General features: G+C 41.9%; 1 protein-coding gene across 1 annotated transcript; it reads left to right on the forward strand.

Moving 5' to 3' along the window:
- The first annotated feature begins 12,832 nt into the window (after positions 1 to 12,832).
- Positions 12,833 to 53,398, forward strand: LOC123583023 (aromatase). Its single transcript, XM_045449748.1, has 9 exons — positions 12,833 to 13,037; positions 18,995 to 19,145; positions 30,873 to 31,027; positions 38,061 to 38,237; positions 41,193 to 41,307; positions 45,331 to 45,445; positions 45,885 to 46,047; positions 49,151 to 49,392; positions 50,597 to 53,398. Exons 1-9 carry the CDS (start codon positions 12,893 to 12,895, stop codon positions 50,843 to 50,845), a joined length of 1,512 nt encoding a protein of 503 aa, XP_045305704.1. The 5' UTR covers positions 12,833 to 12,892; the 3' UTR covers positions 50,846 to 53,398.
- The last annotated feature ends 18,691 nt before the right edge of the window (positions 53,399 to 72,089 follow it).

Genomic DNA, 72,089 nt, shown 5'->3' on the forward strand with positions numbered 1-72,089 from the left:
TGGTATGCAGTAAGTGCTCAATAAGTGTTAGCTATTGTTATTTACATTTACTGATATATACACATATGCATGCACAAACTGCCTGTTGTGATCCACAAGTAGGATTAGGAGCCTCAAACTGAGAGTTATTAGAGTCTAAAAGATACCACAAAAGGGAAAGAAGACTTGACCTTCTTGTGTTGCTGCTGTGTTTACATGGTTTAGCACTTTGGGATAGTATTTGGAAGAAAATATTGCAATAAAAATGGTGCTATTTGGGACTGACCTCGGTGCCCTGGGCTCAGGTACTGGAGTGCAGTGTCAAAGAAGCCAAGGCCTGTTTGGATTTCCTCACACCACGGCACAGAGGCAAAGCTCCTGTTGGCCACTAACCCAAGGGCCAACATTCCTTTGAGCTGCACCCTTCCCAGAGGTGTTTGTGGTTCAGGCCCTGGGGTTTGTGGGAGACCAGTCCCATTGACAAGGGAAATTTCCAGGGTGGCTCTCCTCACCCTCACAGAATCTCCACCTGCTCTGCCCAGAACACAGAAGCCTGCTATGACATCCGGCCCCAAGTTCTGTACTTTGTGAAATCTGGACTCTTGGGCAAGTTACCTCACCTCTCTAAGCTACATATGTAAAATAGATATAAGAGTAAAATCTTTATGGGACTGGTTGCGAGCCTTAAATGTAATAAGGTAAGGCTTGGCATTCAATAAAAGGTAGCCATTATAATTATTAATAGCTGCAGTCATTATAGTATTGATGCTGCAGGCGGAGAGAAGGGGGTGGCTGCTTCTGGAAGCACACTTGAGTCTCACATATAATGAAGGTGATTATGAAATTGTCTAAATTTGAGCACTTTTGAGAGTAAAGGGAGTGCTATTAATAATGGCGCAGGGACACTAGGTATAATTGGGACTATTTGGGACAAACTAGTCCATGAGTCTCTGTCCACTGCTCACCCTTCATCTCCAATGCCAAGCTATCTGACTATATATATGTTTCTTCAAAACATAGTTCTTAATCGAATATTTTTCTCCTTCTTGACATCTTTGTCTTTTGAGGGTTATTTTTCATTAAGGTTGTCTGTCACTTATTGGGGAATGAATATGTGTTAGCCATTATACTAGGTGCTTTAAGTAAATGAGATATAAAATGCTCACCAACCACTGTAGGAGGTAGATGCTACCTCCATTACAAAGCTATGGAATCTGAGGCTCAAGGAGGTTAAGTAACTTGCCCAACCAAGGTTACAGGTCTATTAAATGGTATATTGGGGATTTACCACATAGGCCAAAGGCCGGCCTATACTGGATCAGAATTTTTAGAGGTGAGCCCAGAATGATTTATGCAGGGCCCTCACACCCACCCCTCACCTGCTGGAGTGGGGTGGGTGCCAAGGTGAATATCTTCCTCTCCTATAAATGCCAATTTCCAAACCCTCAGGTCAGAGAACTGGGTGAATAACCAGTGGTTGCCCTCTTGATTTTCACAGAAATGGGAGCTTCATGAATAGAGGTTATTAAACCCGCTCCTGGATTCTTTGTAAATGGAATCTTGTGTATTGTATAGCTAAGCTGGTGGCATATTTTATCTTTATTTTTTCCACTTTAAAATTCCTAGGGGGGGGAGAGGGGGTGGAAATCAGTATCTCTAGGCCCAATACTTTTTATTGGTAAGCTATCCAGACACACTTCTTTCAGCAATCTCTACTTCAGATTCTGCCATGGTGATACAGATACACTGACATACCCAATAAGTATCTGTTGGTGGAAAACATTAACTCTGAATGTCTGGTTCCATGTGAGCAAAGTTAGGGCTCACATAAAACTGGGGAATAGTATTCAGAATTCAGCTGACCTCTTTGGGCAACTTTGTTGTTTCTGGGGCCATAATTTTCAGGAGGATGGTTCCCAAGGTGTGAGGAAATGATTGCTTCCTATAGCACTGGCAGGAGTGTGAAAAGAGCTCTTTGGCAAACACATTACTCATCCGTCATTACAGAGCCTGTCACCTTCAGAGTGCTTTTCCAGAAGTAATCTCTACCTACATCATGTCCTAGCAAGTGGGAGTTTTCCTCCTCACCCTTTGGCTGGTTTCTTAGGACCACTATTCACAGCTTCCATGTAGAACTTGGGATCAATAGCAGGCAAGTCACAACTTTTGTCTCAACTAAACTTTGGCCTCAGGGACTGTTTCCATCCATGGGGCTAAAGGCTTCCAAACTTTCAGCAGTGGTGTTGAAGACAGTCCTGAGGAGTGGAAACACCAGAAACCCTCCCTCCCCAACCACTTGTATGCATAACAAAATGAAAATGAAATCTCTTCTCAAATATTCTTTTGAGTAAAGATTCCTTTAAAGTTACTTTAACTTGGTTTTTATGGGAGACAGGGATCCCTCACTGTGTCCCAGGTCATGAGTGACTTTAATGAGAAATAGTGGAAGTCAATTTAGCTGAGCCCACCTGCACATGGGGCCAGTCCCTCACTTCACTCTGTTGACAGGTCAGGAAACCATGTGAGAATTTACAGCCCAGCTGTGGCAGAGACCCTCAGCACAAATAATGTCTGCTCCCAATTACTGGAATAGTGCCCACATAATTTGGAAAGTTGTTTTCCTACTTTGGTAAGAGCATTGTGTTCTTAACTATCAGAGCCTTTGTACACACTGTCCCTGGAATAAGTCACCCCTTTGCCATTCCTTCTCCTGGAAAATACTATCCAGGATTTAAGATTCAGCTTAAGTAGGCACTTGACCTCATCTGGGGAATCTGGAAGAGGTTTTCTATCACATACCCTTATAGGACCCCACATTCTCCCTCTGATAAATCTTATCTCAATTTTATGATTACTAGTTCAAGGCCTGTATTCACTACCAGGCCATGAGCTCTAGGGACAGGGCCTGTCAACCATGTTCCTCCTGTGCCCATCACCTGGCATGGCACCTAGAACAGAAGGTCCTTGGTGAAGGAGTGGACTCCTTGGAAGAATGTGTCTGGTTCACCAGCTGTGGTAGTTCAGAGTCTTTGAGGGATCCTTGGAATACTTATCTGAGTATTTGTACTATATCACAGTCTATGTAGATACTTCATCTAAGCTATCTCAAGGCAAGGAAGGCTTCATTATCTCCCATTTTACTGGGAAGGAAACTGAAGGCTCATATTGGTGTAGTAAATTTCCCCAAGTCACACAGTATGGGACAGAGCTGTAAAGTAAATTATTCCCCACCATGACAAACTACATTAACAATATAATGTCATAAAAACTATGAGAATGCTGGGGCGCCTGGTTGAGCGTCCGACTTCGGCTCAGGTCACCATCTCACGGTCCGTGAGTTCGAGCCCCGCATCGGGCTCTGTGCTGACTGCTCAGAGCCTGGAGCCTGTTTCACATTCTATGTCTCCCTCTCTCTCTGACCCTCCCCCGTTCATGCTCTGTCTCTCTCTGTCTCAAAAATAAATAAACGTTAAAAAAAAAAAAAAACTATGACAATGCTGATTATGTCTTACTTCCAAGTTTCAGCTGGTCACAGATCACTCAGGGCCCTTTTCAAACTATCACTTATTAAGGATTCACCCTTTACCTTTTTCCAAGTTTACCCTGCCTTGTAGAAATTTTGATTATTAGAATTCTCATGGCTGGCCAAAATCTCCCGTGTTCTCTATTCCACCCACTCCCTGAGAAGCCCTTTTTATATATTTGCATTTCTGCTTGCTTCTTTTCCTTCCAGATGGGTCACTGACTTTCATGTATAACCTATATTTTGCTCTTCTGGGCCTCCAAGTATATCTCTCTTCATTATTTATCCCCTGCTGCCTCCTACGCTTACCTTATCTTACTGTGGACCTTCCCTATTTCCTCAAATCTTCCTCTAGTTTTATAGCATAGGAGTACATGAACAAACTATAAGCCAGGGGGTCAACTAAGAGAATAATGCCTCTCCTGTATCCTCCCTCATCATCCTCACCCCTGCTTGGAGCTTCATCAGTAGATGTTAATGCTTTCCAACATGGATCCAGCTTCTTCAGTCTCATTATCCCCAACCACTCACTCATTCCTGCCTCTAAGTATTTACAAAACCCTGTCCTCTTCTTACTGTTAAAACTCTAACCACATTTCAAGGCCCAGAACAAGTTTCACCATTCATAAAAAACCTTCTTTGGCCACATCTCTGTGCTAAGATCTCTTTGTACTTGTCAACAATATCATGCTTACTAGTTTTTTTTTTTTTTTTTTGCTTTTTCTCCCACTAGACTACAGGCTCCCATAGAGCTGAGAGAGTGCCAAGCATTTCTCTTGTGCCCTCCAAAAAACTGCTCCAGGCACCTGTTAAAATGAAAAATATCCCTAGGAGAGAGAACAAGTTGAATGATTATTCCCTGGAGACTAATTATTTTGGTGATAGATGATTTCCTATGACTAGGGGGAAGAAAGTGAGTGGATAGAAAATGTGGGCAAATGACACAGAAAAGGAAGTCTGGCTGAGGAAAGGCACCTAGAGGCAAACATCAACTATTCTTCAATTCTGTTCAGGCCACCTCAGCATTTCTCACATGATCCCCAATTACTCCATGACAAAAGGGTCATAGAATAACTGACCTCCAGACCAATGAAGCTTAGAGACTACCACACTCCCTAGGAGTACCCAAGGGAGGTGCAGGGAGTACCCAAGGGATCTGGCCCCAATGTACAGATTTCTTCAGTGACCTCCCCTGGGACACTACTCCAGTCCAGAGACTGCTCCTTCTAGTTTCTCCCAGGACTGGCCCTTATGACTTAATGCTCTTGTCGGAGACTGAAGATTAATAACAATAACATCTGTTGAACTCTTACAATGTGGTAGATACTCTGATAAGGCCCCCACATACTTTATCTCTTTCCTTCCTCATAGTTACCATATTAAGACATACTATTTCCCTCCCCCTTTTCTGATGAAGAAACTGAGGCAGAGCTATAGAAATGAACACACACAGTGATGGGGATCCATCTGAACCCAGGAAAACTAATGGGATGGAGAGGGATGCAGGAGCAGCTTTGAGTTTCCCTGTCAATACTTATTCTCTTCACCTGCAAAGCCTTTCCTTCAACCTGATACCTTGAAAATAATGCTTCTCCTTCAAGGCTTACTCATTAAACCGTACCCAACCTTGCCAGGATAACCAGTTTCTCTTGTCTTCTCACAGTTGTTTATGCCCCTGGTTAAACTCTTATAATTTGACTTATATTATTAGTAATACAGGGGGGCTGTGTCTTGTCCAAATTAACTCCTTGAGGGCAAGGACCTCATTTTGTTCATTGCTATATTCCTAGAGCCTAGAACAGTGTCTAGGATGTTGCAGATACTAAATTTTTGGAGTGAACACAGCAGTCGGCATGTGCGTGTATTCTCTCCCATGAGATGGGACCTTCCATGGCAGAGATACAGAGATACCATGAGCCTGGACGCCTAGAGAGGGTTAAAGTATAGCCATGGACAGTGTCAGTGTGAGGTTTAGGCCACAGATGGGATTTCAGGGTATCAGAAATTCTCCCCTTAAATTTTTCTCACTGATTCCATTGGCGGCACAATCTACCACCTTATTATCATCAAGGCTTCACCTGATTTGGGATCCAGGTAAAATGTAAAATTTCCCAGAGGATATTTTGTTCACTTACAATCTGAAAATCACACTCTGCTGGTCAGTGAAGGTGGTTTTGATATGGAAAGAGCCTCTGAGATACTGGGAACCTGAGGTGGAAGGTGAAGGAAGGAACTGACCCCAGGAGTTGTTAATTTGAAGTCTGTGGATGAGCCTCAGGGGGGTCCAGAACCCAGAATTATATTCAGAAGCATCACATGTTGATTCCTAAGTGTGTTTCTCCAAAATGAAGTTCCACAAGTTCTTTCATTAGGTTCTCAGAATGGGTCTGGGGCCTTAAGGAGAATGAGAAGAGCTGGAGGAGATAGCCAAAACCAGCCATTTGCACCCCGGTTTCTCTGACATCCCAGTTTTGCTCTGGGCACCTGGGCTGGCCTAGGCAATGGTGCCCTACAGGCACCACTGGCTGGCCTAAGGCAATAGTGCACAAGGAGAAAGAACAAAGGAAGATGAAAAGGGGCAAAGGCACTGGAGAGGGCCAGGAGGGGAACCTAAGATAAAGGGTAAAAATGTTGGGCATCAGAACTAAAAGAGGTCATATGGCCCAATCTCCATGTTTTAGAGATAAAGAAAGGCGGTCCAGAGAGGTTAAGTAACCCGAACACTTGGGGTCAGCAAGCAGCTCTCTTGCCAAAGACTGACCCTGCTCTAGGCCATCTCTATGGCCTCACAGTTTGTTCATTCAACAACAGATAAGCTCACAAGGAAAGGCCAGTAATGCTCCTGTTATCCAACTGTTTGGGTGGTGACTGTGGGCCACTGCATTGCTGAAACTTGGCATGTGGAATCACAGATAAGATATGGAAGACATTCCCCTGGGGATGCTTTGCTGACCCTAGGCCCAAAAAGTTTAACCTGCTAACCATTCACTTCACTGACATTTACTGAGCATTTGCTAGGTACAAGGCATTCATGGTGGTCTCCACGGAGGTCACAGAGAGGAGAAAGACGTGACTCTTAGCCCTGGAAGAACTATGCTGTGGTAATGACAAAAGACATCCCACTGCATGGGCAGCTGAGTGTTCTGTATAGGAGACCCGTTGTTACCACATCCAGGTAGGTGAGCCAAAGCAAGGCCACTGGGACCTCACTGCAGTAAATCTTGTACACCAAGGCTCAGGGAGGGCTCTGGATCTTGCCACAAGAATGGGATTCAGTGGTTTCTTCAGCTACTCTAGGCAATCCTACTTCGGGACCTTGCATAGTTGCTCCCAGAGTCATGGAGTCCTGCAAGCCCATTGTAGCACAGAGATCTTAAGCCTGAGGATTTTAGCCAGTGGTGGTGGTTCTGGAAGTTTCACTTTAGCCCTTGTCTCCATGTCCTGAGCTAGAGAGAATTTGCTTCCTCAGCCAGGGCTCAGGGAGGCTTGGGAAGCAAATGAGCTCAAGGGGGCTAGTTAGCCACTGTGACTTGAACTCAGTCCCCAACTCCAAATCCTGCTCCTGTGATATTCTCACTTCTGATCTTTCCTTCTTCAGTTAAAAGCCTAAGAGTAGGCTGAAAAATTCCACTACCTATTTCCTCAGAGGCCAGACAACATGTTAGGTCTTGTAAAATGGAATCACAAAGTGAAGTGGGAGGAAACCTCTTATTGGAGGACTTGTGCTGTGGGAATGGTGGGCAGTCTGCCCCTTCTGCCTCCTCCACAGGACAGGTCTTAGTGAGAAGATATGGTTTGATGTCAGGCGGCACCTGTACGAGAGGGTCTGAGGGCACCATGGAGGGCCTCAGGTCTCACAATACCCCTCCCTTGTCTCATGGCCAGAAAGGCTTTTAATGATCAAAATCTAAGAGGATTTGCAGGGGGTCACTGCTGACTATACTTTAAAAACAAATTCTCTTGGCAGAGGATCTCATATACAACCCATGGGGGAGACAATGGGGTAGGTGTGTGAGGGACAAGAGGGAACACTCAGAGGGCCAAAGTTGAAAGCTGAGGTAAAAGAGCAGCCAGACCAACTGGTAGTTGGACAGTAAGCTATGGTAAAGGAGCATTTCCACAAACATGCAGTTGTGGGATCTCAAATATGACAAAGAAATCCCCAGTCCTGCCTGATGCCCAAGAGCTTTGGATCCACACGCTCATGTGAAATGTGGATTTTGGCAGCCTGTGCATTTATTAGAGAGGGAAACTTGCCTGTCATGCACTGTCAATAGTCTTCCCTACTTGGTTGGAATGCTAGTGGCTGAGGTCTTGTCAGTGATCCCTAAAGGGGGGTCCAGACGAACCACACAATGTTTATCCCTCCGGGTTTCCCTTGTTGGTTTCTATTATCTCTCCAGCTCCAGAACAAAATGTTGCCAGGGACTCACTTGAAAGCTTGCTGGGAAGAATGACTAGAACCCGCAATGTCATGACCCTGGTAAGAGGGCATGGAAATCAGATCACAGAATGTGGGTAAACGTTTCCCACTTTTAAGGGACAATTGACAAGTGACAGTAGTTCCCTGGATCTCATGTAGTTGGTTAATTTTTCAAGGGAGATAACTGCGCTATTGGAAGATCTCAAAGTTTCTTTCCAGCTCTGACCCCCTGTGTTTCCTTGATGTAGAAGTTCAGGAGCAGCTCTGCCTGTCATCCCAGAGAGCTGTGGTCCTCACACCAGGCCCTAGCTTAACAGCACCTTCCTCAAAACTTGTCTTATGCCTTTCATGTTTGAATGTATCACCTCGCCCAGACAGGAGCCTTAATAAATGTTTATTTAATGAAACTCTCCATGACTCTGAGTTATAGAGTGATTTGGCAGTCAAAAGCAAGAGTGTCCCAGGCTCCTGTCAAAGAAAGGAGGAGGGGTATTTATAGAAACCTTGTAAGTAAAGGCTCAGAGATGCATGGGGAAGAAGCAAACCTTTTCCTGGGAGGCCTGTGGGGCAGAACCAGCCAAGCTGGAGAGATGTGGGGGAGGCATGAGGGACAACTCCCAGGTAAGGATGTCTGTGGGTCAATGAGGAATCAGAATGTTGGTACAGAAAACCAAGACACAAGTCTGAATGAAGGTGAATTTGGAAGTCTTGCAATCAACTAGAAGCAAAGAAGGTTTAGCAAGGAACTGAGGTAATGAAAACTGACTTGAAAAACAGCGTGGCTGCAGTGTGTAAGACAAACTGAAAGGCAAGGTATGAGAAGGGCTGCAGGGAGTAAAATCTGAACAAAGGTAGAAACTGCAAATTCAGGCCACAGGTTTGTAGTGAAGCATCTACAAACTCCAGAACGCACTTCTAGGAGTGGGATACAGCCATGAAGGAGAAGACATAGTACCCTGGCCTTGGAGAACTCACCTAGAAGGAGAGGTCACAGAAGGAGGAGGAGGACTTTTAAGATCAAGTAGCCCATTTTATTAGGTAAGGGGTTTGAAGAAACTTACAAAAACACATCCAACTCATAAGGATAAATGTAAATGATTGTATCTATTATCCTTGACTTCTCTTTAGATAAAACATTGAGTTGTGTACAACTGATCTTATAAATTCATTCAGTGTCAGCTTATGGCCTGGCACCAAAGCATGACTAGGCAAAGGCAGTGCCAGGAAGCAGCCCCCTGTGGGGACCCAAAATCAGAAGGTGCAGCAGGGAGACCCAAGGTAGCTGGGTCACGTTTCTCTGCAAGTGGGACATGAAGGAAGGATGGACCAGGTGTACTGAAGATGGAGAGAGGAAGGGCAGGCTTGGCACCTGGCCACAGGCCCAGGGAGGCTGGGTACTCTGAACAGGTCATCCCCGTGCTGCAAGGTAGGGTTTGGTAGGGTCTGGCCAGGCCAGGGGGGCACTCCTGCAAGGCTAGGGCCTGTTTCCCCACCATGCAGAGGGTCAAGGCTGTACCAGGACATCAGGAGCCCTTTCTGGCACTGCAGGGCCCAGAGTGTGTCCTGAACGCAAGGCATCAGGACACTCAGGCTCTGCTGTGTTCCCAGCAAACTTTGCCCTGGCTCAGGCTGGGGACTCTGGGTGTAGGACTGGTATTTCCTTATCCTGAGGTTGTGGGGCAGTAAGTGAAGGTATTAGGATACCTGTGGCTCCACACAGAAAAGGAACACAGGCCTGGTTCATCAGGATGCCAAAGCCCCTGCTTGGTGCCGGGCCCAGTGTGGGATGCCCCAATGAATGAAGTGTAAAGATCACTCAGCAAACAAATGCCTGGAGATCCAGGCATTTGAGATGGCATTTGAAGGAACATGGCACTTGAGGGCCGTGTGTGTGTGTGTGTGTGTGTGTGTGTGTGTGTGTGTATGTTTGGGGGTGTGAAGGTATTCCTGGCACAGAGGACATACCAGGAATCCCTATGAAGTTCTAGGATCTTCCTACCTTCCTCTACCACCACTCAAAGTCTTCTGTTCAACTAACCTGTCTGTGTGGCCCATTAGAATGTTCTACTGAGCAGGAAAACCAACGTGCAAGGAGGGAAGAATTTGAAAGGACCTTTCCAGCTGTGGTATTCGGAGGTCTGAAAAGCTTACTCCTTTAAAGTAAGTCAGTCTGAATAGCTTAGAAATGAACATAGATAGTTTAGGATTGAAAAGTCCCTGATTGTAGAGACCAAATAAATCCCACAATAAGGCATCAAAACGGCATGATTAAGAATATGGGCTCTGCATTGGGTGTTGTATGTAAGTGATGAATCACTAGATTCTACACCTGAAACCAGTGTTACATTGCATGTTAACTAACTGGAGTTCAAATAAACCTTAAAAAAAAATAAAGCATGGGCTCTGGAGAGAGACCACATGGGTTCTAATCCCAGCTCTGTAACAAACAACCTGGGTGCCCTATTTATTACACCTCAGTTTCCTCATCTGCAAAATGGGGATTGTCTTAATTAGCTTAGGGTTGTTGTGAACATAAAAGGCTTACTATTGGTAAAGACTTGGAACAATGTCTGACACATAGTAAATGCTTTGTAAGCACTAAAAAATATCTCATATTCTTTGAGGCATCTTTAGGACATACTTTTGGGAAAGATGAGCAATGAGGCTTCTTAGCCGTATTAACCATTTAGACATACAGTCTGTCTTTGCTCTACACGGTAGTGCAAGACCATAAAAATGACCATGCAAAGTGAAACTGTCAAGCAACCCTAAAAATCAAGAGAAAAAATACAAGTATTCCATGGCTTTTAAAATTTTTGTTGAAACATTGAAAACTCTCTTTCTATAGGTTTTAAGCATATATGGAAATGCAAAAAATAGTAAGACAAATTATAATATACCATAATTTAAACATTAGAAACACTGCAATTTTTAAAAGTGTTTTCTTTGTAAAAACAAAACAAAACAAAAAACTTGAGAGTATTTGAACATTTCTTGCTGCCTTCTCTTTGTATAACTTATGTGGTAGGAGCATCTTTTCTATGCCTTCATGTATTGTCATACTCTTTTATACATTTGCATCAGCTTCCAACATTGTACCCTTTGTGATTTCAATGTTATGAAGTAGCTCTTGAGAGTTTTTTTACTAATTTTTTTTTTTTCCTGAGAGTTCCTTTAATGTAAAATTTTCTGCCAGGATCACTTCCTCTGGGATATCTTCCTTCTTTTTGTCTCAATCACTTTCTTCACTTAGGCTTTTAACATTGGTTTCAGGTTTCATCATTATAAACGGAAACTTTGAAGGTCCTGGCTGTCATAAAGTCACAGGGAGCTTACTCAAAATGATATAAAATTCCACTTAGGAAATTAAATACCTAAAAATTCAACCTCTTCAGAGCAGCTACTTATTAACAAAGGAACCAGATGATGACACATTGCTGACTTTTCAGACTCAGCTTATATATATTTTAAAACAAACAAACAAACTGCCCAACATATGTGCAAGCATTTTCAGTGCCTTGCACTTAACTGTTGATAATTATTTAAATGTGGAATAATAGAATGAATCAACAGTATGAATCAAGCAACTGAATGAATTCAACTATATTATGAAATGTATGTAATTGCCAGAAATGAGTTTTTAACTGGATATTTAAGATATCATATAGATCAGAGGAGAAATGTAATTACATACTCTTTAAGAATCTGATGAAAGTTCTTTCCCCCTAAAAGTTCAGGTGAGCAGATACAACATGTTATGCAGCATGTCAGGAAGTTCACAGAGCACCTGAAATCCAATTAGAAGCCCTGGTTACAAATCTAGAACTATTATTACTGGATAAGATACTGCCAAAATCTGTTTCAGAGCCATTATAAGTCCTGCAAACTAAGGTCACTTTCCAAGGAAGGGTAATCTTTGGAGCAGTCATCTGGTACCAGGAGTGCATTGAATGGTTGCTCTTGCTGGCTATACAAGTTTATTCAATCTAGGTCTCTTCAACAAACCTCCATCCCTGAAACTTTCCTCTGAGAGTACTGGTATTAGAAAACCTTACTGAAAAGACAGACTCAACATTACATTGTTGAGAAACATGACAGCACCAGCAAATCAAACTAAAAACTCTCTTGCATAGGAGGTTAGCTGCTGTGGGCAAAACATAAGAGGCCACAGCCTACCGTGGATGGGATTTTATTCTTTCTGTCCTTTCTTTCCTTCCTCCTTCCCCATTCCTTCTCTTTATTCTTCTTCTCCCATTCTTCTTTCCTACTAATGCTGACATTGCCCACCATGGGCACTGCTTTATCCAGGCCATAGTGCAAGAGATTTTAGCCTTATTAAAGTCAATAGAAAAAGATTATCCTGAGTGAGTCACGCTGAATTCACTGAACAACCTAATAAGAAGCTCTGAGGACGCCTCAACAATCTCCAAGAAATTCATTCTTGCTGGAGAAGCTTACTCTTTGGGGGAAGTAATTTTGATCAAGGAAGGGAGTTGGGGATTACTTTTTTAAAAAATTGATTTGGCTTCAAAAGAAACAGATTGCCTAAACAATATCTGCTGATGAAGTCACAGAATGACTCCACCTCTGGAATGAGCTTCATTTTCTTGTATTTTGGTTAGAAATTTGACTCTCAATTGGGAATTCAGCCACTCTACCCACTCAAGGGCAAGATGATAAGGTTCTATCAGACCAAGCGTCTAAACGAACCTGAGACTCTACCAAGGTCAGAAATGCTGCACTTCAAGCCAAAAGATCTTTCTTTGGTTTGCTTGTTTTGACTTGTAACCACAACTTTGTCTTGTCTAGGTGTCCAATCACATTATAAAACAAAATGCTTGATTTCTATAGTACAGCATCCTTTGAACCAACAGGAGTCCTAGATATTCTTTTTTTTTTTTTTTTTTTTTGCTGCTCTGATTTGCACAGGGCTTTAAATTGTTTTTCCTGAGCTCAAGAAACAAACGATGGTTTTGGAAATGCTGAACCCAATGCATTACAACATCACCAGCATGATGCCCGAAGTCATGCCTGTGGCCACCATGCCAATCCTGCTGCTCATTGGCTTTCTTCTTTTGGTTTGGAATTATGAGGACACATCTTCAATACCAGGTAAGTCAGTCATTTAGTTCTGTAACTAAGGAGATTATGTACTTGGTCTTTTGGTCCATGAGGGTAAAGAAAATTTTGCAAAAGGACAAAGAGCAAACCCAGGGAGATGGCTGAAGCCCATGGCAATGTTAGCAAATAAAAACCCAGGTGAAAAATTTTATTCCAATTAGCTGCACATTTCAAATGAAAGAATTTCAAAAATATCTCAGATGATCCCTTCCATTCTGCACTTTGCTTTGGTAAAGTAGACCTGGCACAAGTATCCTCTAAGTTTGAGATGAAGTGAAGCAAAGTAAGCCAGGTATTTTTTTTTTATTATTCAAATTCATTCTAATTTTGCTCTGAAGGTAAAAAATGTCTCTGGAATGCCTCCTCTTTTTTTTTTTTAATTTTATTCTTAAGCAATCTCTACACCCAGTGGGGGGCTCAAACTCACAACCCTGAGATCAAGAATTGCACGCTTCACTGACTGAGCCAGCCAGGTGCCCCTGGAATGCTTTCTATACTCCTCTTCTTCTGCCTCCCATTTTGCCTCATCCATGTGCTCTGCCCTCTTCCTTTCTTGAACGTATTCCCTCTCTTTATCCCACTCTTCATTTTCTCTTATTCTTGGGGATGAGTGTGATGGTGGTGCCACCATAAGGGCTCGCTGGGACCTGAACAGTGGAAGAAAAATGGGGGCCACTATGATTCCCTTGGAACATCATTCCCTGACAGAATCTTCAGCAAGGTCTATGGATTAATCAAAAGTAGAGTATAATATAATTATCCAGATAATTCCAGTAGAAACTCCCACCACTCCACACTATCAGATTAATTCAGAAATATCAGAAATACCCGACTATTATTCAGTTTTCAGTGAAAATTCTTCATGGCAGACATCCATTCCCAGTCCCATGAGATATCTGATAAGGATATGAAAAGCATAGTCATTACACACTTCCAAGTGTGGTGGGCTTCATTATAGCATGATTTAGGGTAGGAGTATGAAGCTGGTGCAAAGTGCCTCATGTCTGGATGCTTCAAATTTTTCCAGAGAACTGTCTATCTGACTCAGACTGATATTTTAGGTTACTTTAATGTCTAATTAAATAGAGCACTCAGTTAATGTTGTTCTCTACTGCCTGAGGGGTCTGAGGGAAGACTCTTCCATGGTCTTTAACCTGAACTCCTTTCCCCACACTGCCCCTTCCTCACTGGACTTCTTCCACAGTGGGGTCCTGGGTCAGGATCCATGAATGGAGGGTGAGGTGGAGAGTATTTTTAACAAGTTCCCCCAGATGTTTATGTTGCAAGTGTTGGAAGAAGTCCCTTGGACCTTTGAAGAAGGAGGTCAGCTTTTGGGGGGTAAGCATAAGAACTGGCATCCTTGAAGCTCTGGGCCAGGAGCCTAGGTGGCAGCTCACTCTGTCCACCACTCCTGGCCTGGGGACAGACATCATACACTGATAGTTATATCGCATAGTACTATGGTTCTCAGCCACATCTGAGGCAGGATCCCCATGTGGATATTAAAAAAAAAAAAATCTTCCCAGGTGATTTTTCACGAGCAATCGGGATTGAGAGCCATGGTTATGACTCTGAACCCTTTCATTTGACAGAAGGGGAAACTGACCCCAGAGAAATGAACTGCCTTGCCCAAGCAAACCATCATGACAAGTATAAGAAACAATAGAGTTCAAACTCCTTGTTTTACAGGTGAGGGGTTAAAACCCAGAGAAAGGAAATGATTTGTCAGCATCTCAGCTTGAAAGAAAGTGGGAGGTGGGATGGGTGGCAGGGAGGCAACCAAGAATTCCTGAATCCCAGGTTGATGATCATTTTGCTAGCCAGGGACTTTGTGGTCCCATGCTCTCCCTTTGAAAATGTGGCCTCTGGTGGCACAGACTAAGGTCCCTGGTTCCTGGCTGGGGGAGGAAAGGGGAGACAATTGGCTTTGTCAGGGTGGTTCTTCCCAACCAGTACTTCTGAACTCCTTTTGCCAGTTTCCTTGAATCACTGGTTCTCTGCACTCTTAGTTTTACAGGTTTGGGAGAAGCTCAGGGTCAGGGAAAGCCAAAGGGAATGAAGAAGGTAAAATGATTTAAAAGCCCTCAAGTCAGGAATGCCTACGTGGCTCAGTCCATTGTGTCTGACATGATGCCAGCGTTGTGGGATTGAGCCCCACATCAGGCTCCCCACTGAGTGTGGAGCCTGCTTGATTCTTTCTCTCTCCCTCTGCCCCTTTCCCTCTGCCCCTCTGTTCCTCTTCCCCTCTTGCCCCCGCCCCACACACAAGCCCTTAAGTCAGTTACAATTTACAAAGGAATGTCATATTCATTTTCTCCTGTGCTCCTCACAGCATTGTGGTGAGGTAGGTGTGTTTATGCCCATTTTGCAGATGAAAAAACTGAGATTAAAGAGGGTAGATGGCACACAGCTAGTAAGTGATGAAAATGAGACTCAGAGCTAAGTTCCTTGATCCACGTTCCCTGAGAGGCCCTGCTGTGTTCAGAGCCAGGACTATGCACCCACAGGCAGGTGACTTAGTACTGCGAGAGCTATGGGAGTCTGGGGAGGACAGAGTCATTCCTACCTGGGGGTTTTGTTAAGTGTCCGTTCTGGGAAACTGCCCCAAGTTCACCAATCTCTGCCCAGGACCCACAGTTACCTGGCCCCTGGCAGCTCTCCTTTCCCCGCGGGCACATAGCCATCCCCAACCTTGCACATGGTTTCTCTCGCATAGAGCCTCTCTCTGACTTAGGAACCACATCCCTGGAGGCGCACTGCAAAAAGGACATGGCAACACATTCCCTTAACTCCCACTAAAAAACAACTTCACAGAAAGTTAAAATAGATATGTCATCACAGTCCAGGACAAGAAACAGGATGTTAGCAGCATCCCAGAAACTTCTCTTGTGCCTTTTCACTCATACCCCCTCTCTCATCCCCAGCGGTAAACATTCTTCTATTTTGTGACAATCACTTTCTTGCTTTTTCATGTTTTGCCACCTAATTTCATATCCCCAAACAATACAGATTAATTTTTGCCTGGTGTTAAATGTTTTAGCAATCGAGTCCGACGTTACTGCTATATTGCTTCTTTTGCTCAATATTATGTTTGTAAGATTCATCCACATTGCAACATGCAGCTACAGTGCATATGGTATCCAGTCACACAAACATTTCATGGTTTAATTACTGATGCTACTGTTGGTGGATCTTTGGGTGTCTCCATTTTGGGGATATCGTGAACAGTGCTGCTATGAACATTCACGTGTACAAGTTTCTCTAGGGCATATACCCAGCATGGAATGCAACAGCTTCTTGATCAGGACAATGGGTGAGAGGTTCCAGCTGTTGGCTTCCCAGAGGCTGTTTCTGCACAAAAATGCAGTGCAGTATTTATTGCTCCTCTTTGGGCATGAAAGAGGCTCCCACAATTGCTGCATGCCTAGATACGCATTCTCAAATCTAAGAAGCAGAGAGCCGCTTAATGTGGATGCAACCAGAATATTTACCTAATATCCTACCAAAGTTTCTCCCCTCCTAAAGCATCCTTTTCTCAGCTGGAGGGTATAAGATATACGTATAAATGAAAGGCTCACATTGTGTTGTAATTATTTGGTATAGTACTTCCCCCCTCCCCCCGCCCATATACTCTCCTCTCCTTATCATAGCATCTCCTGTCCATGACCTGTAGCTAGTGTCTATACCTAGTAGGGTCTCTGTAAGTGTTTGTTGGATGAATTAAGCTGACATGTGATTAGTCAGCAGGGACCCCAAACTCGGATTCTTTTCTGGTTAGAACACCCAGGTTTTCAACCTAAGCAAAGTTCATCGAATCTCCCTTTTTTAGTGGATAGAAATCTGCACTGTCATATTTTAAACTTGAATGGTGGTTCCCCAATAGTAAGACCTTCTATATGGCACCAAACTTTTAGATAAAAAGTAAAGAGTTCAGCCTTTCATTTGTATGCCTTTGGTTTTAATGGGCCTAGCATATTATGTAAGTAAACGTTTGTCAAATAAGGCTATTCCCAAATAGCCAGATGTTTGACCTCCTATGGACTAAATGTACATGATAAAGTGATATGTTTCCATTTTTATCAAAATGTAAATACAACCTAAAATACTCTAAATGAGGATCACGTTTAAAACTTCATCCTTCATATTATACACACATCTCTAAATAACTTTAACAATTCACCCAGCAGGGGCTCCTGGATGGCTCAGTGGGTTAAGCATCCGACTTTGGCTCAGGTCATGATCTCATGGTTGGTGGGTTTGAGCCCCACATCAGGCTCTGTGCTGACAGCTCAGAGCTTGGAGCCTGCTTCAGATTCTGTGTCTCCCTCTCTCTCTGTCCCTCCCCTGCTTGTGCGCTCTCTCTCTCTCTCTCTCTCTCTCTCTCACACACACACACACACAAATAAACATTTAAAAGAATTTTAAACAATTCACCCAGGAAACATTTATTAAACATCTACAATGTTTCAAGCTGTAAATAGCCAGCAAAATAGTTTGTTATTATGCACAGCTTAATTGATTAGAGATCTATCTGTATATCTGATGACATTCTAAGGAAATACATATTCACATTTGCTCATTGTAATCTTTTGAAGAATTTAATGAAATTATTTTAATATAAAGCCAATCATCTACTTATAATTCATAAAATTAAGAAGAACCCTTTGAAAATGTTTTGGTTCTACATATAATGCCCAAGACCTTCACTTTAAAGAAAAAAATAAAAAGCTGACAGTCTTATTCCCATTAACCCAGGTATTGCAAAGTTATGGACTAAATCTTATTTGCCGAATTTGGGACTAAACATGCAATTTAGATGACTCAAGCAAAAGCTGAGATTATCTAGATTATTTACACAATTCTTGCCCCTGGAGTGAGAACATGCCTCATACAGTTGTGCATGGCAGCTTCATATTTTACTGACAGAATGAAAGTAAAGGAGAAAGATTTAGAAAAGCTACTACTTCACAAAAACCATTCCGAAAAATTTCTGTCTAACATTTTACCACCACCAGTAAAATCAAGCTAGCAAGTTTGTTCTCTGGTCTAGGCAGCAGCAAATTCCCCAGTTTTTACTGGATTTATGTTCTTTACAGTTCTGCCATTGTCTACATAAGCAAGGACATGAGAAGTCACTGCTCTTGAGTAAAACCACATCACTGGACTCAAATTCTAATCTAGACATTGATCGGATTCATTACCTATGAGATTTAGTTTAGGATTCTTTTCTTAAACTGAGTCCTTTTTGAAGGTAAACAAAAAAGAAATGGATATTCTCTGTTTGAATATTATCTTTGCAGACCATGTCTGTCAGTTAAAAAGATTACACCAGGGGTGCCTGGGTGGCTCAGCTGGTTAAATGTCTGACTTTGGCTCAGGTCATGATCTCACAGTTCATGAGTCCAAGCCCCACATTGTCAGAGCAGAGCCTGCCTCAGATTCCCTGTCTCGCTCTTTCTCTGCCCCTCCCATGCTCGATCTCTCTCTCAAAAATAAATAAGCATTAAAAAAATTACACCAAAACTACAAACTCATGTTAAACCTCCCATTCTGTCAGCTGGGGATCCAAACCAAAAGTTCTCAGACAAAACTCGGCAGCCAAATAGACCTGTCAGCTTGTCACATGTCCTGACTTCCATGCTTGTAAATAGATGGACTGACTGACTTGTATTTGAAACTCACTGATACTGCTTAACATGACGAGAAAATAGTAGACACATACCCTGGTTCATTCAGACTGAATTAAGATCAAATGGAACTAGCATGGTATAGACACTGAACTACTGTTTTCATATGTTAAGCTTATTTGGGTTTTAGTGATTCACAGATACACATCAGAAGATGTAAAAGAGCATTTAGATATTAAAGAACAAGAATAGCAGTAACATAAAGCAGTTGCTCTTTCTGGTGTTGCTAAAATTCTGAATGTGATCTTTTCCCTTTCCTAGGTCCTGGCTATTGCATGGGAATTGGGCCCCTCATTTCCCACTGCAGGTTCCTGTGGATGGGGATTGGCAGTGCCTGTAACTATTACAACAAGATGTATGGAGAATTCATGAGAGTCTGGATATGTGGAGAGGAAACACTCATTATTAGCAAGTGAGTCTGTTAAGAATCGGAGACATATTTTTAAAACTAAAGCTGCATTTTTTCCTATTAAGTAACAAGCAAACTTATTTTGATATCTTGATCCTTTTGTTTCTAAGCGTATGTTTTTGCTACTGAAATGGAGGTGGGCAATTCCCAGGTGAAAATCTGTCACTATATACAAGTGAAATAATTGGGTTTTGCCTAACGCCAGAGGTACACAGATAAAGCACTCTGGAAAGGTGGGAAACTATTCAAAATTTCTCTCCAGATGATTTGGGTTTGATAAAACATACTTTAGGGAGAGGCATTATCTTCTCTGCTTTCCTAAGATTTTGCTCTTCTCTCTATAAGTAAGCATTTAAAACAAAACAAAATACCTGAGAGAAAGAAATCAGTACCAATTTGCTAATGTGCTTCTAATAGTAGGCTACTGAGCACCTCTAGCAGGATAAAGAGTAGGAAAAAAATGCTATTCATGTGCTCTGATTCTATTTACGACTGTGTGCCAGTATCTCAGCTGAGTGATCTTTAAAAAAATCAGGAATATTGCCTATTTAAAAAAAATGATTTGTTATATTCTCTGGATAAGTTTAGCATTGAATCCATCCAGGGTTAACCAAATAGGCATCGATTATAGAGAACTAGCTTTGTGAAATACTAGTTTTCGTTTTTACTGATCATAGAACATGGAGAATTTCAAAGAAAGCATATATCACTAGACTTTCATCTATTATTACTAGATATTTAACAATGTTATATGTCAACACTATCTCATTAATGAGTTTTTAGATTCTCTGACAGGGCTTTACCCAGAACTAAGACCAACTAGGGTTTTACCGATGAATTAGAATTATTTGTCCAGATACACAGACTATTGCCCAGAGGTAAGTGAAGCATATCTGGAAACCACATGGATTTTTTTCAAGCCAAGCTGATATACATCATTTCATAAATACCACGGTAATCTTTGAGCCCAATTCTTTGAAACAAATAACTGAAAGAAGGGAGTGGGGGACCAAAATTATCCTTAGATTTTACTTCTCTTGGGATACTGAGCTCTGGTCAGCCCAATTTAGGTGAATTTGATACATTCTCACTTAAAAATTTTTTTTTTAATGTTTATTTATTTTTGAGAGAGGGAGAGAGAGACAGAACATGAGCAGGGGGGGGGGGCAGATAGAGAGAGGGAGGCACAGAATCTGAGGCAGGCTCCAGGCTCCGAGCTGTCAGCATAGAGTCCAACATGAGGCTCGAACCCATGAACCGTGAGATATAACCTGAGCCAAAGTTGGACACTTAACCGACTGAGTCACCCAGGCACCCCGATACGTTCTCATTTTAAAAATCCAATACTTTAATCACTTTGGCAACTGAATACAGTCTCAACATGTCCTGAGACTGATGGGGGCTTGGGACGTTGGCCCATTTGGCCCTGCTCTTGCATCCCTCATCATAGCCAGTTGCCTTCCAGCGCTACTTGGCAGACAGGTAAAGGGACCTGCAGGATACTTATCCAAAAGGATATCCGTCTACAGCTCAGAATCTAGAGCAGTGGTTCTCACCCTGGCTGCACAGGGAGCTTATAAAAACCCCAAGGCCCAGGCCACACCCCAGCTTTCAGAATCTCTGGGGGTGGGACCCAGGCACCAGTAGTGTTCAGGGCTCCCCAAGTCATTCCAGTGTGCTGCGGAGCCTGAGACGGGAGAGCAGGTAAGCTGCCTCCAGCACACAGGGGTCTCTCCTTGGGAGTAAGGGGGCCAATAAGCAGGGCTGGAGTGCTTTCCTCTTAACATCTTACTCTTTAGTCTAGCTCAGGTGCTGAGCTAGTGTCAGATAAGAACCTGAGTGAAGAATGTGGCAAGGGCCCAGAGGACCAAAACAGAAATGGCTCTTAGATACTACATACTTGGCTCACCACATACAGTCCTGGAAGCCCAAAGCCATTCCTGAAGTAGGATCCTTGTTACAGTGCAGGGGGGCATCTGACCACTCTGCTGTCTTCATGAGGAAAGTGACTTTAGCAACCCTGACCAACTCAGGTGCTGATTCATGCTCAAGATGTACACACAACCCATCCCGCCCCTCCCCCAGCTCTCCCACTTCTCTTCTTGTCCTGTCCTAACCGGCTTTTCACTGGTTGGAGTCTTTGTGTTCTCCTTAATTGCCTGGAGCGCTCAATTTTGTTGTTAAGGGCTGAGCTCCCTGCAGGAATAGGACATGTTTGTCCCCATCTCCTTCCCTCGCCTGCTCTTCAGGTCCCTTCCAGAACTACCCGTGCCTCTTGAAAATACCCCAATTGGACCTCAGAAAGATTTTTATTTTTATTTGAATAGTTTGCCAGGTTTTTTTCTTTTGAAAAGTTTGAGATCTCTAGTCATTACAGCTGACTAGAGATTATGGCCCAACTTTTCCTACCAGCATAGTCTTGAAGTGGTGGGGGCTGCAGAATTTCACGGCGGGCGGGGGGTGGGGGGTGGGGGAGTCAGGCCTGAGTGCTTCCAGGATGTTGCCTGAGCAACTCTGAGCTCTGGGGGAAGGTTCATCTGGTCATCTGTATAAAAGCACTCACAATTCCCCAGGTGAGCTCTAAATTAATGAGGGTCTACAGATGTTGCCCATGATACTATATGTTGTGTGAATGTATCAGTTTTTGTAATGAATACAAAAAAAAAAGAATGTGGGTGGCATTAATAAAGGGGGTTAGCAATTAACATGCTAATTATGGTCATATAGTAATTAACATACTAATTAGGGTTGTATTTGTGTATCTGTGTTAATCATATGTAAATTTATAGGAAATTCATTAATTTATTCTTTTAACAGGAATTTATTGAGAATTTACTATATACTAAGCACTGGATGATCCTAACTTATAATTATTATTGCCCCCCCCATTCAATCATTAAATATTTATTGAGAACTTAACTATGTACACTGGGTATCATGAGCAAATCAGCCAAAAATTCCTACCATCATAGAGAAATATATTGTTGTATTGTTAATATACCAACAGTAAATGAGTGTATCAGTAGGGTGACCAACTGTCTTGGTATGCCTGGAACTAGGGGGTTTTCTAGGATGGGGGACTTTGAATGTTAAAACTGGGACAGTCCCAAGCAAACCAAGATAGTTGCTCACACTATCTTCAGGTAGATATGTGCTATATAGGAAACTAAATTAGGGGACAGCCAGTTGCAGGGATGGAAGTGCAATTATAAATAGGTGGTCGAGGCAGGCCTAATTCAGAAGACAGCATTTGAATAAAGACTTAAAGGAAGTGAGGGAAGGAGTCATGCAGAGAAGTAGAGGAAAACCATTCCAGACAGAGGGAACAGCAAATGCAAACCACTGCAGTGGAAGCCTGTCTGAAATGTTCAAGGAACAACAAGGACACCAGTGTGGCTAGTGGAAGAATAGTGGAGATGACACTAGAAAGGTATCAGGACAGTCAATAATATTGGGCCTTGCTGGCCATTGTAACAACTCTGAATTTTACCCTGCAATGAGATGGGAAGCCTTTGAAGAGTTTGAGCAGAAAAGTGACACATCTAACTCATTCATGTTTCAGCAGACTCCTGACTTCTTTACCCACATTCTACCCACATTCTTTGAGACTAGGTGTTAAAGGAACAAGGATGAATGCAAGAAGATTTGAGCAACATTTAGCAACATGGGTGACCTTGGCAATTTCTTTTTTTTTTCTTTTTTAATTTTTTTAACGTTTATTTATTTTTGAGACAGAGAGAGACAGAGCATGAATGGGGGAGGGTCAGAGAGAGGGAGACACAGAATCGGAAACAGGCTCCAGGCTCTGAGCCATCAGCCCAGAGCCCGACGCGGGGCTCGAACTCACGGACCGTGAGATGGTGACCTGAGCCAAAGTCGGCCACTCAACCGACTGAGCCACCCAGGCGCCCCTGACCTTGGCAATTTCAATGGAGTGGTGAGGGCAAAAGTCTCAGTGTAGTATAGAATGAGGAGAGAGAATTAGAGGCTACAGGAGGAAGACAACTCTTCCAAGGAGTTTGTCATAAAGGCAGCAGAGAAATGGAACAAAGAAATATAAAGAGATATATAGTCCAAGGAGTTTTTGTTAAGATAGGAGAAATCACAACATGTGTGTTATGATGGCAATGATGGATTATAAAGCAAAATTGTTGATGGAAGAGAAAGGGGTGTGCTAGGTGAAATGTGAAAGGGGGTACAGGTGACAGGTGGAGTTGGCGTTGAATAGGGACATGAAAGTTCATCTACAGTAAGTTTGAGAAGTTTGAATATATGAGCACAGATCCTAGTAGTTGGAGCTTGCAGAGATTCTTCTTTTTCCTCAGTGAATACATACATACATACATACATACATACATACATACATACATACATACATACCTAAGACTGGGGAAGTAGAATGTTTGAGGAGAGAGGAGGCAGGATTTAATAGTCATCTAGAACAGTAAGTGTGAATGGACTGGGGAAATGTAGTAGAATTGCCAGCTGCGCTAAGGGCCCACTTGAATTTAGTAGAATTGCCAGCTGCGCTAAGGGCCCACTTGAATTTAACTGGGATTTGTCAGTGTGTGTGTGTGTGTGTGTGTGTGTGTGTGTGTGTACGTGTGCATGTGTGTGTGTGTGTGTGTTTTTTCCCAGTCACATTCAGCTCCCAGGAACAAGCACAGAGTAAGCTAAGAGTTGGATTTAGCCAGGGGTAAGGTTTTACCAGGGGTAAAAGATTTTACCAGGCAACTATGACAAAGTAAGGAGAGGGTCAAGGGAGTTGAGGATGCATGGAAGAGAGTGATTTTAATGATTGACAACAAAATGTTTTTTCCAACTTTCTATTAAGAAAATGTTTAAATGAATAGGGAAGTTGAAAGAACAGTCTTCCCATTGCTTGCCCCCATGACATTGACCTCTTGAAGAGACCAGGCCAACTGTCTTATAGAATGTGTTTCACATTTCTGAATTTCTCTCTTTACATTATGATGTCACTTAACATAGTCCTCTACTCCCTGTGTTTCTTATAAACTGAAAATTATGAATTTTTTTAGAGAGATAGAGTGCAAGCAGGAGAGGGAGGTGGAAAGAGAAGAGAGAGAGAGAGAGAGAGACCCAAGAAAGCTCCACACCCAGTGTGGAGCCTTACACAGTGCTCAGTCTCACAACCCTGGGATCATGATATGAGCCGAAATCAAAAGTTGGACCCTCAACCAAGTGAGCCACCCAGACACCCTAAACTGAAAATTATGTCTCAGTTTCATTCAGGTCAAACATTTTTGTAATAATGCTTCCTTGGTAGGGCTAGGCACTTCATATTGCATCACATCAGGAGACAAGGAAAAGTTGTCCCACTATTAGGGATGCTAAATGTGATCACTTGGGTAGGGTAGTTACAGTCAGATCTCTCTATTATAAAGATTGTTTTCCTCTTGCAGTGACTCCAGTATTTAGCTGGGTATGTGAGGATATTAGAGGGGCAAAGGACAAGGGGAAGGTAATGGGATCAACAGAGACTAAGTCTCAGGCACAAAACAGGTCTATATGGGCAAGTGTTTTTAAATGTTTGGTACCAATTATTCCATTAATTTTCTCCTCCATATTTACTTCTAGTACTCATCACTGTTGAACCTGGCCACAGATGTATGAGTCCTTTTTTTATTTTTTTGAAGGTTGTATTTTTAAGTAATCTCTACACCCAACATGGGTCTTGAACTCACAACCCTGAGATCAAGAGTCGCATGTTCCACCGACTGATCCATCCAGGATCCCCTATGTGAGTCCTTTAAATTCAGAACTGAAAAGTGGCTTCCTCTTCACTACCTAATAACTTATTTCCTGGCTACTTTTCATTTTGAATAGACAATAGGTTTGCCATCTTTGGTGCTGTCTTTTTGACTTCAGTCATGTTTAAAGAAGAACAATGAAGGGGAATAGGAGAAACAGGCTTCCAATTATGGAACGAATAAATCACAAGGATGAAAGGTACAGTATAGGGAGTACAGTACTGGTATTGTAATAGCATTGTATGGTGACAGATGGTAGCTACACTGTGGTAAGCACAGCATAATGTATAAATGTGTTGAATCACTGTGTTGTACACCTAAAAACTAATGTAACACTGTGTGTCAACTATACTCAAATAAGGAAGGAAGGAAGGAAGGAAGGAAGGAAGGAAGGAAGGAAGGAAGGAAATAAATAAATAATGACTCCAGGGGCGCCTTGGTGGCTCAGTCTGTTAAGCGACCAACTTTGGCTCAGGTCATGATCTTGCAATATGTGAGTTCAAGCCCTATATCGGACTCTATGCTTACAGCTCGGAGCCTGGAGACTGCTTCAGATTCTGTGTCTCCCTCTCTCTCTGCCCCTCCCCTGCTCATGCTCTGTCTCTCTGTCTCTCAAAAATAAATAAACGTTAAAAAAAATAAAAAAAGAAATAATGACCCCAGTTACCATGCAATTTACACTACCCTTCTGAGGGTAGTGTCCCTTCTGAGCCTGGGGACTCACCTGGTCTCTCTTCAGTGGTAGGAAATCTTTACTCCCCCAGTCAATATAACATCTCCTTCAACTGGTGTTATAGGCTGGCCCACAAGGCTGGAGCATGGTCTCTGCTATTTTCATGACCACCCTGTGTGCTCTGGGCTGGAGTCCCTAGTTCTTCACCAAACTTTATTTGTTCACTTTCCCAATTTACTCTGGTTATATAAAGCCAACCTACTTTTGAAAAAAGTTTGTTTTAAATTGCTCACCGGCAGCCGGTCACTCTTCACTCTCACTGTGTATCACTTCTGTCTTGACAGCTTTGTCCCTTGCCAAGTCGGAGCCTCTGACTTGAAATAACTGAGATGTTGGCGCCCCCTAAAGAACACATTTATTTTTAAACTTAGCTCTTTATTAAGTAATGCACATTTAGTTGGGTTTAAGTTTGGGGTTTCTTGTTTCTTTTTTAAAAATCGATTACTAATTTCTCAAAGTAAGTGGCCATGCTAATGTGGTTAAAGCAGTATATAAAAGCTCTAGGGGTCAGAGCGGAAAGAATAGCGCTCTGCTTTACCTCTAGGCTTAAAGTTCTTAGATACAAATTTGTGAATAAAGAATATACAAATTACTTACTTTCTGCTGTACTTACAGAATAAGGTAGGGGAAGGTGAGAGAAGCTAAGTCCTAAAACCTATTAATAATCTTTTCAGCCCTCTCAAAACATGACTTCTCTATACAGGAAAAAATTTTTAGCTGTTTGTCAGTCAAATTAATTCCCTGGAATACAAAGAGAAGCATCTGTATTTTTGTTTTTATTTTTGTTGTTAGGAAGAGAAATACTTGTCCAAAACTTGGGATCATTTGATGCATAATATCTGGAACTAAATCAAGAGAATATTTGACTTAATAGAGAGTGTTTTGATTTGAAAATAAGATGTTTTTCCTTGAAAGAAATAATCTAGTAGACAATTTATTCATATAATAATTATGTTTTCATTTCCTGACAATGCCATCATTTCAGGGCCTTTCTTTTAAAATTTAAATAGGACTATGGAACCATTACAAATGTGAGGGTTTGGCTAATACTTAGCCCACTACTCAGCCAGAGCACAGAGCCTTTGGCCCAATGTCTTCTTGGGAATGTGTCTTCACAGGCATTAATTGAACAACCTAATTAAGGCACACTCATCCTTCTAGGAGCCAAGTATCAACTTTAAGAAGGAGAAGCAAGTGGTAAGATGGTCACTGCAGCCCAGTGCATATACTATAATCACCACTCCCCATCTTTGAGGGTTATGTGCTCAGAAACACTGCAGAGGAGGAGAATTTGCAGCTGAGAAACAAAATTTCAGTGGAGAAGTGGGGAGGAAGAACCAAAGTTGCAATGAACACATGAAAACTTGTATAAATATTAAGTTCACCAAAAATAATAATGGCGTCTAAAACACTGATGATATTTTACGTATCTTGAATTTGCACAATTGGGCACTATGCTGCTACTTTCTCTTCTCTCTTTCTCTCTCTCCCACACCAGAAAATGCCCAGGTTCTCCCCCCTTGGCAGTATCAGACAGATGTTTATAAATATATTTTGCTTTCTTGCAATAATATTCTCTTCCGATTCCTCTGCTCAAATGTTTAGTCCTAATTTTATGATCTCTGCCTCTGAACTCCTCTCTGGTCTCAGAGACATGGGGTAGCTTATAATCCTTAGGTGAAAAAAAAAAACTCTGGGGGGTCTATTTCAACTTACCTAGCAGACCTGGGCAGTTTAGTTCCCAAGACCCAAAGTCAAGGATTATGTCACTTGAGCTCTGCCCGTGATCCCCAGCAGAGCATACACAGGTAGGCTACATTGATACACGGCCTGGCTCAAGTATAGTAAACATGGCCAAAAGTCAGACTAATGACAGCGTACCCTGCCTCAGCTTTCTTCATTGCCTCCCATAGTTGCACCACAGAAAACCTCTATTCCTTCTCTACTAACCAGTTGGCCCCTCTTTTTAATTCCCAAACCCTGCTCCCCTTTTCTCCCTATCTCCAAGAAAAATGGCTATCAATTTGAGTATACTTAAGTGGAAAATTTTTGAAGTTGCTGAAAATATATATGGAGAGAAGTAAATCTGCTTATGCTGACAATTTACTAAGGGGAATTTGCATTTGGCCGTGTCGTCCACATATAAATACTGTGACCTTGTAATCTGAAGAGCCTGTTATCATGCCCCCTCAGAGGAGTCTGGGTAATGTATGTACTTGGAACATGCTTTGTTAGCGTAGGGAGGAAGAGGACAATAAATGAGACTTTGGGGCTAAGCACAGCCTCTGTGGTCCTCTGTGTACTCTGTGTTCTTATTGTCCACTCGGCAGCGCAGGGATGTCTGAGGGCCCCAGGCCTCAGAGGCGGCATGCTCCAGCCTTATGTATGGAAAGGCTGGGCCTTGGACGGAGGTGGCTGACATATGACCTCTCTCTTTCCTCACTCACTCAACCACAACCATGTACCCTGTCATCGAGAATTTCGGGGTCTAGCTGCCTGCACTCCCACCTCCTGCACTGTTTTGTCTGCCTCTTATCCTCACTGTACAGACTTTCTTCCATATCCTTCAGATAATCTCATTTGATTTTTCCAAGTGAGTGGTATTTTTGTCTGGTCTATGCCTACAATGTAATATTGGCATTTATGAAAATAATAGACATACAAGCACCACATGTCCTGCTTATTATCTTCTCTATTCTCCAACAAACACTATCCTGCCTGTCTTCATGTAATGCCCTTTTGCTCAGCATATGAAGGGTAGCCACCTAGTTTATGAGCACGTGCCATGTTGGAGTTCCAGTTTCTGACCCATGTGGTCCGTGGCCTCAGCTGTCACTCGGCCTTTGTCCAGCTAGCCTGTTTCCCTCTGGGCCCTGCATGAACCTCTTTTCCAGCCAAAGCCCCTTGCCATAGGAAGTGCAGTCACCTGTAGTGTTTCTTAATGTCTCTCTTGGCAGATGAAAAATGAATTTATTCCATCCACCCCACAATTCTCAACTTCATAAATTCCCAGCAGACTTCTTTTTCTGAGCACTGAGCCAGGAGTCCTCTCCTCCCCAAATCTGCACTCTGTAGCATTCATCTCAGCTCTCTTCCCTCTCCCTCCCCATGCTGCTAGCTGCAAGTATACCCTGCAGTAAACCCACCTACCATTTATACTGAAGAGCACAATTATCCTCTTATCCTTTATCCTGTTGATTATTAAATGACTTAAATTATCCATTTATCCTTCTAATGCCACAGGATAACTTCTAAGCAGTCTTAACAAAACATCTCAACAAGGTGAGTTGGTCTCTCCCTGCAGAAGAATTCTGTACTGCTATCCTAAGAAGATAATATTCTCCTCATGTGTGCAGGCTTCTAGAACTTCTTCAGCTAGAATTTTATAACATTTCATAACTCTAAGTGCCTCATCATGCCCAAATTGACCCCTGGGATGTGGGGGGAAGGGAGCAGCTCCTAGAAGAAGAAATGGTGGAGAGGGGAGAGGAAGAAGGAACTGCTTTCTCCTTCCTAGTTCCTCCCAGGACTTAAAACTGAGCACAGGTCTGGAAAACAGTGTGGAGGTTCCTCAAAAAATTAAAAATAGATCTACTCTATGACCCAGCAATAGCACTGCTAGCAATTTACCCAAGGGATACAGGAGTACTAATGCATAGGGGCACTTGTATCCCAATGTTCATAGCAGCACTTTCAACAATACCCAAATTGTGGAAAGAGCCTAAATGTCCATCAACTGATGAATGGATAAAGAAATTGTGGTTTATATACACAATAGAATACTACTTGGCAATGAGAAAGAATGAAATATGGCCTTTAGTAGCAACGTGGATGGAACTGGAGAGTGTGATGCTAAGTGAAATAAGTCATACAGAGAAAGACAGATACCATATGTTTTCACTCTTATGTGGATCCTGAGAAACTTAACAGAAGACCATGGGGGAGGTGAAGAAAAAAAAAAACAGTTAGAGAGGGAGGGAGCCAAACCATAAGAGACTCTTAAAAACTGAGAATAAACTGAGGGTTGATGGGGGGTGGGAGGGAGGAGAAAGTGGGTTATGGGTATTGAGGAGGGCACCTGTTGGGATGAGCACTGGGTGTTGTATGGAAACCAGTTGGACAATAAATTTCCTATTTAAAAAAAAGAAGAAAAAGGGGCGCCTGGGTGGCGCAGTCGGTTAAGTGTCCGACTTCACAGGTCACGATCTCGTGGTCCGGGAGTTCGAGCCCCGCGTCAGGCTCTGGGCTGATGGCTCAGAGCCTGGAGCCTGTTTCTGATTCTGTGTCTCCCTCTCTCTCTGCCCCTCCCCCGTTCATGCTCTGTCTCTCTCTGTCCCCAAAAAAATAAATAAACGTTGAAAAAAAAAGAAAAAGAAAAAGATAGTTTGATTCTGAAAAAAAAACTGAGTGGGGGGGGGGGCGGTGGTGCAGAATGGAGGCAAAACAGTGAGGAGGAGCTGAGAAGTTCAGGGAAGCCTGTTGGCAAGGTCCCAGTGCTGCTACCTCAAGGGCTATCTAATGGCTCACTATGTCCTATATCCTGAGAGAACTCTGTGACCCTGGAGACCTTGATGAGTCAGGATGGAATGCAGAGCCCCAGGATAGCTGCTGTTACCACCACAGACAGCTGTCAAGGCCCAGCCCAGTCAGCTAAGCCCAGAGCCTGGAGTGACCAGGAGGTGTCCTTCAAGCCCAGAATGATACCCACCGGAGGGTCCAGGCCTGATTAGAGACTCTGGGGATAGATGGTACAAGGCCAGACTACTGGTTCCAAATGAAGATGACATCAGCAATTCCAGGAACTCTGGATTCCGAGGCTCACTCCTGTAGAGGGTGGCGCTGTCTGGAGTGGGGCTGGAGGCTCTCAGGACCCTCTGGTGGAGTGGAGGGCTTGGCTTCTCAAAGCCTTGCAGCTCTGATCCCAGTTGAGGGTAGTATTTTAATGACTTGGAATTAGAAAAGAGGGAAATAAAGAATGGTGTGTGTGTGTGTATGTGTGTGTGTGTGTTCTATCTTTCGTGGTGCTCAAGCAGGGTGTCAGGAGGTAGAAGTATTTCGACTGGAGAGGGATGTTCTTCCACTAACAGAAGTGTTTATTCAATACGAATTCTAGAATGCACTGCATTTAGAACATGCATTTGCTAAGAGAGTCACCTGGTATCAAAATCATCACGATGAGTTCTCTTAACCCTTACAAATTCACACTAAGGTTTGCTGTCTCTGCAGGTCCTCAAGTATGTTCCATGTAATGAAACACAGTCACTACAGCTCCCGATTCGGCAGCAAACTTGGGTTGCAGTGCATTGGCATGCATGAAAATGGCATCATATTTAACAACAATCCAACCCTCTGGAAAGCTGTTCGACCTTTCTTTATAAAAGGTAATCAGGTGCTGGCTACATTCTGCTCTTTTGTCTAAAAATGTGCCCACTTCACTTATTTTGGAATTTAAATTTTGCCACTTCACTTATTTTGAAATAATAAGATATGGTAGGAACTGTTCTAAGCACTTGATATTTTAATCCCACAGCAACCCCATGTGGTACACACTCTTATCACCTACATTTTACAAATGGGAAAACTGAAGTTTACATAGGTGAAGTAACTTACCCAAAGGTCCCAATATTAGTAAAGAGTGGCCCAGGAGACAACCCCAGAGCCTGCATTTTTAACCACCACAAATTCTGTTCTTCCTGTTGATGCACAAAGCAACTTCATAGACATGAAGAAGAGATGGAGCTCTACACTTAGGATCATTTCAATTAAGAATTTAGTGTGGAAGGGGTGGCTCAGTCAGTTAGGTGTTCAACTCTTGATTTGGGCTCAGGTCATGATCTCACAGTTCGTGGGGCTGAGTCTCCCCTCAGGCTCCACCCTGACAGCAGGAAGCCTGCTTCGGATTCTCTCTCTCTCTCTGTCCCTCTCCACCATCCCTACACCACCCACTGAGTGCTCATGCACATCATGCACGCAAAGGCATGCACACATGCTCATCCTCAAAAATAAATAAACTTTAAGAATAAATAAATAAATAAATAAACAAACAAATAAACCTAAAAAAAAGAATTTAGTGTGTAGGCACCTAGGTGGCTCAGTTGGTTAAGTGTCTGGAGCCTTGATCTCAGGGTTGTGAGTTCAAGACCCACATTGGGCTCCATGCTGGGCATAGAGCTTACGTTAAAAAAAAATTTAGTAAGAATGTAGTGTGTCAGTCACATGTTTGATTTAAACACAGCCAAACAATGTGCTTGCTAGATCACTGACTAACATTCCAGATGTTTTAACAGAAAACAGTTTGTGAATAAAACTTAGAGAATTGTAGAACCAGGAAGGACTGTATATGTCATCTCGTTAAGCCTCTGAATTTTATAGTTGAGAAAATACAGTCCTAGAAAGGTTGTGATTTTTGCCCAGGCAACATAGTAAGTAATAGATAAGCAGAGACCCCACCCCAAGTCTCCTTATCTAGTGATTTTCCCCTTTACTATATCTTGCTGGAAATGAAGAGGTTGGGGAATATACATGACCAGTCTTTGACATCAACATCAATGAAGATAATCATGTCCTGGAACCATTTTCAGTGATAGAATACGGGGCTAGATAGATTTTATGTCTGACCTTCCACCATCAATATTCTTCCCTCTAGCCAGCCTCTGTAGTGAACCTGGATGCCTCCCATGTGCTGCTGAGATAGGGAGAATCTATGCCTATCCCAGTTGAGCACTGATTCCCTCTACAGAGTTGTCCATCACCAAGACTCGGTACAACTCTATTGTGGACTCCACTGTATTTGTCTCCTATTGCTGCTGTAACAAATTGCCACAAACTTAATGACTTAAAACAACATATCAGTTATCTTATAGTTCTATAGATAAAAAGTTTGACATAGGTCTCAATGGACTAAAATCAAGGCGTTGGCTGGGCTGTGTTTCTGGAAGCTCCAGAGGAGAACCTGTTTCTTTGTCTTTTCCAGCTTCAGAGGCCACCTGCATCCCTTGGCCTGTGGCTCCTTCCTCTGTCTTCAAAGCTAGCAATAGCAGGTTGAGTCCTTTTTATATCACATCTCCTAGACCATCCTTCTTTCATCACATCACTTTCTGATTCTAAAGGCTGCTAGAAAAGGTTCTTTGCTTTTGAGGACCCATGTAATTAGGTTGGGCCCACCCAGATAATCCACAGTAATCTCCTCATCAATTCCTCAAATCGAATCATATGGGCCAAGTCCCTTTTTCCATGTAAGGTGACATATTAATAGGTTCCAGGGATTAGCACCTGGGAAGCTTTAGGGGGCTATTACCCTGCCTATCACTTGTGTTGGGCAGTTCAATACTCTGATACCTTACAAAACTGCAGACTGGATTAATGGAAAAAGTATAGGACTCAGGATTATAAATGGTGGGTCCAAGTCCTAGCTCTGCCACTTTACTAGCTATGTGACCTTGGACAAGTCATTCAACCTCTCTGAGCTTCCGCTTCTTTCCCCACAAAAGGTGATACCACAGAATATTAATTCTAGAGTTATTGTGATGAATAAGTGAAATAATGCTGTAAGACCCTATAGAAATGTGGGGGGGGGGGGGTGGCGCCTGGGTGGCTCAGTCGGTTAAGCGTCCGACTTCAGCTCAGGTCACGATCTCGCGGTCCGCGGGTTCGAGCCCCGTGTCAGGCTCTGAGCTGATGGCTCAGAGCCTGGAGCCTGCTTCCAATTCTGTGTCTCCCTCTCTCTCTGCCCCTCCCCCGTTAATGCTGTGTCTCTCTCTGTCTCAAAAATAAATAAACGTTAAAAAAAATTAAAAAAAAAAAAAAGAAATGTGGGGGGTTTTTGTTTGTTTTGTTGAAGTATAGTTGACATACAATATTATACTAGTTTTAAGTATATGACTTAGTGATTCAACAATTATATATGTTATGAAATGCTCCCCACGATAAGTGTAGTCACAATACAAAGATGTGACAATATTATTGACTATATTCCCTATGCTGTACATTATATCTCCATGACTTACTTATTTTATAACTGGAAGTTTGTACCTCTTCATCCCCTTCACCTATTTCACCCATCCCCACCCCCTCTCACTTCTAGTAACCACCAGTTTGTTCTCTGTATTTGGGTCTGTTTCTTTTTGTTTGTCTGTTCATTTGTATTGTTCTTTATATTCCATATAAAGTGAAATCATGTGGCATTTGTCTTTTTCTCTCTGACTTACCTCATTTAGCGTAATGCCCTCTAGGTCCATCCATGTTGTTGCAAATGACAAGATTTGAAATGTAAGTTTTATTTTACTTTGCTGTTTGGCCCAGGTGCATCAGGAATATGTGAACTATTGTTTAGGAGCAATTAACTCTCACATACCAACATGGTTTACCTTGCCATGCAAAAATTAATAGAATTTAAATTTTTTTAACATTTACTCATTTTTTTGACAGAGACAGAGCATGAGTGGGGGAGGGACAAAGAGAGAGGGAGACACAGAAAGCAAAGCAGGTTCCAGGCTCTGAACTGACAGCACAGAGCCTGACGTGGTGCTCGAACTCATGGACTGTGAGATCATGACCTGAGCTGAAGTCAGACGCTTAACCAACTGAACCACCTAGGTGCCCCAAAAATTAATAGAATTAAAATTTTTTTTTTAATTTTTTTTAATGTTTATTTATTTTTGAAACAGAGAGAGACAGAGAATGAACAGGGGAGGGTCAGAGAGAGGGAGACAGAATCCGAAGCAGGCTCCAGGCTCTGAGCTGTCAGCACAGAGCCCAATGCGGGGCTCGAACTCACAGACCATGAGATCATGACCTGAGCCAAAGTCGGATGCTTAACCAACTGAGCCACCCAGGCACCCCTAAAAATTGTTTTTAATTAACAGAATTTTCTAAACTCATCCATTTGTTTAACAAACTACTGTGTTCTCATCGTTGAACTAGGTGCCCAGAATATGATGTTAGTCAATACATGGTTCCTGCCCCCAAGGAATTTATAATGGGGGGGGGGGAGGAGCAGAGTGGCAGATCAATATATCACCAAATATCATCCTAGGTGATGTGTTATGCTAGAGTTGTGTGCACAGCACCACAGAGCACAGAAAAAATTGGTCCATTAAAGTACACTGTGGGGTCATGGGTGGCTTTTTGAGGAATGGATGCTTATGATAAGTTTTGAAAGAAGGTAAAAGCTACCTAAATTAAGAAAGTTTGATGAGGACACATTCCACAGAAGGAAAGAACAGGATACTCCAAAACAGGGAAGGGTAGATCAGCACTGTATGTCCAGGGAACTGTAAGCAGGCCCTTGTACCTGGCATAGATCCATGTAGGCATGAGGCCCAGGGGAAGGCACTGAACTGAGCTTATTCTGAAAGCTACAGTAAATCATTTAAGATTTTAAGCAGAATGACATGAACATATTTGTGTTTTACAAAAATTCCTCTGGTAGCAGAATGAACGTTTAATTGACAGGAGGCATGACTGTGAACAGTGAAAGATGTTGGGAGCTACTGTAGTGATAAAGGGTGTGCAGAAGGGAAGTCATCAGTGTAAGAGATGCTAAAAGAGTAGAATCTATAGCACTTGGAAAGCAATCAAAACAATCCTTGTGACATATTTTTAGATAAGCCCTGTATATAAAAGATCAGATTGTCTAATAAAAAACATTACAAAACTCCCCAGATGAAATGCCAAAAATAGAGGCTGAATTGCTTATGAAAAGTTCACTGTTGTGTCTGACATTTTTAATAATCTGTTAGAGTCCCAAGCTCTAAAAGGATGAATCTCCTTTTAGAGTCACACTTCTCGTTAGTTTTCCTGATATAGCAGAAATTTGGGAGTAATTTTGGTATCTAAAGTAGTAACATTAAGGAAGGCATTGACCCCCTGGACATATCTATGGAGAAGTAGTGAAGTGCAGCCCAGGCAATGGCCCATCCTGGAGAGATGAAGGTTGAGGGGCAAAAAATAGCCTGTGTTTCCTGAAACTGCCAAGAGAGTTGTCCATAGTGACAGAATTATGCTGATTTCTTGCTCACTTTTGTTTAACCTGGATAAGATTCAGTAGTTTTTAGCACATTTAAAAAATTAAAGTTTGGGCACCTGGGTGGCTCAGTCGGTTGAGCATCCGACTCTTGATTTCAGCTCGGGTCATGATCTCACAGTTTGTGAGATCAAGTCCTGCATCGGGCTCTGTGCTGACAGCACGGTGCCTGCTTGGGATTCTCGCCCTTCCTTTCTCTCTGCCCCTCTCCCATTTGCACTCTCTCTCCCAAAATAAATAAATAAACATTTTAAAATACTTAAAAATAAAAATAATGTCTACATCATATGACTGACTATAAGCAATGATATTACATTTTGCTTATATATTTGAAATGTGACTTTAAGCTCTTGGATGTAGAGGAAAATCATACATCTATCTGGGAGAAAACCACCAGTGATATTTGAAGTCAACTGCTCCACACAAAGGGCTGAGTCATTCAGAAATCATTTGTCTCACTTGTGAATGTGATAATCACCCAAAGAACAACATGCTGACCTTTCATATCTGCCAAGTATTTCCTACAGTCAGAAAGTATGCTACCAACCCAACCTTCTTTTGTATTTATTTATTTTTAATTTTTTTAATGTCTATTTTTGAGAGAGACATACAGACACAGTGTGACTGGGGGAGGGAAGACACATAATGCAAAGCAGACTTCAGGCTCTGAGCTGTCAGCACAGAGCCAAATGCAGGGCCTGAACTCACAAACCATAAGATTGTGACCTGAGCCGAAGTCAGATGCTTAACTGGGCCACCTAGGCACCCCCAACCTTCTTTTCATCCATAAGTATAAATTTTATGAATCTACAATTCCTTGTCAGGCTTCCTTGCTTATTTGCAAAGTCTGCCTTCAGAAGCTTCTGTTGTGCAACTGATTTTTTTTTTAATATTTTTAAATTTTATTTTAGAGACAGAGAGTACATGAGTGGGGTGAGGGGCAGAGAGAGACAGAAAGAGAGAAAGAGAGGAGGGGGAAGAATTTCAAACAGGCTCCATGCCCAGCACGGTTCTCAATCCCATGACCCTGGGTTCATGACCTGAGCTGAAATCAAGAGTAGGACACTCAGCTTACTGAGCCACCCAGGAGCCCTTGATTTTTTTTTTAAGAGAGAATTATGGATACAAATTTCCCCAGGATTTTTCATTGCATTTCAAGGGCTCTGACTTTAACAGCAAGTCTGAATAATAAAATATATAAATAGGAGATACTACTCATAAAGAAAGCTTGAAGAAACTTAGAGCAAAAGAGACAAAGGGGGGCTTCAAGTGTTAAACTCTCTGAATAGATGACCTACCACCAGGATCCACTAGCCGGTAGGCAGAGCCAATTCACACCACCTGTCTTCACTCAACTATTCACCCACTCTTTCATTCACTCATTCATTCATTCATTCATTCATTCCTCTATTTGACCAATATGATTTGAAGGCTACCATGTACTGTGTGGACTTAAAGGACAGTGCTAATAGAAGGCTGTCACTGCCCTTAAAGAAATCCCAGCCAGTGAGGAAGACTGGTGCTTAGCTGTCATGATGTTCGTTGAGTAAAACAAATCTAGAAGTCATTTGAAGAGAAATCAAAATTAAGAGAAGAACACTTTTGGTAATTTATAAGACTAGCATTGTCAGCATATAAACCACAATTAACAGGAAGCACTTTATATCAAATAGTTAAGGTCCAATTGGCGTAGTTCTAGAACAGTACCCTGCCACCTGTTGAAACATAAAATAAATATCACCCTGGCCAAATCCAAACCTTCCTTAGAGGGAGATATATACAATAAATATGGAAAACCACTGATTTGTGATTAATGACCACAATACCAAATTTTTCAATTGCAATATCACAAATGATTTGCAATAACATGAAGAAAAGTTTAATTTTGAATATTTTGTTTAAAATAAGGTTTTCGTGCATCCACTCATTTTAAAAAATTTTTAATGTTTATTTATTTATTTTGAGAGAGAGAGAGAGAGCAAGTGGCAGAGAGACAGAGAGAGAGAGAGTCCCAAGCAGGCCACATGCTGTCAGCACAGAGCTCAACGTGGGGCTGGATCTCACAAATCATGAGATTATGACCTGAGCCAAAATCAAGAGTCAGACTTGTAACTGACTGAGCCACCCAGGTTCTCCCATACATTCTTTCATTTATTTTTAACCATGAAGGTGATGCATGCTTGTAGAAAATCAGGGGAATGCAGAAAAGTATTTTAAAAAAGAACATGAAAATTTCAACCTAGTTACTGAAAAAAAATTAAATTATGTTCAGTTACTGAAAAAAAATTAAATTATGTTCAGTTAAACCCTGAACATAAAAGGCCAAAATATCCTGATTATGTATGCCCCCTGAGTTCATGGTGGCTTACTCTCTGATGTGTTCCCCTCAGCTCTGTCTGGCCCTGGACTCGTGCGCACGGTGACAATTTGTGTTGAATCCGTCATAACACATCTGGACAGGTTGGAGGAGGTCACCAACGAACTGGGTTACATCGACGTGTTGACCCTCATGAGGCGCATCACGCTAGACACCTCTAACATGCTCTTCCTGGGGATCCCACTGGACGGTATTTGAGAACTGACATTCTGCCTTTTATTGAACATGGAGATGAAGGGGAAAACAGACTCAAGGAAAGATACGCTGTTTTTTACATTGCTCTTATTCAAACATCTCTAAGTTTTCTTAAGATTTTTTTTTTCCTAGTGTGTGCCATGTTCATTTATAAGATAAGTTTCTGTAAGTAGGGGCCATCTCCTCTTTTGATAGCTCTTCATTGCTCTGGGAAATATGATTCTATCCATAGTCAAAACTTAACAAGTGTGACCAGTTCATTTGGTCATTAATATACCCTACCACCAATCAAACTGGTATATTTAACCATTGCCAACCATTCTTTTGGGTGTGCACGTGTGTGCACACACACACACAAATACACACCTACACATACATATATACATAAATATACATACACATTCCTCCCTCGAAGCTACTAAGCATGAAAACTTTGACTCTGTCTATAGGATGATAATGGTGCTGGAGCTGCTGCTGCTACTGGAAATGATGAAAATAGCTACCATTAATTTAATATCTACTATAAAAAGTTGCTCTACACATAGTTTGTCATTTAGCATTTATAACAACTCTGGCAAGTTGTTTCACTCAAAAAGCTACTCTCTTCACTGTACTACAGAAACAAATATTAAAACACATACATGCAACTCCATCACCATCAAAAATAAACATTAATCAGTTGGGCTAATTCCATTATGCTGTTGTCCAGCTTAATGTAATTTTTCCTGAATTTCTAGTATATTCATTGATTCATGCATTCATTCAAAAAATATTTGTAAATTGTCTATTTTCTGCCAGGCACTGTTCTAGGTTCTGGGGATAGAGAGGTAAACAAGACAGATAAAGTCCTCACCTTCAAGGAGCTCACATCTCAGTGCCAATAAAAACAGTAAACAAGTAAATATCCAATAATGAATCAGGAAATAATAGGAGTCTTGAAGAAGAAACAGAGCAAGGGGCTAGAAAGTGAAGAAGTAGGTACCATGGCGGAAGCATATGTGGCTATTACAGAGAGGGTTATCCAGAAAGGCCTGTTCAGAGAGGACACCTGAACATAAGCCTAAATGTTAAGTGAGATCATGAGCCTCATCCAGATTTGAGAGAAGAACATTACAGGCATGAGAACAGGGCCAACTTAAAAAAAAAATTTAGTGTTTATTTTAATTTATTTTTGAGAGAGAGAGACAGAGTGTGAGCAAGGGAGGGGCAGGGAGAGAGGGAGAGACAGAATGTGAAGCAGGCTGTAAGGCTCTGAGCTGTCAGCACAGAGCCCAACACAGGGCTTGAACTCATGAACTGTGAGACCATGACCTGAGCCAAAGTCAGACGCTTAACCGACTGAGCCACCCAGGCGACCCCGGGGCCTACTTTTCACACTTGCCAAAACCAGCTGAGCTATAACACCTGCTGCCTACTTTGCCACATTTGGACTAGCAGATAAGCTACAAGCCTTCCTTTTCTCTTCTCCAGCTCTGCTTGCCCACGTCCCCTGCTCTTTATACTCCCTTCAAGAGTCATAGACACCTCATCTGACTGTCATTTGGATGGGAGCCCCATTCACTCTATTTTCAGTCACACCCCTTGCCTGATCCATCCCCTCTAATCCCAGCTGGCCTGTCCTACATGCATCTCTCCTAAGGTTAGGCAAGTGCATATTTTAGTTCCCTGTTAGCCTTGGTTCACTGTTAGCCTTCATAGTTCCCTGTTAGCCTTGGTTCTTAGGAAGGATGAAGTAAAGGGAATTGTAAACCTAGGGATTGTAATCCCTAGGTTAACCTAGGGATATGGGCTGTGATGCTAGGAACCTGCCTAATCCATGCAGAGTTATGTTTGTTCCTCTTCTCCACACACCACCCTTGTTAAACTCTCAATTTGCCTGAGGGAGCCAGTACAACAAAGAGGAAGGAACATTGCTCTGAGGTCAGATAGAACCGGGCTCCAGCGTAAGGACCTGCCTATCACACTGGATGTATGGTTTTAGGCAAGCTTCCTAGTTTCTATGAACTGCAGTTTCTTCATCTGAAAAAGTGATGACACCCCCCGCCCCCAAACAAGATTGTAAGGATTAAATGAGGTCTCTTTTTTAAAACACTTTGCATGGTGACTGGTATTTAGCGGTTGAAAATAAATCTCTATCCCCTTCTTTTTTGTACAATTTGAAAAAGCAAGGGTTTTCTTTCCCCTAGCATTCAATATAATTAAAGGACATTCATTAAAAGCTGACTATGGGGGCGCCTGGGTGGCTCGGTTGAGCATCCCAGTTTGGCTCAGGTCATGATCCCATGGTTGGTGGGTTCGAGCCCCATGTCAGGCTCTGTGCTGACAGCTCAGAGCCTGGAGCCTACTTTGGATTCTGTGTTTCCCTCTCTCTCTCTGCCTCTCCCCCACTCATGTGCTGTCTCTCTCTCTCTCTCTCTCTCTCTCTCTCTCTCTCTCTCTCAAAAATAAATAAACATTAAAAAAAAGCTGACTATGCATGAGGCTCAGGGCAAGACATTAAGAGATACCAAGATGAATTCTATACTCTGGACCAAAATGTAAACAGGAAAGTGGCATGGCTTTTTGCACTCCCAGGTGCCAGAATTGAGGCCAATGACGGCCATATCTACTCGTGCCCCTCTTATTTCCCATTGTCCAAAAACACAGAAAGGAGTTGGACACTCAGTCAAAGAAGGGCATGTGACATTCTAGGTTAGGTCTCTAACACGAACTTGAAAAGTGGCACATCTCTACTTAATTTTGTTAATTTAGATGCCAACCAGAATAAATTAATGTTTATTTGACTAGTGGCATTCACATGGCTGAAACACCAATGAAAGTGGGGACCTTGCCTAGCTTAGAACCCCAGGCTGATAAAAGACTCTATACAAGGGATCTTCTCTTCTCAAAATACCCTTCTTGGGCTCACATTTTTGCTCAACTACTCTGCTCTTTTGTTTTGTTTTTCCAGAAAGTGCCATGGTGGTTAAAATCCAGGATTATTTTGATGCATGGCAAGCTCTCCTTCTCAAACCAGACATCTTCTTTAAGATTTCTTGGCTATACAGAAAATATGAAAAGTCTGTGTAAGTAACACAAGTTTGGAAAACTTATCAGTGAGTTTGGATTGATTTGGGGTTGTGTCCTTGCTATTGTTGGCCTCTTCAGCTAGCTGTCTGCTCTTCAGAGCCCACAGGGAGCTGTGGATTAAGTTGCTGATGAAACACTTCTTACAGCAATTTGGCTGCGTATGGCCAGACCAAAGAGTAAGAGAAGCCTTTGGCCCAGGCAGCTTTTCAGCAAGGGGCCCAAGTGGGTGGTCTGGGAGCCCCATCTCTGGAAGTAGGACACCACAGTGTATTTTGAGTTGATGAGAAGGGTTGGCTGAACCTACCATTATTCTCTGTCAAAATTCCCTTTGCATATCTGGAAAAAGGAAACACAAGATCATTTTATAGTCGTGTTACTTCTGAACAAATTTAACAGAATTCAACTTGTAGGAATTGATCGTAGTCTCAAAAGAATTTTTTCACAATGACTATAATGAACTTCAATGAAATGTGTGATTTTCTTTTTTTAGTTATATATATTATATCTTTGGGGGATCCTGAAATGGTCATTAAATGGCTTTGCTTTGGTTATAGACTAGTCTAGCTCAAAACTGGACGAGTACCCAATGGCCTATAGGCCAATCAGTAGGTTTTTAGAGTGTAAGTAGCCAGCCACTAAACACTGCCCTCTCTCACCACCAGTGAAAAGCCCATGGGATCTAGAGGCAGACACACCTGGTTTGTATCCTGTCTCTACTACTTAGTAACTAAACGGCCTTGGGAAGTTATTTAAAGTAAAATATTACCTACCTTCCAGGGTAGGGATATAGGTTAATGAGATCCTATATGTAGGGCAATTAACACAGAGGATGGCACATAGAAGGCACTAAATATGTTCCCCTTCCTTTTGTTCAGATCTTCCCCCACATGTCTCTAACCATCCTCAATTCTCCATCTCTAAAAGTTCCCAAACTTGTTTGAAGCCCCAACTTTATCCTGTTTGTGTGTTTAAATTTAATAACAATGTTAGGGAGGAAGCCAACTTGATGTTGCTTTATATAGTTTCATGTGGTTGATGAGTATTAGGTGGGTGATTTAGATGCTTGGGTCTTTATACATTTCATTTAGTTTCCACCAGAGCTTCTTGTGACTAGAATCAATGAGATAATGGATTCACCTCTTCACTATGGTCAAAGTTGCCAGTGGTCTGAAAAGTCTCTTTTCATAGTTCCTGGTCATTAGTTTAGCTTTGGTTTTGGCCAGCAAGCCATAGAAATATATTGCATGAAATTGTATAATGGTTTCTCAGAGTTTTCTACAGAAATTAGCTCAGCAACATTCCCTCTCTATGTAATATTTGCCAATGGTTAGTGTATTCATCTATATATCCTATGTCCTGGAGCAGTAAAGACCTAGAGAAATCTTTTAATCTTCTCCCCCATCCATGTCCATTACAATAATGCCAGTGCTTTTTTTTAAATTGAGGTATAATTGACATATAACATTATATTACTTTCAGGTATACAACACAAAGACTCAATATTTGTATATGTTGTGAAATAATCACCATTATATCTAGTTACAAAATTTTTTTCTTGTGATAAAAACTTTTAAGATCTATTCTCTTAGCAACTTTAAATGTGCAATACAGTATTTTTAACTATAGTCACCATGTTGTACATTACATCTCCATGACTTATTTATTTTATAACTAGAACTTTGTACCTTTTCACCCCCTTCATCCATTTTGCCCACCTTTACCCCTCACCTCTGGTAGCCACCAATTTCTTCTCTGTATCTAAGAACTATGGGTTTTTTTTGTTTTAAGATTCCACATATAAATGAATTTATTATTCTCTTATTATTTCCTTTAGCATGCTTTATGTCACTCCCCTTCTTTGCCTCTTTTTCCACAGAAATGAATTAGATTATATAATATTTGCCTTTCTCTGTCATGCCAATACTTTTTAGAAATATACTGATGGAAAGGATTCTAGGACATCTACTCCCATCTCTATTTATTCAAGTTTATATTTCTGCTTATCTTAATCTCCAATATTACAGAAGTATTGTTTTCTACTTCTTATTCTGGCAAGTTTAAGGCTTTTTAACCACAGAATATCTTAAGTAGGTGCTGTGGCCTGGACTGATAAACTAGCCACCTTGTTTTGGCACAAAATATTCTCAGAGTGCCAAACCACAGACTCACAGACATATTCTTTTAATATATGCTTGTAAGTCAGAGATTACCTATTCACTGAACACAATTCTCCTAATTTTTAAGGGTATATAAATTCATATGCCTACATTTATGTAAAAGCTGGTCAGCTTTTAACCTGAATAAGAAGGATCCCAAAGGGTATTCACAGGCCCATGATTCTGGCCCCAGGTGGAGGCATATGTTCAGAAGTGGATGCAGTTCCATCAAGGAATTCTCTATGAATTCATAGTCTAAGGGCATTTCAACAACTCCCAGAATATTTGGGGGCCATTGCTCAGGTAGGAATGCTATGAGCATTTATAGCTAACCAACTAAGTGAATATCTGTCTCTAGTCTGTAAGAGTTGCTCAAAAAATATTGCTGAATAAATGGATTAGTAGATGAATGAATAAATGAATGTGAATATATCCTTGGTGTATATCTGGAGGTATGTATGTATCTATAGGCACACTTACAGAGATACACAATAGATGGCATCCTCATTTAGAATAACACAATTACTCTACTAGCCTGAAGAATACCTCTTCAAATGTTTAAACACTTTCTTTGAGATGCCCAAAAAAAACTTTAAAAATGGGAGGGATCTTAAAGAATCTTCCTTTACTTTTCCTGCTGAGCTGGAGTAAACACACAGCTATTTATGTCAGCATCATCAACAGGGTGTACAGGTGACCATGTCAACAAGAATTTGAAAGAAAGATTTATTGTATATTTAATGTAAGGCAGAATACCATTCCCTGAGGTTGGGGAACAATACACTTACACATGGACACATACACTTCAAGACAAAGGCCAGAATAACAGCATTTAGATCTTAAGATGGACTTATTGTTCATTGAGTCTGAGCTCTTCACTTTAAAAGAGATATAAGAGGGGTGCCTGGGTGGCTCAGTTGGTTGGCTGTCTGACTTCGGCTCAGATCATGATCTCACAGTTCGTGGGTTTGAGCCCCATGTCGGACTCTGTGCTGACAGCTCAGAGCCTGCAGCCTGCTTGGCATCCTGTGTCTCCCTCTCTCTCTGCCCCTCCCCTGCTCATACTCTGTCTCTCTCTCTCTCTCAAAAATAAACATTAAAAAAAATTTTAGTAAAAAAAAAATAAAAGAGATTTAAGAGACTTAAAAGTAGGTTCCATAAAAAGAGAACAATCCAGACTAGAAGCTGGCCCTCTCTTTCCAAAGTGCTCTTCCCTCTACCACACTGTCAAAATGCATGTACTATACATGCTTATGCAGCTAGTCAGTCAGTAAGCATTTACTTCATGTTTACTATGTGACAGAAACTGGAAAGTTTGAGAAGAAATATCAAGAATAATACTTGATCACCTGTGTTTTCTTGCTAGAACAGAAAGTCTCAAACTCGGTAGTTCCCAGGGCTGGGCAAATAGAAGTGGGCCGGGTGGATACAAGTCAACAGGAAGTGAAGGTACCTGTAGCCAAACTGGAGAGGGCATGCCCTTACTAAAGACATTCACTGTTTTTCAGTTTTGGTTTTCAATTTAAACACTGCATTGGCCAAGTCAAGGATCAGAAAACATGATTGGATTGACCATTTTGGTACCAGCTTTTAACATTTAACTAGAGGTTACAGCCTTAATTTTGCTACCAGTACCTAGACATCTTAGCTAAATTTGGTTCCTTAACATGAAGTATAATGAATATGCAATTTAAGGATATTTATGAAGAATTAAGTTTAAATTCAGTTATTAGCACTAATGGCTTCAACTTAAGCAGATAATTTTATTTAAACAAATGGCAAATGAATCTGTTTCCTAGATGTCTTAACCGAGTACAAATAGATTATATTTTCTTTTTCTTTTTTTTTTTTTTTTTTCTTTAGCAAGGATTTGAAAGATGCCATGGAAATTCTGATAGAAGAGAAAAGACACAGAATTTCCACAGCAGAGAAACTGGAAGACTGTATGGATTTTGCCACTGAGTTGATTTTTGCTGAGGTACTGACCCAGACTAACCATAATTCCCACGTAACATATGTGTATGACTGTTTGTGTATAGGCTGTGTAAAGATTCCCTTTTATAATTGTTGCATACTTATGCTTTTAAGTATTTGCTCTCATACTTCTGTAATGATAACCCAAACAATCCACTCATTCAACATTCTGGTAAGACTGACCTTTAAGACTGAAACTACATGTGTGCACAATACAAAATATGAAAATGGGGGAGCCCAAAGACAGCAAACACACAGATAATTGGTTAAATTTTTAACCTTTGGCTGAAGATTTTTATGAAAAATGCCCATAGTCAATTACAGAGACATAATATTTATGACTTCATTTTGTTGATGTTTTTTGATCCTAACTGTATCTTCCCCTCCTTTTTTGAAGCTTTGATTCACTTTTCCAATTTTTTCCCTTTCTTCCAATTGTTCAGAAACGTGGTGACCTGACAAAAGAGAATGTGAACCAATGCATACTGGAAATGCTGATTGCAGCACCAGACACCATGTCTGTCTCTGTGTTTTTTATGCTTTTTCTTATGGCAAAGCACCCTAAGGTTGAAGAGGCAATAATGAAGGAAATACAGACTGTCGTTGGTAAGAACTGGTCAAATAATAAAAGAGCTTAGAAAAAAATTCCTTCTAAATGTCAGCTTTTTATGTCCTAAGTGTCAGATTTCAAACAAAATATTATAATCCACCCAAAGAACAATAAAAGTAGCCATTTTGCCACACTTTGATTATGCCAGATAGGTTGAAAAGGTAGTTCTTTCTGTGTTTTTTTTTTCATTATAAAAATAATGCATTCTCATTGAAAAAATTTAAATAACAGATATAGAAAAGCAGAAAGTGACATTCCCTGATCCCTCCCACTCTCCTCCCCAGCCTCATTTGCATTCCCCAGAGAAACCACTGTTAATACTTTACTGTGTGTTCTTCAACGTCTTTCTTAACCTGCACATAAACACATTTGTATGGTTGTATTTGTCTGCTTAATGATACATGGTATTTGCTTAAAGACCAAATACAATGTTCTGCCTACCTTATCAGTGGCAAAAGGCTTTTGTGAGTTCACCCAGGGAAACGGCTATCATCTATAGCAGTGTTTCTGGGTTTCAAGCAGTCTGTCCACAAATGAACTTACAATCAGTGGCAGAAGGACAAGGAAAGGATGACAGCAAAGGCAGGAGACTGATCAGCTTCCCTCTCCCCCGAAATCCAGTGATGTTGGACCCTTCCTCTCCCTGCTCTCTCCTCCTCCACCAGGTCCCTGCTCAGCTCTTCCCTACACTAGTCTTCCCTGCTCTGCTTTTGCTTAAGCATCATTCTGCTCATTGATCCTGACACCACCACCCTTCCACAGAAACAGTGTCACATTTGAAAGAAGTCAGAATTGCTTTCTGGGGAAAAAACAGAATTCCTGGGGCACCTATGTGGCTCAGTTGGTTAAGCCTCCAACTCTTGATTCTGGTTCAGGTCATGATCTTGCAGTTTGTGGAATTGAGCCCCACAATGCAGAGACTGCTTGGGATTCTCTCTCTCCCTCTCTCGGCCCTCCCCCCTCAAACAAACAAACAGACAAACAAACAAACAAACAAACAACAACGGAATTCCTTGTTTGGAATGTCCTTTGCATGGATGATCTTTTAAAGAACACATTTCTGACATATGTAAAGAAGTATCAGTAATGACACTTTTCTCTCTTGACTTTAAGCAATTCCTGTGAAGCAACTTATTTGGTTGTAGAGAGGCACCATCTTTTTAAAGCCATTTGAGTGCTGCTTGAAATAGTTGACAGTAAGGGGAAATTTCATAAAGGGTTAAATTTGTGAAATAAGGGGTCTACAGATGCATTGTAGTAGGTGGGAAATTGCCTGGGAAGATAGGTAACAGGAAGCCAGAATAACATCCAAGCTCCAAATTCCGGAATGGTTTCTCACATGCCCCCTGTCAGGTTATAAGTTCTGGGTCAGGTGAAGTGGCACAACAGTGAATAAGCTACAGCTTTCCTACACTTGTGGGGCTCACAGGCTGGAAGGAGAAAGAGAACTTAACAAGCAAGCCCAGTGGACTAAAGAGAGAGCCATAGAATGATGGAGTTCAGGCGACAAGGGGCAAATTGCTCTTGAAACCATGAGCCTTTAATTCAACTTCCTTGAGATGTGAAAAGTGCTTGTGCCTCATGATGTCCCCCTGATGCTTCAACAAACCTCAGCAAAGATGGGAAACAGCTGAACCATTTGTACATGTGTTCGTGTTCCCTCTAGACATACTCACATAGTAATTACTTCCTAGGGAATGCCTTTGGTTACCTTCTCTGTCATCTTCCTTTCTACTTCTCCACCCCAGATAAATGTACCCCATTAGACCCTGGAGGGTACAAAGAGCCAGAGGCAAGGGGCAGGGCAGTTAGAGTTCTCTGACCAAAAGAGACCTTTCCTGAATGGTGTAGCTGTATAGGACAGAGAGCTGCCTCAGGACCCTGGGCTGATTTTGATTCTGTAAAAGTGGTAACCCATTTGAGGACACTCTGAAGCTTTGCCAGTTTGGGGAGTAATCTAAGCCTCTCTGACCAGTGTCAGGCCAATCTGAAACAGTGGGAGTATCTGTCAATCCCCAGCACAGCCAGAACTCAGCTGAGGCACCTATTTTGCTGTGGCAGGGAGAAGGGTTCTGTACCACAATAGATTGTTCTTGATCAGATGGGAAGAGGAACTATCAGTTTTGTGTTCCAGGCAGATGACTGCACAGGTAACCAGAGGAGAAAATGTCATTGAAACTGATTAAATTCACCACCTCACTTTGACTAGAGAAGGAGTGAATGTCCCCTAGAATTTAGAGTAGGAGACAAAATTTGAGGACCTCAGAGGCCAGGCAGACAAATGTTTGAAGCAGACTGTGTAGGTCTACATAAAACTGAAGGTAAGGGCACCTGGGTGGCTCAGTGGGTTAGGCATCCAACTCGATATCAGCTCAGGTCATGATCTCATGGTTGTGGAATGGAGCCCTGCATTGGGGCTGACAGCTCAGAGCCTCTCCTCTCTCTCTCTGTCCCTCCCCCAACTGTGCGCTCTCAAAATAAATAAAAATTTTAAAATACTGCAGGTATATAGCCCTCTAAAGGTTTATTGGCCACTCAAGTTCAGTCTGTCATTGCCATGTGGGGATATGAGACCAGTATAACCAGGTTTCCTGATTTTTCTAGAAATCCAGGCTTTTCTATGAAATCTCCTAGGTTTTATAGTAATTGGCCTCAAACATGAATTTTTATAAAGTACTCTGTGAACCAAACATGACATATTTGGCCCAAGCCATTTTTGCTGATTTGCATTAGAATTATGGAAAGAAATTTGGGGCACGTGGGTGGTTCAGTCAGTTAAGCATCCAACTTCTGCTTAGGTCATGATCTCACGGTTCATGAGTTTGAGCCCCACGTTGGGCTCTGGGCTGACAGCTCGGAGCCTGGAGCCCGCTTCAGATTCTGTGTCTCCCTCACTCCCTGACCTTCCCCTGCTCATGCTCTGTCTATTTATCTCTCTCAAAAATAAATAAACATTTAAAAAATTATTTAAAAAAGAATTATAGAAAGAAATTTTTTTCAACCAGGAGCAAACTATTCTGTGGAAACTATGGGAGTTTAAATGCCCAACACATATTGAAACTATCATTAACTCCTTGTCCTGTTTATCTGCTCCCACAGGTGAAAGAGAAATAAGGATTGATGATATGCAAAAATTAAAAGTGGTGGAAAACTTTATCTATGAAAGCATGCGGTACCAGCCTGTTGTGAACTTGGTCATGCGCAAAGCCTTACAGGATGATGTCATAGATGGCTATCCAGTGAAAAAAGGGACTAACATTATCCTGAATATTGGAAGAATGCATAGACTTGAGTTTTTCCCCAAGCCCAATGAATTTACTCTTGAAAACTTTGCAAAGAATGTAAGAACTCTTCCTTAAAACTGAGTGTGCCACTCCTAAAAATGTCAATCGTTAAATCCTTTCTGGTTCTGTTTGTACCCTGTACATTTCATCCTATTTACTGTTCCCCTGTATTGCCTCACCAGAAGCACACGTTTCCCCTACCTTAGAACATGCCTACCATATTCATCCTTAAGCCAAAGATGCTGGGTCACCAGTTCTGAGAAGTATCCACATGTAGCCACACAATGGGTCAAAACTTGAAAAATCCAGGCCCTTAATTTGGCTACAATGAAGCAAATTTTGTTTAACCCAAACAACCTTGTCCATTTCAACCTGTCCCTTTGTAATCACGTAGATTCAGCTCTCGCACCAACTAAGCAAAGGAAAGTCCACTTGTGCCTCAGTTGGAAATTGAATGAGACTAAAAGATTTAGCTTTTGCAGTCTGCCTTTGGTTCACCAAATGGCCCCATGAACAGTAGTTCCCATTCTAAATAGAACTCAGTAATTAGAAGAGCTTCACCTTTCACTGAAGGAAACTGTAGATTCTGCTTCTATTATGTCCAGTTTTAGGCAGTGATGTTTATTAATCTAAATTATCCAGATATTTCCCTCACTGCCCTCTTTTTCCATTTGCATATGATGTAGAAATGTGATCTTAATTAATCCAGTTTTCTAGGTCATTCTGTTTCTATGTGAACAACCCATACTATGTTGACAATTGGTCAACAAAAACTCATTAAGCATATACTAAATGCCAGGTACTATGTAAGTACAGATGTGAACAAGACAGACAGATGTGATCTCCATTAATTTTTTGCATAACTAAAAATATTTAGGTGCTTGGCACTAATAGGCCAGGAGTCAACATCTTTGCACAAAAACAATCTTTGTCTTGGTGACATGCAGAAGAGTAGTAAAGCTGTGACCATCCCTCAGAGATAGTTGAGTATGCTAACACTGGCTGTAATAAGATTGTGCGTAATTGCTTTACCCCAGGACATTAACATAAAGAGCAAAAATGGGGACTGTCCAAGGCTGGGTGTATGTCACAGAGGGTGAATCACATTGGATGGAGAAAAGAGCTTACTTGAGTTACAGTCACTCATCGTTTAGACCCTGAAATAGCATTCTGACTGATTAGTGTTTTCAGGGTGAATCAAACAGAGACTGCATAACTCTAGCCTTTAATACTCTGGCTAACTGTCTGATCATTTTCATAGGTTCCTTACAGGTATTTTCAGCCATTTGGTTTTGGGCCCCGTAGCTGTGCAGGAAAGTACATCGCCATGGTGATGCTGAAAGTCATCCTGGTTACACTTCTGAGACGATTCCACGTGCAGACTTTGCAAGGAGAGTGTATTGAAAATATGCAGAAAAAACATGGCTTGTCCTTACACCCAGATGAGACTGGCAACTTGCTGGAAATGGTATTTACCCCAAGACATTCAGAAAAGTGCCTCAAATACTAAAGAAGGTTGATAAGTACCTACTCTGGAGCATTTCTCATCAGTAGTTCACATGGAAATCGCCCATCTTTACCAGGTAGTATCATCCTCACAGTGGACATTTGGTGGCCTGTGCCATTTTATAGGCATACCTCATATGGGCTGTCAGCAAGCCAGGAAACATTGGTTGTCTGTTCTTGTCCAAACCATAGAACCAGACTTCCAAAGAAAATAGAGGCCAACAGTTTGCAGGGGAAATGGTCAATTCCACAAAACAGGCTTTGAAAAAGATAGGCCATGAGCAAAACTTATGTCCTCCTTCCCACAAAATCCCCACTGCCCTGCCCCAAGAACATTTTAATGTCTGGGGCTGAAGCACTCAAGTCCATTAGAAAGACCAGGCTGGTGTCTGGGCACTTAGGGCCAAACATACCTGCTAATGTGAATAAAAGTGTTTTGATTTAGTTTTTAGTGGTAGGGTCTACAACATTCATATTCTTTGGAGAAATGCTTACAAATTCAGCATTTGACTTTTCCTATGAATTATTCAATTAACTCTTGATTATCTACAGGTGACTTGTCTGTGGCAAAAGTTAAATAGGAGACTCTCCTTTCCCAGTCTCTCAGTTCATGCCTCAGCCAATTACCTCCACTACAATAGATATCAATTTGGGTGATACAAAGTAATTTAGTAATAGCCTAAGTAAAATATAATTAGGACCACCCATCTGTTATAGGGGGAAAAAATCACACAATGCATTTCAAATTCAAATAAAAATTATTTTCTTCATGTTTGCATCCTTGCTTAGCTCCACTAGTGCTAACCAAGAGATAACTTTAAATAATGGCATCTATCAACTCTTATAACAGCCCCCAGTGATTTGAGGCAGGAAAAGTCCTCTATATCTACAACTAATTCTCCAACCCAGTGGGCTCAAACCCATTCCATCCTCTTTCTCCCTCAACAGTCTCCCCTTCTCTTTCTTTCCATGATCCCAAAGTCAATAGCAACAGATCAGTGGAGAATATGGTCAGGGTAGAACCCCTGCAATCATCTTTTACCCTACCTCGGATTTAATGGTTATCTTAGAGATTTAACAGCTATTGAGTTTATTGAATCATTACACATAGCCATGGATAAAATACACACCTTATAATTAGCTCTTTAAAGAGAATCAAGTAGGTCAGTTAAGTTTCCAAATATCACTTTACTTGTGTTATATAGCCAATATGATTCTATCTGCTGAATGCCATTTAAAAATTAAAAATCATTTGCAAAAATTAAGCTCATTACCATTGAGTCAACCACCATCTCCACATTTGAATATTCTCTTCATCCTCCTGTTTGGCAATAAAATAACAACTGAGTATAAAATGAGAGTGTAAGCTCCTTGAGAGCAGCTCTTTTCTTTCTCTTATAATCCATCCCAATCCCCCATTCTGACTCCCCAGAAGGAAGGATAGCACTGAATAGACACTCTTGCTCATAGAACCCCTAACTGACACCGGAATCCAACTAAAGAGAAGGCAGTATTCTAAGATTTCAAGGATAGGTAATAGTAAAGAGGAAAATATTTGAACTTGGAATTATTTGGATCCATATGGCCTCAACATACACATAAATATGCTTATGTACTTGAATATATCCACAGTTGGGTCTGGACAATCATCCAAATAGTTCAGTCCCCTGAAATAACGGCCAGGATTTTAGATTTTAATGTATCTAAGTTAATTCTCTTGATGACTGTTAACACATACTTTGCCTCTGGCTGGAGCTTCACAGTAGAGGAAAACACTTCAGATTAGTGTACTTCACCCATCCAGTTCCCTTGGAACATCTATTGTATTTTGTATGTATATATGTATCCAAGGCCTATGTTTACATGATCAAAGTCAAACGGAGGGTTTATATAGTTGTATAGCAATATTGTGGATACAAAAATATTCTGGGGAAAAACTAGGGGTGGGGGTGGGGGCAGGGGAAGAATAGGAAGAGGGCAAATGCTGGTTTGAATTATCCAAGCAAACTCTTTCAGAATCAAATTATCTGGGTAATCATTCAAATTTTCTCTCTGCTTAGCCTGTACCGACAAATCCCATATGTTTGTACAGGCTTGGCCTAAAGTATTTGGAATACCGTTGATTTTTCATTAGGCTTATCAACATATATTTGAAAATCCTGTTTTCTCTTCAGAATTTTGCCTCATTGTCCTGTACTTGTTACTCTTGAATGTGCCGTGGATTCTGTTTTTACTAGTTTTCAAAGAACTGGAGTATATAAATTGTCAGTGAAATGCATGCATTATATGGGCTCTATTATTGTAAAATTGTGAGGACAATTGTGCCCTCCCATCCTCAGGTGTACTGGACACCCCCCTCGGCCTTTATTGACATCCCATTTTTTCCTACTCCAAGTGGAAAACAATCATATACAGAAAGCCCCACATATCAAGAAATGTCAGTTGGAAGTTGTCACTTTTATTTCTAAACATCACCTTTTGCCTGTCGTGGTGCCAATATTCTAGTAAGTGTGTGGCCTTTGCCCACTAAAAAGAATACTAGCTGGAACCTCCTCAATCTCCTGTATCAGCTGGGCTTTGTGACTGAATCTCTCACCCATATTTGCAGAAGGATTTGCTAAGTTAAATTTTGTCAAAGTAATAAGTGGAATGGAATTTGTGGTACTTTCAGTTGGACTTAGCTCAAAAAAAGCAAAGTCAGGGCTGAACTCTCCAGGGCTCAACAGATAGGGCGTAGCTGAGTGAACTCCCTCATTTCCTTTCTGTAGCTTTTAACAGATGTTGGCCCATGTCTGGAGAGCCAACGACCATACCCTATTTCCATCAGGCCAATCAAACAAACAAAATGCATTTACACAAGTCAACCTGGTCAACAAGTCCAGCCCATTAGGGATACTCGGCCCCTTTCTCTTCTCCCAAGAAATTATTTTAAAGCATAAAACAAATGGGAATTATCACAAGACTATAATTATAAAAAATATTATAAGAATAACCTTGAGGGACGCCTGGGTAGCTCAGTTGGTGAAATATCGAATTATTGATTTCAGCTTAGGTCAATGATCTCCCAGTTTGTGGGATCAAGCCCCATGTTGGGCTCTGCACTGAAAGCATGGAGCCTACTTGGGATTCTCTCTCTCCCTCTCTCTGCCCTTCCCCTGCTCACACTCTCTCTCTCTCTCTAAAATAAAATAAAATAAAATAAAATAAATACTTTAAAAAAAGAATAAGCTTGAATCTACTCTAATCATAACCAAAAGCAAAAGTGTCACAAACTTCAGTATTTTTATTTACAGTAGCCCCCCTTTATCCATAGCTTCACTTCTGCAGTTTCAGTGACCCATGGTCAATGGCGGTCAGGAAGAAGATGATCCTCCTGACTTACTGTCAGAAAGTCAATAGTAGCCTAATACTAGGTCACAATGCCTGCGTCAATTCACCTCAATCCATCTCACCATGTAGGCATTTTATCATTTCACATCAACATAGTGCAGTTGTGAGTGCAGTACAGGGTGAGTTCAGGGTGAATGCAGTACAAGAAGATATTTTGAGAGAGGCAGGAAGAGAACACATTCACAAACCTATTACAGTCTATTGTTATAATTGTTATATTTTATTATTAGCTATTGTTTTAATCTCTTACTGTGTTTAATTTATAAATTAAACTTTATCATAGGAATGTCTGTACAGGAAGAAAACAGTATGTATAGGGTTTTGGTACAATCCATGGTTTCAGGTATCCCCTGTGGGTCTTAGAACATATTCCTCATGAAAGAGGTGGACTACTGTATTAGTAAAATATTTCCTGCAATGAAGATCTTAAGTTACAAGACATGCAAATTGAGCCTATGACCCAGGTGATTTTTTTAGGTTCCTTTCAGCTCTGTGACTTATTTATAAGGAGTATTTACAAGGAATCTTGACTCACCCTTTTTGTAAATGTATAGTTGGAGCAAGCTGTTCAATCTCACCATACCTCAGTTTTCTCATCAATCCAATGGGGATAATAATTACTTCATAAAGTTGCCATGAGGATTACAAGGGAAGATTCATGTGAAGCTCTTGGCATAGTGTCTAGTACAGGGCAACCTCTCACTATGCATAGGCATAATAATGGTGATGCTCAGTAGTTAGGCTGACTCATGACATTCTCAAACCTTTTCTCATCCAGTAGAGATGGCAGAAGATGTGCCAGATGCTTCCACATCCATTATCTCATTGTAAGCTTCATGACTACTCTCACATTAGTATGATTGCCCCAGTAAGCCCCACATTGTATCCATGAAAATAGAGAGTCAGGGAGTATGGGAGACTTGCTCTCAAGTCCACCACTCCTTCCAAAGCCCTTGGCCCCTTCATCAAGCTGCTTCTTTGCAACGGGACTCATTGCTGGAAGGCTGAAGAGGCCAGTCCTGGTTTCTCAGCTCTTCCACCTTGTGATGACAGGTAAACCCCTTTCAAGACTTGTTCAATTCTTGCCTCCTTACCCACAGAATTTGAAGCAGGAAATATCTCAGCTTCTTCATCCATAAAATTGGATGATTCTGCCTTACCCACCCCCCACACAGGTATGTTTGGAGGATCTTTCTCAAAAAAGTAATGCTATAAAAACTCACTTAGTATAAGGTGCTGGATCTAACATGTGGATGCCAACATCTGCCTCAACAGAAAATTATCAGTCCCTAGACTAGTCCCTAACCACTAGGAACACTTCTAGTGTTGCACAATTTCAATTCGTTTCAGATATGGTACTATAGGAAAAAATAAGAGAGTGGAGGACAAAATAGTAACTTACTATAAATACACCATGGGCAAACCAGACCTAATGATGGCCATAAAATCACCTCTATTTTGGCCAAATTCAAAAATGCTAAGAAACTCATTATGATGAACAGCTGTTAAGCAATTTCTTCATTTGGCAAATATTCCTGATATGAATGAAATATTCAGCCACTCTCTCATTATTTCCAAGTAGCCAGGGGTTGGCATGGAGGAGACACAATCAGACACAGGGCACAGAGGCAGCCTCTTCCAAGCCTTAAGCTTGGATGGATAAGTAGCTGAGCACATCGCCCTTTTGCCTCCTTCCCATTCCAGTTAATTGTGAAAGTGTGTTGATTTTTCAGACCAAGAAAACAATAATGACTGCATTTACTTTCTTATTCTATTAAGCCCTTTATCATTCCACTTAATTCTCCCAACAATATTATGAGGCAGGTATTACTCCCATTTTCAGATAAATTCCCCCACCTATCCACTTGTATTCCCTTGCTACCTGCTTGCCAGAATTTCTCACTCACACCCACACATACCTCAACACACATGGTCAATGTCTTAGATTCTCTTGTCAAAACCTGCTCTCAAAAAAATTTATGTCTGCTTTTATCTAATCTGCTTTTTAAAAAGATTTTATTTTTAAGTAATCACCACACCCAATGTGAGACTTGAACTCACAACCCCAAGATCAAGAGTCACATACTCTACCACCTGAGCCAACCAGGCACCCCTCTAATCTGCTTTTTAAATCTACCTAAGTTATAAATGGTAAAGCAAAGCTAAGGCTTGAAATATTATCCTCCATTCCAACATAGGTTTTTGTCCACAGGATTTCCCAAAAGAATTACAGATATCAGCAAGATGGGCTTATGAAAGGAGAGGAGGGAAAAGAAGGTAGAACCTTTGAGAACCCCTTAAAAATGAAAGCACCTACTTCACCCACACATGAAGCTGGTCTCACCTAAACAGTGGTATCTAGGTTGTAAGGGGTCCTGAATCAGAATGTCTAGAGGAGCCAGGCAGGTAACATAAATCACATGATTGGGCTAGCTTTAAGCAGAGCTTGTGTAAGAAAAGGGGAATGGGTCCCCTAAAGGTATTCAAGTTCAATGTTCTTTTTTTTTTTTTTTAATTTTTTTTTCAACGTTTATTTATTTTTGGGACAGAGAGAGACAGAGCATGAACGGGGGAGGGGCAGAGAGAGAGGGAGACACAGAATCGGAAACAGGCTCCAGGCTCTGAGCCATCAGCCCAGAGCCCGACGCGGGGCTCGAACTCACGGACCGCGAGATCGTGACCTGGCTGAAGTCGGACGCTTAACCGACTGCGCCACCCAGGCGCCCCATCAAGTTCAATGTTCTTAAAACACAGTGCCAATCAGACCAGTCATCCTTGAGCTGGATCAGTCCCATTGTTTAAGGCCTGTAACATCAATCCTTTTCATATCCATCATTTTATTAGCACTCCCTACCCACCCAGCCATCCAATGAGGAAGACAAGAAGTCTCCACTTCATTGATCAGGAAACTGAAGCACAGGGAGGTCAAGTGGTTTGTCCAATGTCACACAGTAAGGGCCACATCTAGGATCCCCGCCAGGAATCCCAGCTTCAAGTCTAGGAGCTGTTTGAAGTCACCCAGCCCAATGCCCCTTCATAGCTGGGCATCTCCTAAAGATTATCTCAGTGTCCTCTCGCTGATCTGAACCTTGGTGGACCATCTGTAAACACAGATTACACCAGAGGAAGTCTATAGTCATTTCCAATGCTTTCCTTCCAAGTTGTTTCTTTGCTTCATAAACAACACCATTTCGCCTTTATGTCTAAGCTCTAATAAACTGAGCATATTGGTCACTGAAGGGATGATCTGGGCATCCACTGCACATCAACTGCAGAGTACAAGCCCCAAAACACTAATAAGTCTAAATGCTGCCCTAACTACTGCCGCCAGGCCATGGGATATTCATGGAACACATTTCACTCACAGTCACTTTATGCCCTACTGGAACTCACAGGCAAACCAATACATTTACTGAAACAAACAGTTTTTTCCTGAGTGGCCTTGGTTTCATACTCAAACTAATGGATCACTAAGATCAACAGTCCCTCCCTTCCCTCCTAAAATTAATGCTCTATCTGGCATCCCTACCACCCTCCCCAAAGGCAGCTTGCTGCTTTTACTGCTTGTATAGCTCTAGGAAAAACCAAAAACATGCAAGAGAAATGAACTCTCACTTTGGAAAAATCTCTGCCTGCGATAATGCAGGAGTGCCTGACACATCTTTGTGTGTGGTCCTTCAGGCAAGTGTGAAGAGCAAAGAGATGTTATAAATCATTAAGATGCCACAACTAACAAGTGCTTCTTCCAAGTGCTGACCATGTCCAGCTTATATCATTTAAACCTCACAACAATCATGCAAGAGATTATTCCCTATTTTGCAAATGATAAAGCTGATTCTCGAAGAGTAACTTGCCCACATTCTCTTACCTAGAAATTTGAACCCTCTGACTTATCCCAAAATCTATGATTGTTTCCTGTATGCTACATCTACTAAAAGTGGGATTTTATCCTTTGTAAAATCAAATATAGTAAGTTTTCATTGGTATAAGTATTAACATTGGGGGATGGGGTGGCAGAAAATGAGGTCTTGAGAATACTGATGAATTTTTGCCCCTATCTGAGCCCTGGCCAGCCATGTTACCATGGGGATAATTCCAAAAACAACGAGGGGGGGGACTTGTCCTATCTCTCCAACCACCAGTCAATAGTGGGTCAAACCAGTTATATTAATTTGGCTCTATTAAGGAATCAAAGTAAATTGATAGATATATTTTTTCTAGCCATCCATATTTTCTTCATCTTAGTGCCTGGCACACAGCATAAACTATGTTTTCAGATGACACACTTCCTGCTAGGCACCCTCTGCAGCCTTTATGAGCATGTTCCCTGTAAGACCACTCGGTTTAGGAGCATTTAACAAGAGCAGATCAAGAAAAAGCTCTTGGAATAACCTGCTTTTTACTCAGCTTTAGGAAGATGTACACTCAATGCTGATACCTTCCCAAAGCTCCTAGTTATTTATGACACAAATTCAGATAATTTAAAAGTGGCCATAAAGGCAATCAAAGAAGCTTCCCTCTTTTAATCATACACACACAAAAAGAAAGAAAGTAAGTTAATCTACCACCTCTTTCAAAAGCTCTTGCAATGATAGATTATGGAAATAAAAGTGACTTAAGTTCATTTGGATGAAACATTTGCATCTCTTCTTGTTAGGAATTAATCATATCTCAAGGTTTCAGGAGAAATTCATTATATGATTTTCACTATTTTCATAGATTTCATGGAATGTGGAGCAGACACAATCCACCACCTATAAACCTTGAAGGCTTAGAGGTTTACAAACTTTACCTAAGTAAGGCCTCACAGCTCCTAGGCAGCAAGATGAGGAAGATGCTCAGACTCCCAATTTTCAGTCCAGTGCATGCTTACTAAACTCTCGTTTTCCTTTCCAGAAGGCTCAGGGTACTCTCTGCCTAGCATGGAGGGCTGTTCATTGCCTCTGTGGTGGTACCCAAGGATGAGGTCTAAATTTCATTCAGCCTTAGAGGCCACTCCCAGTGCAGGGGACTGCCTGACCTCTGCTCCCAGCCTGGCCCCGGCCCTGCCTTCCTAATGCATAAAGCAAGACTATGCCTCAGACTAGCTGTGCACAGCAATGGCAGAAATGGAAAAAGACCTCTTTCCCCTTAATGAATGCAGCTGACTGCTTCAATGCTTCATTCCACCAAGGTCTGGATGTGGGCCAGCCTTGGTCTACTTGGCCCATATTCAATTTGCTTTTCTTTTCACCATGAATTATGGTTCTATTCATTATGGGGGAAATTGGAGAAAATGTATTGGCACATGAGGTTTTCAAGTCATCCTGCATTTCTAAGGGTCTGGCATCAAGCTTGCAGTAAAAACACAGTCATGAGATGCACAGATGGGGGAGACACGAGTTGAAAACTTTTTCTTTTCTTCTTTATAAAAAAAATTACTATCATCATAAAATACACATAACATAAAATTTACCATCTTAATCATCTTTAATTGTACAGTTCAGTAGTATTAGGTATATTCACACTGTTGTGCAACTATCACCAACATCCATCTCCAGAACTCTTTCATTTTGTAAAACTGAAACTCTATATCCACTTAATGATAACTTCCCATTCTCTCTGCCCCACAGCCCCTGACGACCATCATTCTACTTTGCATCTCTACGAATTTGACTATTCTAGGTACCTCGCATAAATAGAATCCTACAGTGTCTGTCTTTTTGTGACTGGATGCTTTCACTTAGTATAATGTCTTCAATGTTCATCCACGTTGTAGGATATGTCAGACTTTCCTTCCTTTTTAAGGCTGAATAATATTCCACTGCATGGATATATCACATTTTGTTTATCTATTCATCTATTGATGGATGTTGGTATCTAGTCTATGGAGTTCAAGTTAAACAAACACAAACATCAGCTTTTTCTTCAATAGAAAAAAGGTTTACCTATCTGATTTGAACATTTACCTCGGGGCAGCAGATGTGGAATGACCATGGTGGGGAAATTAGCTCAGTGAAGCTGGAGGGCAAGGAATGAAGAACTTAGAAGGCACTCTGCATACAGGAAAGCAGATGAGAGGATGGCAGTAGGTTGTGTGATGACACAAGGAGGGATAAAAAAAAAAAAGTGCTGGCTAACACAGATTAGCCCCCTGGGACCCTCGGAAGCAGCATGTGCCTCAGATTTGACACGTGAGCTCGGACTTCTAGATGTCCAGGCTGTCTACGTGACACAGACAAGTATATGGAAGCTACACCCTCACTATAGTGCTTCCCAAGCATAAAACAGTAAAAATGACATTATTTGAAATCCCAGTTATCCTAAGAGGTCTTGGATAGATTTTGAAAAATTATATGTTTTTCCAATTATTTGTTCCACACAATTTTCCAGGGGTTCTCTTATCTATGCCTGAATTGACATAATCTGAGGGAGACCCTAAAATTATATTGTTAGTTGATGTTTCTAGAAGATTCCATTTGAATTATTTCCCTAAATTTCAAGTTATTAGACACTGTAATGAAAAAGTTTATTAATGTATGCCAATACCAAGAGTATTGTCCTCTGAACACAATTCTAAAGAAAGCTTTCCAAAAATGTTCTGAGCAATGACAGCATCATTAGATCATCATTAGTATGATCCCCAAGCTGAATATAGATGTTTCGGATGTCTACTGAAAAACAGTCTCATTCCTATAAATTACATCTTCTTCAGGGGCTTAGTACTGTCTACTTTTTTAAATATTTTCAGGATATTTCCTAACAAGAGGATAATTTTGACACCAGATGACTAGTGTGCCAATTTTTATTTTTCAACTGAGTCAAGTGTCATTAGCTTTGTAGTTGAAATCAAGATAGAAACAGATTAAATTCAGTTACTAAGATCCAAAGCTGAAAATAACCAGAAAACCAGAAAAGATAGTCCCAGAGTTGGCCAATGTCCAGTCCTGCCCTGTCCCAGGAGAGCCAGCTCCTGCTTGTTCCCATTTCTGGACATGTTTTTCTGAATACCACACGTGGATTCTGAGTTTTACACTAAGTATGGTAGAGTTTCATTAAGATGTAGTAGTGTGCTATTTTTCCTCTACTTTTTATTATCTGGTATCATAAATATGTTCCAGTTTAAAGTAGGAAAGCAATATTTCTGGTGATACTGAGGTACTCAATACCATTCCTCAACTTACATGGCCATCAGCACACACAAATGTATCTTTAATGTGACTGTGACTGTTCTTTTGGTAAATGTGGTGTTGACAAACTAAGTGCTATGAATTTTCCTTTTTGTTCCCTGTATAAACTGTCCATTTGTTAAAAAGTACTATCTCTATTGTAATTATATAGACTGATTTCATCTTCAAGGAATCCAGAAATCAGAATTTACAAACTGGCGCTCATGATGAGATAAACATGGATAGGGAGAGTCAGCATTTAAAAATTTTATAGCACCACGTTATCCAACTACAAGATCAGAGGATTCATCTCAATGAATATTGTAGGAACTGGCTTAGGCATTTCTAATTTCATTTTCTAGTATTTTATCTTATCACATTTTTTTAGGTGTCAGTTCATGATGGGTTGAAAATTAAGAAAAATAATTTGCCCTTCACCACAAAAGCTCTGCTTTAGACCCTATGTGGGGCTGAATCAATGTATATACTTTGTGTGCTCCAAAGGAAATAACAAAAATCCTTTGGAAGCTCTTATTACCCCAGACACTACCAGGGTTGAACATGAGGTCATGTTCATAGCAATATCCACATCCACTGGTTCTAACTCTCACCCCTGCCCCACAGGAACTGCAGCCCCCACATTTCTTTCAGGGCTCCTTAGGTATCCACCACTGGGCCACATCAACTTTTATGTGTCTCTCCAGATTTTCTTGACCCCAGCTTTCCCCAGAACCTCAGCCATTTGCTCAAATGGAAAGTGCCAGAAGCTTCCATCTCCTCATTTCTTGATACTGCTGGCTGTCTCAGCTTCCCCTGGATTGAGGGCTTAGTCCTAGCTCACTCCCCATCATTCGTGCCCACAGCCAGAGCCTCAGCAGCCCTGCACCCAGATGCTGGGTCATCCAACCTGACCCATGGGGCTCTGGCCCCTTTCACTGTTTCTGGATCCTTTGAAGCACTGTGCTTAGGTATGGGGGTCTGGCTTCCCCAGAAGCTGCTGGAGAAGATCAGTGATCCAACCTGGAAGTACAAGGGTAAAACAGGAGACAGAAGGGAGCTGGCAGGTAAATTCCTCTACCTCCCTCCCCAGCAAGTTCTAACGCTTTGTGGTTCTGCACATTATAAAAAGCTTTTCCCACACATCCTGCTTTTATTCTTCACTATTACCATCCCCACCTCAGTGGGTCCAGGGAAGATAAGGTTCAGGGACGATAAGATTTGTCCAAATATGCCTCACACATACACACAGGTACAGACCAGTTAGTGCAGAACAAGCCAGTGCCAGCTTAGACTAGGATCTGCACCAAGAGGCTTGAGTAAGGGACATGTAGCCATATGTAAGAAATCCAGTACAGAACTATTCCAGAAGGAGAAGAGATGTTTCCATCAGAAAGAAGGTGTGAGAGGGCTTGTCTTGCCTGACACTGCCTTCTTCTGGAATTAATGACCACTGTCTGTACTCTCAGGCCTTGCACATTTCTGATGGGGTAAATCCTGAGCCTGGGGTGGACCTGACTGACCCTGGGTTCCAGCCCAGCCACAGGCTGGCTAAGTGACCGTGGACCTTGTAGATCTCTGGGCTCAATTCCCTCACATGCATGTGGGTGATAGAAATGCTTTCCTCACAGAGTCGTTCTATGACTCAGAATGCTTTGCAAATTATCACATTGTGCAAAGATTGGTTATTACATCAGACGCCATCTTTAGTGCCCAAAGAAATCCCATATAAGTTGTTGGTTTCGGCTACTTCTCTCTTTCTCCATCCTGAATTTGGTCTTGCCAGTAGGAGGAAGACAAGCTGGACTGAATGCCAAGAAGTACAGCCCAGTTTACTTTCCGAACCATAAGATTCCCATTTTCAGTTAGTGTGAGCCTGGAGACCTCATACAAAGGTGCCAAGGTTTGGCTCAGGGTAGGGAAGAATGCAAGTTATCTGGCCACAGAGGGATGCAGGCCAGAGAGGGGCAATAGGGTTTGTGGAGGAAGTTTAGGGTGAGGAGGTGAGGTCCAAGGAGACCCGACTGAGGGAGATCTTCAAAGGACTTGCAGGTGGAGATCTACGACTAAAGGCCCACTAGAGCCAAGTAATACAATGCCTTGTTTTGCAAATGAGGGAACAGCCCCTGAGAGGACACCTGCCACTCTGGGTAAGTGGCCCTCCTGAGACTATAACCCAGGTCTCCTGACTCTTGTTCCAACGCTTTCTAAAACTGACATTTACCTCCTCCATGCTGCCTCCACCCTAGATCAAGAGACAAGGTGGACTAGACTTGCCAACACAGCAACCAATTTTAAACAGCCTATCCTAAGACATTTCAATTTGTCAGAGCACAGGTCCCAGTGTGAGGTTTGGGTAACATAGCCCCTCTCCCCCACACCAGCAGAAGAGCGCTCGCAAGGCCTCACTCTGATCAAAGACCTCCTATAGCCAGCTGCAGGGATTGCCCTGTTATCCTCATGTCTGCCAGCAGGGAGCAGACACGGAAAAGGTTTGTCAGCTTTGGAGTTTGGCAGCTTCCCCTACAGAGGAGGGCGGCCTCCCTTGGTTTCCAGCAGGGCCTCTCACCAAATGGGGCTCCCAGACAGGATCCAGTAGTAAAAAGGCCAGTATGATTGGTTTTACTGTCTAGTAAAATGAAAATATTCATAAATGTTCATTTGCTCTATAATTTCAGATTCCTTAGTGCCTAAACTGGCTGGCTCCAGACAAGGCACTTGATTTTAAATCATCACCAGACCACAGAAGAGCTGTGACCTGGGGGAGTTACTCTCTACACTTGACTTCCACATTTGAAAATGAAGGGACGACAAAAAAGATTTTTAAAAATAATTTAAAAAAGAAAAATAAGGGAACCACACTGCCCACCTTTGGAGTTGTTGATGGGCACAGATTAGAATTTACCTGCCACATAGTAAGCACTCAGGTGTATTAGCCAGCAGCTAATAGTGATGTAACTTTATCAACTTAGCCCTTAAATGCTTATTAAGCACTTACTATGCATGAGGCCCTAAGCCAGGTGTTTAGGAGATAGAATAATGAATAAAACACTTCTTCAAAAATATCACAATTATTATCTCTTATCTATTTTATCTTTTTTCTATTATCTTCACGGTAACTCTATAATCTCTTTGATTTCTTTCATTGTCCTTGTTGTAAGGAAGCTCAGTACCAGATCTGAAGACCAACCTGCCGTTTTGTCCCCACTGGCCATCAGATGTGCATTTTTCTTTTTGGTTGGTTCTCACATTCTATTTATATTCTTATTTTACTAAGTCACCATATAAATCTTTGACCTGGCCTGTTCCGTTTAAGGGTGTGGGCTTGCTGCTTTGCTGACAGGAAGCCCTGGTCAGAGAATGGAGCACTCTGGGGAAAGGAGGGTGCCAGCCTGGAAAAAAAAAATCCTTATTTACAGGTAAGGAAGTGGCTAATGAGGCCTGAGAGCAAGGGGGATGAAGCAGAAACAGCAACAGTTAAAACACCTCTGAGAAAGACAGGGTCTGGTCTCCTTATAGGAGGGAAAAAAAAGTGGGTAACAATACAAAATGCACACTACCCAGGGCCGCCTCCTAGTGTGGCAGAGAACAGGGGGAAGGGAAGGCCACCCGAGGTGCACACTAACAAGCACAAGTTTGGGGAAAAGTTCCTTTGTATACATTTCAGCGGGGAGGCGAAAGGGGTAGACAAGAAGCAATAAGTTTCTCATCAAGAGATAAAGAAGAGTGGGGAGCAGAACTCACTGTCCCTGCAGAACAAAGACCTGAAGGGCTCAGCTCCTCCCACAGCTGAGTCTCCAGACTCCCCAGTGATTGCGAGATGGCCTCAGATCACTGATCCTCCAGGCTCTCCCACCCTCCCCTCCTTCCATGAACCAGGATACACAGAAGGAGCTAGTTACCACATATGTTAGAAATACAGCAGGGCTGCCATTGGCCTTGCTCAGCACGTGTTGAACAGGCCCGCAGATGGGCCGGCACACTTGACCTGAAGGAAGAAAAGGAACAAAAGCCAAATTGCTGATTGTGGCAAAGAAGAAGCAGACTGACCCATCTGTTAAGAAAACGTCAGGACCATCCAACTCACAATGTTACTTTTATAAACTAAGCACAGCCCACAAAAAACATGTGTCTCCGTGGGCCAAAAGGTATGGGCTGAAACCATAAATCAGAAACTATCAAAATGCCTATCAAGTATAGAATGGAGAAATGAACTGCATTTTCATACAGCAACAAGAATGAATAAACTTACAAGTACTTACAACAAAATGGGTGAACCTCATAAGCAAAATGTTGAATGGAAGAAGCCAGACACAAATGAATGCAGACTTTGTGGCTGACTTTGTGGCTGCCTTCACATAAAGAACAAAGACAGGCAAAATTGTGGTGACAGAAGTCAGGGCAGTAGCTGTCCTTGAGGGCACTGACTGGAAAGGGGCACAAGTTGGTTTCTGGGGTGCTGGCCATGTTCTTACATGTTTATATGCATATGTGTTCACTCTGAAAAGTCATTGAGCTGTGCATTTTTCTATATTAGATTTCAATGAAATATCAGAACAAACAACCACACAAGCAGAACCTGGGGTCATGAGCACAGCAGGTCCCAAGGAGAGCAGTGGACCCTATGGCACCCCACCATGGTGCCAAACAGGAGTACAAGGTGAACAGGCAGTGAGGAGTGACCACCAACCCAGTAGCTGACTTCTTAGGGTAGTCAGCCAACTCAAGCAGACATCACAACTTGGTCACACTAGAGAGGCTAAGAAGCACCTGGCACCTGCCATTTCATGAGTGCTTGAGTGTGGCAGCAGAGCCAAACTGCCCAGGTTTGAATTCCAGCTCCACCATATGACCCAGTAGTATGACCTTAGGTCAGTGCCTTAAAAACCCAGCGTCTCAGTTTCCATATCTATAAAACAGAGGGGATGATAGGATGAATACATTAAATTTGCAACAGTGCCAAGCACTTTAATCCTCACACCTGCCATATGAAGTAGACTCTAGGATTAAGTGATTTCAGTGGAGCTCCACGCCTACTAAATGCAAATGGAGATCTGAACCCAAGGTCTGCCTGGTTCCAAAGCCCACAGTGTAAGGCTTCCCAAGAAAAAGAGGGACAGCTCTCACCCAGAAACCACAAATAGGGAAGATGGCCCAAGGAAAATCATTCAAATGCAAGGAAAAATGTAAGACTTCGGAATAAGCAAAGGAGATTACTGGAAAACCTTCCAATGGGATGTTGGAGCCTTTGCATATCTGATTCTATGGGAGTTCTGTGCCTTTCGTTACTCTCAAGTTACTTTACAACTCTGAAAATTGCATACAAGGGATAGCAATGCAAAGAATTCTTGTCTGAAGACATGGAAATAAACTCTGCCACTTCCCCACAAAACATAATAAATCAAGTTTCAAGTCCATATATAAAGTTACTTCAACATTCCTTTATCCCTTGCAAATCTGTGGTTCTTTTGACTTCGCCTTTGAACCAGTTACATCTAACCAATTCCCTCCATTAGTGACTTAAATAAAATCTTTGACATGTGTTCACTTTATGTTTGCATGAGAATCATGACTTTCCTTTTTTTTTTTTTTTTTTTTTTTAATTCTCTAACACATGGAAAACAGGTTCAGATTTGTGGCCCCAGGATTTCCTGAGGAAGATCCACTCTTTGCTCTACTGAAATCTGCCAGCAGGAGACTAGATCACCCTCAGGGGGTAGGTTTGAAGCCAGGGCCCCAGGTTTGGCCCTGTGCTCTGCTCCCTGGCCAAGGTTGGCAAGGAGAATGGAAGCCTCGCTGTACCTTGGAAGAAACTCTGGCAATGAAGGCTGAGAGGGGATGGATTCTGGCAAAGCCAGGGCACCCTCCCAAGCTGCCTAGTAGCTCAGGGGCCTGCAAAAAAGAAACAAATGGGTCTGACTGGGAGGCAAAACCACTGAATTCTGAACCCTTAGGGGTTTAAGTCTTTCTCTGCCCATTTCCTAGATCTGTAACCTTGACAAATTATTTAAATTCCCCAAGTTTCATTTCTTCCTACTTAAAATGTGGATAATACCACAGTATCTGCCTCACATTCTGTCTGGATGTTGGTTGAGACCTCAGCTAGCTGTTGGCTAGAACATCTCCACATGGCCTCTCCCTGCGGTATATCTGTGTGGCATGGTTTGGGCTTCCACATCATGGTGGTGGGTTACAGTGGTGTGTGTATACATGCATGAGACCTAGACCTGCAGCAGCCACTTTGTAAGTAAGGGAGATACCCCAAAACAAGTTCTGCACACTGAAGATGGCAAAACCGAGCTGGAAAGAACCTGAACCACTGAATTGATCTAGAGCACTCTACCTCAAACATCCCATTCAGCGAAATAAAATGGATTTTCCATATTGCTTAAACCAGTTTGAACTGAGATTTTCTGCTGTTGCTGCTAAAGGCAGCATCATTGAATCAGGTCTCCATATCTGCCACTCCTCTGGTGGGCTGCACACTCCCGGAAAGACAGCGGGAGCTGGAGTCACCACCAAGGACAACCGAAGTTCTGCTTCCAGCAAATAGCTGCTGCCTCCCAGCCCAGCTGGAGCCTGGGGCCCTGTGTCCATTTATGCCATGAGTCTCTGAGCCATGTTCAGGTGCTTGGCACTTTCATCCGTAAAGGCAAGGAATCAATTCTTGCAATTATCAAGAACTTACACTCAGGGGCGGGTGGGGGAAAGCAGGATAGTTCTGATATGGGTAACTTTATGGGGTCAAACAAAAAACACCCTAAAAACCCTTCAGATGTGGCTCTGCCACTGACTCCAAGGGACTTGCTTGTCTTAAGCTGTATGTGTGATGACAAGAGATGCTACAAGTGCCTGAGACACATCCCTTTGCACTGTCCAGTGCACTCCAGCCAACTTCAAACTGCCAGTCTATACACCTGTGCCTGGAGCTCTTTTTCAGAACTGTGGAAAGCCCTTCAGCTCACATGCAAGCAAGTTTCATTAGTGCCCAGAATTAACACCCCAAGGAGCAGCCCTCAGCATATGGTCTGGAAGTTTATGTACAAATGCCCTGGCTCTCTTGCCCTGGGCACAAGCATTCTGAGGTGCATGTTTGACACTGTTTTTCACAGGACTGAGCTCTGTGATGGCTAGTGTGGCAACACAACCTTTGTTGACTGCCTTCCTTCCCTGAATCACTTTCCTACTGGAGTTCTTAGTCCTCCCCAATTACCTGTGCCCAAATATTTGTCTCAGCATCTGTTCTGGGGGAGCCCAAACTAAGGCAATGATCACAGGGGAGTGGTCAGGGAATGTGGGGAAGGAAGTGGAGGGGAAGTCCCTGAGGGATGAAGTAGCAACCTAGCCACAGTCTCCTCTCTATTGGGAAGCACTGGAGGCATAAAACCAAGGCTTTTGAGAATTGCCAACTGGGAGATGAGCCTCCTAAGTTTTCAAGGCCCACTGGTTGATTATGAGTGCTCAGTTGGTAAGGCTCTATCTCTATCTCTATCTCTATCTCTATCTCTATCTCTATATCTCTCTCTATCTGTGTGTGTGTGTCATGACACTGTTAATGTGGTTCTGATTAGATTCTAATCCTGGCAGCACCCTTGGGTAGCATTTTACACAGACAATCCACTCATCCATTTGGCCCTCATCTCCCTGCAGCTGAGGGAACCTCTCAGCAGTGAGCAGCATCAAGAATGGATCCTCTTTTGTTCTTATCCATTCAATGTGTTTATTTTCAAGATTGCGTTTGTGGAAAGCATTTAAACAGCACCATTTAGAAGAAAACAAAAGTCACCAGATGGAAAAATAGAATAAAAAACATGCACATACAAAAAATCCCCCAAGCAATATAGGCAGGGCAGTGGGAGTTATTGTGCTGCTGTTGTGGATAATGCAGCTGTGTTGGAAAAGCTATCTGCCTTTGACAGCATAGAATTTTCAAGAGAGAATGGGACACAGGTCAATAGATTTCCATGCTGCAGTTCACTTCTTGAGAAAGTTTAACAAACCTTCCTTCTTCCTCCCTCTAGTAAAGACAGAAGAACAGTTACTAGGATTACCGTATATATTGAATTATAAAGTATAGGCAATTCTTTCTTGAAATATGCCTTCCAGCCAGCCCATATCTTATTTGGACAAGCCTTATTTTCAAGAGCCTGAGCAACACCTTTAGCCACAGGCTGGCTGCAAAGCCAGGCTGATAGGAAAGCAAGAGATGGTGGCTGCTTCTGAAGATAAGGCTCACATTACTTTCTGCCTCTTTGAGAAATCCCCCTCACACCCCACTGCCAAACACAACACAATTTTGCCTATACTAGGGGTTGAAAAACTGTACCAATATGCCAAGGGTTGCAGAAAGGCCAACTTGTATTCACAAGTAGACCCCGGCCATTGCTTCTTCCTTGCATTTCGTTGTCCCAATGGCCAACACAGGGAGAGGAAAGATGGCGGTGTGAATAGGTCCACCAGTCAGGCCTGGTGTTCTAGATCCTGTGAGGATTCTTAACATTAATTTTCCCTGGACTGATCTTAACTGGACTCTCATCCTCCCGTGCATAGCCATGCTGAATCCCATGTGTCGGGGGCATCCCTCCATCTGCCCAGAAGAGGAATCCAATCACAGATAGCAGCAGTGGGACATTATATAGCATGGTGGCTCTGGCAGTGGGAGGGAAATATATTGGCTTTGTAGTTAGACAGTCCTGCCCCACCATTTATCAACTGTGTGACACTCAGTAATTTATTTAACCACTCTGACCTTCGATTTCTCTAGCTGTAAATAGTGGGTCCTACCTGATAGTTAACTTGAAGATTAAAATAATATAAAACACTGATGCCTAACGCATCATGAGCTCTCTATAAATGGCAGCTCCTACTACTACTGTGGGAATCTGGCTGTGGTTTCTAACACTGTGAGCAAGTATGGGCTAATAAGAGCTGTTTCCACAATTGTCATTTTTAGGGGCAGTTAATGTGATTGCAACTGTGGGTCTTCAAGCAGAAGCAGTGATGCTTACTGGAGAACCCAACTGGGATTTCACATTAAGAAAGCAATCCCATTATGTAAAGAATGGCATGGTGGGCTCTGGGTGGATGGTTAGAACAGCTGGAGAGTGTGTGGAAAGCTACCAGAAGGTCCAGCTGCCATCAAGAGGGCCTCTGAGGGGTAGAGCTCATTCGGCCTGACAAGGACAGAGGAGCCAGAGGAAAAGGCAGTCTTGGACAGATAGAACTCTGTGAGCCCTGGAGCAGAACCAGCCCATGCAGGTTTCATTAACCACAGAGTCACGAGACAGAGATTTTACAGAGGCCCAGGCAATCTGAGGAGAAAAGAAGTTGAAGACCACAGGCAAAGTCATCTGTTTCTCATATTTGTGCCCTGCCAGGCCAGGTCTCCCTGAGCTCAGCCATGTAGCGTACCCCCTGAAGACTGGTCAGCCCTCCTCCATCACAGCTCTTGTTTCTAAAGCATGAATCTGAAATCTTACTCAGGAATACCAAGCACTTTCCTTTCCATCCTTTCCAGACATATAGATTGGCCATGCATGGCTTGGAAATGCCAACAGTGCCTTAGTAAGAAAATTCTAGAAATGGGATGGATAGACTGTCTGTAAAATAGAGATTTTGGTGGGACTATACGTGATGTGTTAAGAGATGAATAGCAGAATACCCTGGTATGATATTGTGATTTATAGTGAGACACATATTTTAATTATCCCATTTCTGGCACAGAGCTCTTAAAACCCTTGGAATTTCCTAAGTGGTAAGAGGGATAAAAGTGTCTTGATATTTATAACAAACCCCTTTCAACCACACCTGAATTTATGTTAATGAGCTGACTTTTGGAAAGCATTTAGTTTGGGACTGGTTGTCAGGAAAACCAACCACAGGGATAGTAGATTGGAGCTTTCAGTCCCCCCAACCCCGACCTCAGGGGAGGGGCAAAGGGCTGGAGATTGAGTGCCGATGGCCAATGATTTAGTCAGTCGTGCCTATGTAATGAAGCCTCTATAAAAACCAAAAGGGCAAGGTTCAGAGAGCTGCTTGGTTGGTGAACACATGGAAATTTGGGGGAAATGGCACTCTTGAAGAGGGTGTGGAAGCTCCATGCCTTTTTCCTATACCATACCCTATGCGTGTCTTTCATCTGGCTGTCCCTGAATTATATCCCTTTATAGAAAACCAGTAATCCAGCAACTATAGTGTTTCTTGATAGCCAGGTGGTCAGAAGCACAGGTGACAATCTGGCCTTGCTGGGGCCGGGAGCATCCTTGTAGGAATGAGCCCTTAACCTGTGGAATCTGATTTATCTCCAGGTGGACAGTGTCAGAATTGAATTAAATTGTAGGACACCCAGCTGGTGTCAGAGAATTGCCAGGTGTCAGAATTTTACTTAGGTAAATTTTCATAACACAATGAATGGCGGTGACCTCCAAAGAGTATCAGACTGGAAAACAAACTTTTTTTCATTTAGAAGTATGTTTTATTCTGATCCAATAGAAAGATGAGATATATAAAATACTCTGAAACATCCAACATTTTTTTAAACATCCACATTTGCCCCAACAAATAGCATCAATCATTTCCATGTAAATACCATGGTATCAAGACCAAAAGATGTATGATTTGAGAATAAAACAAATACTAAAATCAAAAGTAGAAAATTCTAACTTATTTTTATAAAATAGGATTATCAAAAAAACCTACAGCTAATGAAACACT

This window comes from Leopardus geoffroyi, chromosome B3 (genome assembly GCF_018350155.1).
Source record: "Leopardus geoffroyi isolate Oge1 chromosome B3, O.geoffroyi_Oge1_pat1.0, whole genome shotgun sequence".
NCBI lineage: Eukaryota > Metazoa > Chordata > Mammalia > Carnivora > Felidae > Leopardus > Leopardus geoffroyi.

Excerpts from the sequence above, each read along its gene's own strand:
- LOC123583023 (XM_045449748.1), top strand. The coding sequence starts at position 12,893 with ATGGTTTTGGAAATGCTGAACCCAATGCATTACAACATCACCAGCATG. Across the intron at positions 13,038-18,994 it reads GGACACATCTTCAATACCAG|GTCCTGGCTATTGCATGGGA; the intron begins GTAAGTCAGTCA and ends TCCCTTTCCTAG. Across the intron at positions 46,048-49,150 it reads GGAAATACAGACTGTCGTTG|GTGAAAGAGAAATAAGGATT; the intron begins GTAAGAACTGGT and ends CTGCTCCCACAG.